At 41.4% G+C, this 62231-nt stretch overlaps 3 protein-coding genes across 3 annotated transcripts in view; all 3 read left to right on the forward strand.

The window, feature by feature from the left end:
- The window catches only part of FETUB (fetuin B), an 11657-nt gene extending 8952 nt beyond the window's left edge, over positions 1 to 2705 (forward strand). Inside the window, exons 6-7 of the mRNA XM_010976146.3 lie at positions 1348 to 1440; positions 2330 to 2705. Coding sequence (XP_010974448.1) covers positions 1348 to 1440; positions 2330 to 2677 — 441 coding nt within the window. The 3' untranslated portion in view covers positions 2678 to 2705. The remainder of the gene's footprint in view (positions 1 to 1347; positions 1441 to 2329) is intronic.
- Positions 2706 to 11345: 8640 nt separating this feature from the next.
- Positions 11346 to 21619, forward strand: HRG (histidine rich glycoprotein). The gene is made up of 7 exons (XM_010976145.3): positions 11346 to 11573; positions 13459 to 13575; positions 15062 to 15152; positions 16282 to 16448; positions 17416 to 17496; positions 19404 to 19502; positions 20770 to 21619. The coding sequence occupies exons 1-7, from the start codon at positions 11382 to 11384 to the stop codon at positions 21547 to 21549; spliced, it is 1527 nt and encodes a 508-aa protein (XP_010974447.1). The 5' UTR covers positions 11346 to 11381; the 3' UTR covers positions 21550 to 21619.
- Positions 21620 to 25779: 4160 nt separating this feature from the next.
- On the forward strand, positions 25780 to 46603 carry KNG1 (kininogen 1). Its single transcript, XM_010976143.3, has 11 exons — positions 25780 to 26244; positions 28517 to 28627; positions 30064 to 30148; positions 34653 to 34825; positions 35951 to 36058; positions 37438 to 37522; positions 38407 to 38579; positions 42567 to 42674; positions 42787 to 42873; positions 44291 to 44368; positions 46353 to 46603. The coding sequence occupies exons 1-11, from the start codon at positions 26050 to 26052 to the stop codon at positions 46431 to 46433; spliced, it is 1284 nt and encodes a 427-aa protein (XP_010974445.2). The 5' UTR covers positions 25780 to 26049; the 3' UTR covers positions 46434 to 46603.
- Positions 46604 to 62231: the final 15628 nt, after the last annotated feature.

The raw sequence follows: 62231 nt of genomic DNA on the forward strand, positions 1-62231 counted from the left end.
TAGGAGTACATTATTTAATTTCCACATATTTGTGAAAATTCCAATTTCCTTCTGTTATTCATTTCTAATTTCATCCCATTATGATTGGAGAATGTACTTTATGTGATCTCAATTCTTTTAAATTTATTGAAGCTTGTTTTATGGTTTAATATAAGGTATATCTTAGAGAATGTTCCATGTACACTTGAGAAGAACGTGTATTCTGCTGTTGTTAGGTAAAGCATTCCGTATTTTTCAGTTTTTTGAGGAACCTCCATGCTGCTTTCGTTGTAGCTGCACCAGTTTACATCTCTACCCATAGTGTGCCCCTCCTGCAATTTTTTATTTAATTCTGGCTCTTCCAAGTTCCAAGAAGAATGAGAGAGGATTAGAGAAAAGAGTTTAAAATCTTTACATAACTGGACCTGTAGTTGTGATTTTCTCTTGGTCTACACTGGCCCCCTATTTACACTTGAAGAAGTGCATACTCTATGACTCTAAAATTTCTCTTCTAGGAATTTATCCTAAGGAAATAACTAGAGATATATGAAAAGATATAGCTTCAGTGTTTAAACATAAATTACATTCAATCTAGTGTCTAATAAAAGAGAACTTGTTAAATAACACAGAGGGATATTGAGTTGCCATTATAAAGAAAATCATAGAAAACTATTCAATGTCATAAAAGGATTTTCACAATATATTGTTAAGTGATAAAGGAGAGTTATTAGAGATTATGTATAGTAGAATCATATTTTTCTGGAAGTAAAGTAGATATGTATAGGAAAAAAGATTAGAAGAAAAGAAATCAAATCATGTCAGGAAATCATTTCATGCAATTACAGGTCTTCTTATTTTCTTTTTGTTTATCTATATTGTAAACAACTATTTATTACATTTACAATAAGAAACACACTTATTTTATTTTCAAATAAATAAAAGTTGAAGGAACTGAGAGTGGTCTTGTCTGAGAAGCAAAAATTCAGGCAGAACATACGTAAAACACTGCTGGATGAGAGATGAAAACAAGTTTGCTAACTGACCCAAGGGTAGAAGTGTGACCAAGAGATAGACGCAGATTTCTTTGTCTGTTCTATAGACACAGATTTCTGCTCAATTCAAGGAATTTTCTAAAAGAGTGTGTTCCTCAAGAAATGCTGAATTTCTCTCATTGGAGGCAATTTAACCTAGTTTGGGTGATTATTTGATAGGGATGGTCTAAAGAATTGGCTCAGAGTCTATTACATGGCAGGAGCATAAGTGTGTTGATTGGCTGTGTGTGTGTGTAAGCAGAAGGTATGCTGATTTCCATTTATGATCACGGATAACCATAATACACATGTGACGTTGTATTTTCTTTTTCTTTAGCCTGTTGGTCTCTGCAAAGGTTCTCTGAATCGAAATGAAGACGACGACACAGAAAAGTTAGTCTGGGTGACTTGTGAATTCTTTAAATCACAGGTATTTTTCTATCTAATTGTTTGTCTTTCTGTGAGTAAGAGAGCAGATTATTTATATTTTAGTTGCCCCTACACTACCCTCTCCCTTTATTTTCCTAAAATCTGTGATCACTACTTTATTCAGGCTGTCCTAAGCCCACATCCACAGGGTAGCTGATTAAAGACCTGTCACCCTTTCTTTTAGTTACAACATAGTCCTACAGAGTAACTAAGGCTCCTGTTGCTCGAATGGGGCAGGCCTCTGAGACATTAAGTTCAGTGTCCCAAAGACCCTGACCCTGAATCATAAGTAGAAGTTGTTTCCATGGAAATATTGACTCCCTTTCCAGAAGTATTTATTGAGCGCTTCCTCTGAGGCAGCCTGGCATAGTTGAGAGGATGGTTGAGACAGGTCACCAGGGTTCCAGTCCCACCTGCCACCTACCAGCTGTGTGAACATGGGCAAGTTCTTACCTCTCTGAGTCTTGGTTGCCTCATCTATATGGCAACCAAGATCCTTCAGATCCCTGTGAGAAGCAGGTGAGAGGGCCTGGTTGAGGGTCATTGCCCAGGGCCTGGTGCAGAATAAACCATCACTAAAGGTGACTGCTGCTGCCACCACTGAGAGTGAGAGGACAGCCCACTAGGGGCTTCGAACAAGCCATCTGTCTTCTCTGGATCATTGTTCAGCTCTGAAATTTGTCAGGCTTGCAGTCAAGCTTCTAATGGTCTTGGTTCCCCCTGGCCTGTATCTGTTTTGCTTTTTCATCCTTTAATCAGAGGCCCATTCTCCTAGCTGGTCTCCCTTTGAAAATTCCAGCCGAAAGGCACAGAACAGCGTAACCTAGGGCCAAGCATGGCAGGAATTTTCCTGGAGGATATTCCTTCATTCAAAAGCATTCTTATTCCAGGTTCCCACCCCTGGAGGCCAAAACACTACTGCTAACCAGGGACCCACAAACCTCCCCAAAGAGGAAGAGCCCAGGCAGAAGGCCGTGTCAGAAGGAGCTATCCTGTGCCTCCCCTCCTTGGATGACGAAGACTCTGGACAGTCCCAGGGGAAGGGCCCTGTTGAGGCCTTCCCTGTGCAGCTGGATCTAACCACGAATCCCCAGGGAGAACCGCTAGATGTCTCCTTCCTCCTCCTGGAGCCTGTGGAGGAGGAGCTGGTTGTCCTGCCTTTCCCCTCAAAAGAACAACGCTCTGCTGAGTGCCCAGGACCAGCTCAAAATGCTAACCCTCTTATTCTCCCACCATGAGAACATGTAGAGGATTCCTGGGGACACAGTGCCCTGCGAGAGGGGAGAGGGGGTGGGGAGGGGGGGACAGAAAGAGTTCAAATGTAGAGAGGGCTAATAAAGTGTGTCTTTTTGACTCCTGCTGGTCTCATCATATTGCCTGGAAGTGGAAATTAGACTAAACTGTTCACTTGTACACTGGGCCGCCTCCCTGCTCACGCCATGGCTCATCAAAGCCTCATGCCATGGATAAATGTGTCTCCCACCTCTCTCTTTGTAATGACTTCTTACTTTTAGCTGAGTCTCTCTGATGACCTTACTTAAGAGTCGTCCTCTTTCTGATGTTGACCTGAAACAAATAGACTGAGGAGATTCTGCAGCCAAGATGGGTTTATTTAGGATCAGCAGAGAATTGTGATTTGGGGTCTGCAACTGTGGAGAGCCACATGCCAATTCCCAGACAGCAAGGGAAGGGGAACAATTTTATAGAGAGGAAAAGGAAGTTGGGAGAGGCATAGTAAACAAAGAATCCATGGCTTTTCATTGGCTGGGTCCCTACCAGGAAGGAAGAGAAGTCTTTCTTCTTCCTGTTGGGCTCTGCTGTTGTCACAGGTGAGAGCTCCCCCTTCTGGTCTCTCAACTCTATTTAGTTGAGGTTTTGGTTGATTAATTTTTACACTTTCCCCTTTTGATCAAGACCTTTCTCAGAAAGCATCTCTGAGTAAGAGTCAGATTTTCCAGTTTCAGTAGCTTTTTGTCCCTCATTATCAGGAAAGACCTTTCCTGGGTGTGGTGTCTTATGCTGGAAGGACAGTACACAGATTGGAAATCTATTAAGGTCACGTTTGAGTAACAAGACGGGGTAGGAGGGAGAATTATCTAGCCCTTTTTATCTAAAGTCCATATTTTATCAAGATCATAGACAATGGAGATCATCTAAAGTGTTATTTCATCATCAAAGATTTGGTGACAGACTTCCAACAGGACTGGCCTGGGTATCTTGGGAAAGCCATCTCATCAGATGTTGTCTGCTTCAGTTCCTGAAAATCTTTACTGTGTTCTGTGACTATCTCAAAGGGTAAGGGCTTATGAGTTCCAAAGGGGGTGGATCTGAGATTTAGAAGGACTAACAGCAGTGCTTTTGGCCAAGGTAATGGAGGGCCTCTACAGATTTTGCCAATTGAGCCTTAATGGTGTTATTAGTCAAACCAGAGGACCGAGGGTGGTAAGCACAATGCAAATGTTGTAATAGCAACCAAGCAGCACATATTTGTCAAAGCCCCTGGCAAGTAAAATGTGTTCCTCAATCACTATGGAATTTGAGAGGAGTTCTTCAGGTAGGGAGAACTTTTTCCAGAAGGGACTTTGCCATAGAAGAGGCAGTAGCCTGTCTGTAAGGGAAGGCTTCAGTTCAGTATGAAAACACATAGACCATGACCAGAATATATTTATATTCATTAGACTGAGGACATTGCATGAAATTCTTTTTCCAGGCCTTGAATGGTCCATTTGGCAGTTAAAAATGTCTGAGAGAAGTATGAACAGGCTTCTTTGGGTTTTACTTTGGAGAAGTGGGACCAGTGAGGTAGGCACTTTTTGTAGCCTTGTTATGTTTCCCCACCAATATTGACTCATGAATGTTACCATTTTGTCGGCAGACCAATGGTTTAATGTACGTGTGGTGGTGAGGAGTGGGAATTTTAGAATCTCCAGTAGGACTGGGTTGTTATTTGGTCCAAACTAGAGCTTTCTCTTTTTACCTAACCAACAACTGCTGAATTTCCAATCTTATTTTTCTTTTTCTGAGGCCAATTTTGGGACCTCTCTAGCCAGTTTTTCTAAATGATCATTAGGGAAGAATCCCTTTGAACTAGGACAGAGGTTTGGCTGCTGTTGATCCCTTTAAGGGCAGCACTCCTTGCAGAAATCTCAGCCAGGTGATTTCCCTTAGCCTCCAGAGAGTCAAGTTTAGAATGCCCCAGGATCTTAATAATAACTAAAGTGGCAAGTAAAAGAATTGCATTTAATAAATCCTAAACTTAGGGGCGATTTTTAATTTTATTTCCATGGATGTAAGGAAGCCACATTGTTCCTAAAATGTTCTAAAAGCAAGAGCTACTCTGAAAGCCTATTTACTATTAGTATAAATATTGGCAAATTTGTCCTTGGCTAAAGTATAAGCCTGTGTAAGGGTGCATAATTCAGCCTGTTGGGCCAAAGCAGCTGTAGGTAAAGATGCTGCTTCAACACCATCAAAAGGAGTCGTAATGGTATATCCAGCATGGTATTTCCCATCGCCACTTTAAATGAAAACCATCAGTGAACCATGAGAAGTCAGCATTACTCAGTGGAATTTCCTGCAGGTCATTTTGAGAAGCCAGGTGGTTCATCAGTGCTAAGCAGTCCTGAGAGACTTTGTCAGTGATGGAGGGAGAAGAGTAGCCAAATTAAGGCTATTACAGCGTAGAAGAGTTATGTGAGTAGCAGTTAACAAAAGGACTTTGTAGGAGGTGAGGTGGCTGGCTGAGAAATGTTGTGATGAGAATTCAGGAGGTTTCTACTGCATGAGGTACAAAAAATGGTTAAAGGGGATCCCACAATGATTTTCTCTGTGGTCTGAACCAAAGTCACAGTGGCTTTAATTGCTCTCAGGCAAGGGGGAATCCCTGTGTCACAGGGTCCAGTTGCTGACTGTGATACCCTATGGGCTGATTACGGTTCCTTTGTTTTTGGTGAAGACCCCAAGGCATTCCCTTCCTCTTCAATATACAAAAAGAGAAAAATGAAACTGATAATTGGGATGCCCAAAGGTAAATGAGTTAATCAAATTCTCCTTTAAAGACTTGAAGGCTATGTTCTCCAGTTCCTTCCATAAAATTGGATTGGGGTTGTTATTATTGAGTAAAACACCGAGGTTTGGCCATAAGAGAGAAATATGGAATCCAATTTCAGTAATAGCCAACTAACGTGAAAAAAAAACCTCACAGCTGGCCCTTAGTTTGGGGTTTGGGGGACCTTGGGACACCATGAAGTCTTATCTGGATCTAAGTGTAGCCCTTGTTCTGATACCAGATGACCTAAATGTCAAACCTGGTTTTGGACAAACTGCAATTTTTCTTTAGAGACCTGATGTCCCTTTAAGGCTAAAAGCTTTAGCAAGTGGATGCTGTCTTCCTGTGGGGAGGCTTGAGAAGGAGAGGAAAGAAGCAAATCATCCACATATTGCAGCAGAGCAGAACCTCTAGAGAATTTATATCATCCAGCTCAGTCTTCTGGATTTGCGAGGATTAAGAAGGACTCTCAATATAACCCTGAGGCATGACTGTACAGGTGAATTGTTTTTCTTCCCAAGTAAAGACAAAAAAGTATTGGCTAGCTTCATCGACTGGAATACTAAAGAATGCACTGCATAAATCGATTATAGTAAAAAATACTTCCAGTGGGAATGGCTGTTAGTAATGTATGAGGGGTATCCATGCTGTTTATTTGCTCAGAGGTCGTGGACAAATCTCCACCCTCGGACCTTAGGTTTTCTCACTGGTAAAATGGGAGCATTACAGGAACTAGTACAAGGGAACATGATGTTACGAGACTTGCAATCTTCTATTATGGGCTTTAGCCTTGAAGGGCTTCTTTACTATTATGGTATCAATTAATTTCGGGAGGAGATTTTAAGGGATCTATTTGAATCTTGATGGGAAGTACACCGTGAATTGTGTCATCATCAGTTACAGATTTTGCCCAAGGGAAGTGGTAGCTGGTTCATTAGGGACACATGATCAGTGTTTCCAGAATCTGCTCTAGAACTGTCAGAGATGGAACAAATCAAAGATGTCAAAGGATCATTTAATTCACCTGGTGGGTTACTTTGACAATGACTGTCAATTTTCTAGAATTAGTTCCCACTTTGGGGAGAAAGACATTCAGGCATGAGACTTCTCTAAGAAGTCTCAGCCTAATAACTAAATAAGGGCAGAGGAACTAAGGAGAAGAGTGTGGGGATCTCTCAAAAGGCCTAAACAAAATGGAATGAGCTCAGAGACAGGAACCCCCTGAGGTTGGTTGGAGAGTCCCCATTATTGAACAGTTTTAGTACTCCAAGCAGGGCCTGTTTATAGTATTGGGGGTTGAGCACAAAGAGTATGGCTCTAGTGTCACTTAGGACTAGAAAAGGTTCATCCCCAATCTGGAGAAATGTTTCTCCAGGGCAGTTAAGAGGGAGGATTGGAAGAGTCCCTGTAATTCCTCAGCGCTCCATCACTGAGAATTGGGAGGATGTTAGAAAGGCTGGTTAGAGGCTGAAGGCACCTAAAGCACTAAATTTGTAACAATCTCTTCTCCAGTGTCCTGGCTCTTTGCAATAATAGCACAATGTAGGCGGGTTTGAGGTTTGTTTAGAAGCTTATTTGCTGGAGTTGAAGATTAAGATTTGGCTGTCTTCCTTGGAGGTGGCTCATTTGGAGAACCAGAGAGCTGGTTTACCAGATTCACTAACTCTCAGCAGACACAGTTTTGCCTTCTATCCGGTCCTTTTTACTAGAAGGGGAAGGTCCTGGCTCAGCCCATTAATAAACAGAGAGTTAAAAGCTACCTGGGTGGAATCAACATCTGAAGGAAGACCAGAGTTTTCTTTAAAAACAATCTGAAGTCTACTGTAATAGTCGTGGACAGGTTCACCAAAGTTTTGTGTGCAAGCCTGAATTTTGTTCCAATCAGCAGGTTTTGGAAAAGCACCAGGAATTGCTTAATGAAACCACCTAGTGATTGCCTGATCAGATAGTAAATTAGCGGGCTGGTCTCCCGGCTGTAACTCTAGAGACATTTCAGGACTTTCCAATTAGCAGTTTTCATCTAATGCTGGGCCTAGCCCTTGCGGGCAATCGTATGAACTAGCTGATGTAAGTCTGAGAAAGCAGGTTGATAAGTTTGAATGACTATATTAAATTCCTCAGCAAATCTGAGAGGATCTTTGGTTACTTGGGTAAAGCCTTTGACTATGGCTCACAGATCAGCATTAGTCCAGGGAATATAAGAAATTAAGGGTTTAGCCTCTGAATCCTCAGAAGGCTTAATTTTAGAAAGACAGATTCTGTCAAGTTCAGAGGAAAAGGGAGTGGGGAGAGTTTCAGAGAACGGGGGAAGTTTGATGGGAGAATTGGTGGGAAGGGTTGGAGGGTACAGTGGAGGCACGTGCACTGTAGAAGGAAAGGAAGAAGGAGACAGAGGCAGAGGCTGAGATGACGAAGCCGAGGGAGAAGAGCCTCGGGCTTCAGGAGCCAGTTTATGTTTCTCTCATCATTTGTTTACCTCAGTTAATCTTAAAATCTAATTTTGCAGAGAGGCAATTTTAGACTCCTGATAACAGTTGGGAAGCCTCAAAATACCAATCGAAAAAAAACATTCCACTCAGTTCTGGAAATGTTTGAGCTATTGTAATCCAGTTCAGTTTTAAGGAAATTAAGTTTGTGAATTTCAAAAGTTCTGCACAATGGAAGGAAAGAAGTCTTTCTTTTCCTGTTTGGGTTCTAAATGTCACAGGTGAGAGCTCCCCCTTCTGGTCTCCCAACCCTATGTAACAGATTTCTGTTAATTTTTCACATTGGGCAAACACTGTGATTCTTTTGATCAAATAAGATGAAAATTGAAGGTTTGGGAGTCAGGAGAGTTTCACTCTCCCTTTATACCATAATTATTTCAACACCAAGTATTGGTCAGATACTGCCTATATAACCTTCAACTTGTAGGAGGAATTTTTTTTTCTTACCTGCCTGAATAGTCTCCAAGCCCCAGAACTTGATAAACTCGGTGATGGGGTAGGTGGAAGTGACATTTGCCTGTAGCCTGTGGTTAAACCTGGGGAGAACTAAATGTTGTTCCAAGTTTGGGAACTCTCTGACTCCTTTAAAAGTTTTTCTCAGAGCAGAAATTAAGGGCCCAGATAACACATATTCCCAATTTTTCACTTAAAAATTATATAAGATATATAATATGTATGTACATCACATATATACACACATGCATATGTATGTATATAGATACATACACAGACATACATATCTTTTGAAGTTTGACAGGTGTTGTGGGCTGTATTGTGTCCCCTCAATGTTCTCATACTCCTGATCCCTAGAACCTCAGAAGGTGACTGTATTGGAGACAGGGTCTTTTTTTTTTTAACTGATTTTTCTCTTCTTGGCAGTGGGGAGGAGGTAATTAGGTTTATTTATTAATTTTTTAGAGGAGGTACTGGGGATTGAACCCAGGACCTTGTGCATGCTAAGCACGCACTCTACCATTTGCGCTACACCCTCCCCACCTTGGGGTTACGGTCTATAAAGAGGTGATTAGGTTAAAATGCCTAAGTCAGTATGACACACATCCTTATAAGAAGAGAGAAGGATACAGGCTAGCACAGAGGGGAAATCATGTGGGGACACAGAGAGAAGATGGCCATGGACATGCCAAGGAGCAAGGCCTCAGAAAACACCAGTCCTCTGACACCTTGATCTCGGACTTTCAGTTTCTAGAGCTGTGAGGAAATTAACTTCTGTTGTTGAAGCCACCCGGTTCACTTTGTTTTGGAAGCCCCAGCAAACGCATACAGCAGGGAGCTTGCAGAGGTAACTGTTGTCTGCCCTCCTGGCAGCTGGTTCTCAGAAGAGGCACACAGGCCTTGGTATAACTTGTGTAAGAGCGGTAGACAATATTCACACTCTAGTACTCTCCTCTGCCCCCTGTAAGAAGGAAACATGATTAAGTAGGGGTGCCATATGGAGTCTTAGACCCTCTTTCAACCAGGATCTAGCAAGAAACACAGCGTAAAGGGAAGAGGATGCATGGCTTTCATGAATACCCCTCGGTCTCAGCCAGACAGTGTATAGAAGCTGATTCTCACCACTGGTGCCTTTCCCCATCCCCTCAGCATTCCATTCTCTTTCCCTCCAGTAGCATTTGGCTTACCCAGGGCACTCCATATGGGGGATAGCAATAATAGAAAGGCCCAATTAAGGAGGTCAACTCATTGAAACATAAAACACTTTGGTTCTGATTAACGGCTTACCCCTGCGCCCCCTGGGTTAAGGCCCCGTAGTAACATCTTGGCCAGATTCCATACTGTTCCTGGCATTCGAAATTACACTGAAGCCATCCTGTTTGGCTACTTAAAAGCTAGTGTTACTAATACTAAAAGTTCAATTTCAAATACAAGTCAAAATAGGTTTTTCCCACATTTGAACACTTGCTATACCAGCCTGTGACTAGGGGAAGTGAGGTCTGCTTTTCCTACAGCCCTCCCCACGGCTTCTTGCTCAAACTCTTCTCCTCCCTTCAGGTTCTATCTAGAGCCCCACTAATTCCCAGCCTTGGCTGCACGTTGGAAAAACTACCAATACCTGGGTCCACCCCCTGAGATCCTGATTTAATTGCTCTGGGGAGACCTGAACATAAAGATTTTGAAAAGCTCCTCAGATGATTCCAGTATGACTCCAAGGCTGAGAACTATTACCATAGACTTAAAAAAAAAAAATTTTTTTAATGGAGGTACTGGGAATCGAACCCAGAACCTCATGCATGCTAAGCCCAAGCTTTACTATTGAGCTATACCAAACCCCCGCCATACACTCATTGCAGAGAAGAAACTGGGGAGAAGGCAGATGCTGCTTAAATCCCTGGTAGTGAGGAGACAATTGGGCTGATTCCCACTGGTCCTTTCTGGTATCACTGGGCTTTGCTGGTATGAGGGGTCCTTGCAGCTGTATTGGTGTTTTAGGAGAGGAGGAGGTGGGGGATCAGCTTAACCCCAGCCCTGTCGCTCAGTGCTGAGCCCCTCCCCCAACCCCTTCTCTGGGATGGGCCTCAAACGACTTGACTCCTACCCTCACCACCGTCTTCCATGTGAAGTAATTCTCTTTCACATGCTTTAAGGGTCACAAAAAGCTGCAGTGACATAAGTGTGTCCTCAACTTCTTCTCAGGCACACTAATTATAATAATAAAACAGCATTATTTGTTTAGCACCTGAATCTGTGCGAAGATTTGTATTGGTTACTTTATATGTGTTTTCTTACTGAATGACCCCACAATCTTGCCAAGAGATATTAATCCCTGTTTTATAAATGAGGAAGCTAAGAATCAGAGAAGTTTTATAGCTTACTCAGCCTCACACAGTTAAGAGTAACAGACCCACGGTTGAAATTCAGATCTGACTTCAAAGCCACATTTATTGTCATCATTTTATTCCCCCTGAACTCAGTTCCTCTGACAGTGTTAACCATTTAACATGTTACCTCCCTTAAATAACGCAGCTACATTCTACCAAGGACTTTCAGTGCCACAGTCCAAAGAGCAGAATGATGGTGGAAATTTCTGGTTGGCAGATGAAGGAAAATTATTTCTAACTCCACCTCCCACACTAATGCAGGTAGTGCTTGTGGTCAAAAACACACTTTGGATCTGCTACCTACTAGAAACATCCAGATCGGTGCAGATCCCAGTTTTAGCCACTCCCCGGTGGCATGTCTCACCTTTCTGTTCCCAGGACCTAGTAATCATTCACAGCATGCTGACAGATGCTTTAACCAGGGGTCAAGGTGAACATCCCCGGTTATACAACAAAAATGTTGAAATACTTTGTTTAAACAATTGTGTGTGTGTGTGTGTTTTGGAAAATCTGTATAAACGTCTCTGCTGTGGTATCGCAGAGCAAGGGATGGTTTTCCCATTTTAACAACATGAAGTTACTCCCTGCAGCACTGCCTTTGGTCCTGCTGGTCACTCTGCGGTTTTCCTCCGCTGTGAGTCCCACAGACTGCAATGATGCTGAGCCTGTGGCTCGGAAGGCTCTAGACCTGATCAATAAAGGACGACGGGATGGTTACCTCTTCCAGTTGCTGCGGGTCGCTGATGCCCACTTGGACAAAGCGGTGAGGAATGGCCCCTGGCAGAGCTGAGTGGGAGGTGACGTACCAGGGGCAAATATGACTCTGGTCCCCGAGCCTGTCGCTTTGCACAGTGGACTGGCTTTGGTCAGGGCTGTCTGTTTCATTTCCGAGTTGCTCTAACTGTTCTTTTTCCCCTCAAACTAATGTTTGGCATTAGTATGTCCTTAACTCTGAACCAGCCTATAAGTACTTATAAGCACTTCTGTGGAGCCCAATCAAATGCTAAGCCCTTAAAAGAGAAAGATTAGAATAAACCATGGGCCTTGCTCTCAAGGAAATCCTAAGTGGCTCACATGCACACGTAGGTGAACTGTGTAAGACAGGATGTCTTCAAGTGACCGAGTGAGTGGTATAGATGCTGGAATGATCTGATGAAAGGAGATCTATTAAGATGGGATGGGAGAGGGCTTCAACTGGGTCCTGAGTAATGAGCAGGATCTGAATAGGACGATGGCCTTGGTAACGGCATCCCAGAAGAATTCCAGGCATACCGCCTCTGTGTGGGGAGGGAATCAGGAAGGAAGGTGTTAGGGACCAATTGAACAGAAGCAGGGGGTCTCCAGAAGTTCTCTGTGAGCTTGGGAGCAGCCATCATCTTGGAAGAGAGACTGTAGGCTTATCTTGAAGAGAGCAAGCCTGTTCTTTCCACTTAAATTATATGCTCATTTTGGAGTGGATTTGAGGGCTTGATGGATATTATGGAGGGAGGCCTCCCTCTCCATCACCTCAAAAAATAACCTACCCTTTGGTAGGACCACTGAAATCAGGGAGGCTAGACCATGGGGAACCAAAGAGGACAAGCAGAGACATTTATACTTTCTAAACTGTTAGAGAGAGAGGCATGAAAGGTTGCAGAGAACAAGAGTGCAGGAATTCAGGATTCAGCTAACAATTTAGTGACCATCAGTCCCATTCCAGGCTCTCTGTCACCAGATGAATTGGCATAGTGCTACCTCTGAGTGGGAATTTGGAGGGTGGGTGAGAGGGCTCACTGTGTGCCTAGGGAGATGGAGGCAGGTGGCAGGGACACAAACTAGGAGCTACTTCACGTGTTCAGGAACGAGGACATGAGGACCAGCCCCGGGCAATGGGAATTAGGGCAATGAGAGTGAAGAAAAGACGAGAGATGTTTCAAAGAAAGACCATTTAAGGTCTGGTGACCGGACAGTCTTTAAAGACTAAGCCAAAGCTAAAGACGAAGAAGAAGCAATAAATATAATGGTGTCATGGACCAGACAAGGGAAGTTGAGGGGGGGAGTTGGTTTGTAAGAGAAGAGGGTGAATTTAGCTTTGGGCAAGTTGAAATCAAGGCAAGAAATCCAAGTTCAGGAATAGAGCTGCATGAGAGGATACAACCACACACCCAGACTGGAGGCCATGACGTGGCTGCCATCACACATTCTAGGCTGGTACCTTCAACACCTCCGTCCAAACCAACACTGCTTTGTAGTGACGGCTTTTGGAAATTCATGGGCAAGGGGAGGGGATAGATCAAGTGGTAGAGCGCATGCTTATCATACATGAGGGCCTGGGTTCAATCCACAGTTCCTCCTCCAAAAATAACCCAATTACCTCCCCCCACAAAAATCAACAAAAAATAAAATAAATAAAATCAAGCCCCTTCTCTCAAAAAAAAAAAAAAAATTCAAGGGCAGAAGCAACATCGTGACCAGTTAAACAGAACATTTGGAAGTAACACTTTGAACTTTTTATTTACATAAACAGATCAAATGACACAAAGGTAGGACATATGCAATGACTTGCAGAGGAGCAGGAACTCCATTTAAGAAATAAAGAGATTGTTTTTATTGAAGAAGCTCTGAGCTCCCACGTGCCACTCACCCACTGTTTTCTTGGCGTTTCCCAGGAATCCATAGCGGTCTATTATTTAGTCTTGGACGTGAAAGAATCTGACTGCCCGGTCCTAAGCAGGAAACACTGGGATGACTGTGAGCTAGATTTTTCTAGACGTCCATCTGACATAGTAAGTAAACCAGGTACAGTTCTCTTCCTCTTAGCGTTCTTGACTTCTGTCTGTTCTGCTCGCCCAGGGCAGCCGCACACCGGGGCTACCAAGTAAAAGAGTAAGAGCAGCTTCTGCCCTTGACTCATGAAGACTCTGTTAACCTTCAGTAATATTTCTTGAGAGCCATCCCCGGGAACTCAGTTCAAGATAAGTCAGTGGGGTTTGTGGCCCTTGCGATAGCACGACCAGCTGTGAGACCGTGGACAAATCACCTAACGTCTAGGAACCTATGAACTTTTAACTGTGTCCTATGAATACTGGTCCCACTCACACAAATGACCAAAGGGCTTAGTTGCAGTCAGCACGAGGAATAGGGTCTTGTTCTGCACACTGCACGTGGGTACTCGGATCCCAGGCTCTCTGCCACAGGAGGAGGACACAAGATGAAACTGAGCACAGACATAAGGTTTCAGTTCCGGAAAATAAGACGTTTACATACACAGGAGTGTGAACATTTTTTTCCTCTTGAAAATGGGATATGGCCGTGATCTATTTAAACAGTTTCTCCAGGGTCCTCCTGAGGGTTTGGATGCTTATAGCATCCAGCTCGCGGAAACATACTAAGAAAATACAGGTTTCGACAGAGGATTTGGTGAGAGAAAGTACAAATAAATTTTAAATGGATAGTAGGAGTATGTTGCCTCATTTTTTTCTCACATCATGCAATTTAAATTTTAATATTAGCTCATAAAAACAGCTTTATAGATATAGTTCATACACCATTAAGTTCACCCTTGTAAAGTGTACAATTGAATGGTTTTTCGTATATTCACAGAGTTGTTTGACCGTCACTACTATGTAATCGCACTCCATTTTCACCATCCCAGAAAGAAACCCTCCCATGAGTATTCCTCTTCATTGACCTCTCCCTCCATCCTCTGCAACCAATAATCTGCTTTCTGCCTCCATGGATTTGCCTATTCTGGACATTCCATGTAACCGGAATCACACATGTGGCCTTTTGTGTCTGCCTTCTTTCATTTAGCGTAAGGTTTCCAAGGTTCATCTGTGTTGGAACAATTGTCAACTTCATTCCTTTTATGCCAGAATAATCTTCCATTTTATGGACATATCATATTGTGTTTATCCATTCTTTTGTTAATGGACATTTGTGTATTTTCCACTTTTTTGTTACTTGTGAATAATGCTACTATGAACATTGGTGGTATTAGCTTGTTTGTTTTGTTTTTTTTTAAACATTTCTTTAATTGAAGTATAGCGGAGTTATAATATTGTATTAGTTTCTGGTGTCCAGCATAGTGATTCAGTTATACATACATATATATATTTTTTGTGTGTTCTTTCTCATTACAAGTTACTTCAAGCCGTTGACTACAGTTCCCTGTGCTGTACAGCGGGACCTGTTGCTGCCTCACTGTTTTGTTCGCTCATATTCAGCCTGAGGAAAGCAGGATGCAGTAACCTACGCCCCTCTTTCTTACAGGTGATCGGACAGTGTAAGGTGATAGCTACAACATGTTTGGATGAATCTCAGGATCTCAGAGTGAATGACTTTAACTGCACCACAAGTTCTGGTATGGTCATCTGTTAAAACTCCAATTAATTCTAAATTAATATAAGACTCAGTCACACAGTGGTGTTCCTCATAGAAGACTGTGACGTGCAGATCAGGAATCTTCCTGCCCTTATGGACTCCGTTATTGCTTGCTCTCTTGAGGAGAGAAAGGAGAAGGATTTCCCCTGTTACTGGCATAGCTTCCTTTAAATAAATTCAATATATAAAAGTAGAAATTTGCAAGAGGCTCTGAGGCATCATGGTAGAGAAAGGAGGCGCTGGGGTCAGATACATGTGCATTTTAATCCCGACCTCATTACTTACGATGTGTGTGGTCTTGAGGGCACGTTACTTAACTTCGTCAAGCTTTCCTCCTTTGTGAAATGAAGATCATAATAGAATTATCCCTTCGGGTACTTCTCAGAATGAAATAAGGTCTATGTAATACACTTGGCAACACTTAGCTCTCAAGTATTGACTTCAGCATCTGAAAGTTGTACATATGGTATCTCATTTATTCTCACAAGACTATGAAGTAAAGATTATGATACTTTCTGTTTTAGTAAAATAACTGAGGCTCAAAGAGATTCAATGACCTGACCTCGGAAACACAGTCAAAGTGTGGCTGGACTATTCCATCAGTGTGGACTCTAAATTCCATGCCCTTTTAATTTATTTTTTCAAAAAGAATTATCACAGAATTCCTTTTACACTAGTAAGTCTTAACATGGTTCAATATACAAAAATTCAACAGCCGTGCAACTCCCTCAGGAGGTTGCCTTAAAGAAAAATTGAGCTGTGTCCCCTCTCTCTCTGGGCAAAACTTTATCTTCACGATGCCTCTCTCTGCTTGGCTTGAACAGGAAGAGTTCACTAAAATATTAACATTTTGAGTATTGGGGGGCATCACGATAGGGGTCACAAGAGACACTTGACCATCAGAAGGATCTGGGTTTAAGTTTAGTGCTGCTACTGATCGGCTGATTTGATCTTGGACAAGATACTTAACTTTTCTAACCCTCAATTTGTTCATCTGTAAAATGGAAGCTATTGTTATTCTCACAACCATGTTTATAAATATTAAGTCCCAGTGTCCGTATTGCTGCTTCCAACCCAGTAACTGCAAAGCTGCCAACTTCTTTCTCCAGTCTCCTCGGCACTGGCCAACACTAAAGACAGTCCAGTACTCTTTGATTTCTTTGAGGACACTGAGCTCTACAGAGAAGAAGCTGACAAAGCTCTGGAGAAGTACAAAAAGGAGAATAGTGACTTTGCCTCTTTCAGAGTGGACCAAGTGAAGAGAGTTTCAAGAGCGGTGAGTCCCCACTCAGGTTTAGCTAGAGTCTGAGGGCCCAGGCTCCAACCCAGCGGTGGAAACTCAGCAGCACCAACCCTCCCGCTGGCCTCACTCAGCAGCTGCCTTTTGAATAGAGACCCCTGTTGCAGCCTCCACTGACAGGACTGCCCTCAGTTTTTGGAGTTGTAGGGAGGTGTGAATATCTAACAGGGAAAAGGGAAAACCCAAATGAGAAAGAGGGCAAGACAGAAGTGCGTAATAGGGTGATGAGTCATTAAAATCATCTGGTCTGAACCTCCTTGTATTATGATGGAAAACCGAGGCTCAGAGCTCCTATCTCCCACAGCCAGCGGTGTGACTGGAGCTAGACAGTTCTGCTCCCAGTCTAGGGACCTGAGTGCTTCCCACCCAGAGTCATCTCAGAGCGCAGTTAGTTGATGTCTGTCATGCATTTTGAAAACACAAAGTTAAATAGAGCATGGTGCCTACATGCAATGGAATGAGTACAATGCAACTCTTAAAAACCATGTTTTGGAGGTATATGCACTGGAAAGAGCTTCAAGATAAGTTGCTAAAGGAAAAAGCAGGCTGTAGAACAATACTTAGACTATGAGCCCATTCATATTAAATAATTAGGTATATCTGTGTGTGGGCAACAAACAGGAAAACGCTGGAAGGAGAAACCCATCAAATGGGTGACTGGTACCTCTGAGAAGGAGGGGTTGGGGTGCAGGAAGGACGATTTTTTTCACACTGTGCTTGATTACATCTGTATTATTTTACCTTTTCAATGAAATAGTATTCACCTTACCTATCACTCTTGTGACAGATTTGTAAAAGGCAGAGGATATAAGAAAAATGGCTCATACTGGGGATTTTGAATTCTCATGGTGCTTTACAGTATATTGGACAGTAGGAATCTACTGCTTTTTTTTTTTTTAAACGTTTCACATTCCTGAAACGTCTTTGATCCAATTTGTTCCAGAGAGGAGAAGAGAGAACCAATTACTACGTGGACTTCTCAGTGAGGAACTGCTCCAGATACCACTTTCCAGGGTACTTTCATGTGAGTAGAATAAGCATACGTGAAATACTGGGGAACATTCAGAGACTACTTACTTCGTGCCAGGCACCCTTCTGAGTGCTTTACATATGTGCACGTATTAACTCCACCTTCACCCAATGAAATAGATAGTTTTATTCCTGATTTACAGATGGGGAAACTGAGGCACAGACAAGTGAATCATGAGAATATAATTTATATTATATATGACATATACCTAAACTTAATTTTTTTACCCATTAGGATTAAAGATGTAGCGAAAACTAATAACTAGCTTGTATTAAGTATGAACTGATACCTGGGGGTGGGTGCGGGTTTAGCTCAGTGGTAGAGTGTGTTCTTAACATACACAGGGTCCTGGGTTCAATCCCCAGTACTGCCATTTAAATAAATAACCTATTCCTCCTCCCCTGAAAAGAAACAATTAAATTAAAAACAAAAAAGAACTGACACCCAAGGGTGCTTTCACCACTTCACCTCATTTACTCCGGACAGTGACCCATCTGACAATTGAGGTGGTAACTGAGGCTCAGCAAAGTCAGGATCCTGCTTGATGTTCATAACCCAGCTGAGATTAGCATCCAGTCCTCTAGATGCTTGGTCCCGTGGGAGCATTCCCCTAATCACTTATACATTGAAACTCTGGTACCTGCAGGAGGGTCTTGACACTTGGCATTCAGAGTTTGCAAACCACATATATTATTGCCTCATTGGAGCCCTATGACAACCCCTCTGAGGAGAAGCTAGTGTCTGCCTCTGTTTCCCTGGGACAGAAGGGCCTAGAAATTTAAACACTTACCTAAAGGCACTTAGCTGGAAAGTATTAGGACACAGGATTTGAATGGTGGCTTCTGATTTCAAGTCCAGGATTTTTCTGATGTTTGGTAACACATTCTACAGGACTGAAAGAAAGGAGGCAGTCATCAGTACCTTTTCCGGCTGTTCGACTTTTCAGCCTGAAACAGTTCTATAGTCCTGCTGAGTAGCTACCAGAAAAGACACCTCCTCCCCAACTCCCATCCCCACAAGCCCCTTTCTTGGTGTGGGGAATGTGAACTCGTGCAGAAACATGGTGGATGTTGGAGATGAGGATCTCGAGCCTAAGTGTTCTCCAGCATCATCTCACTTAATTAAGCCTCTCGCAGCCTGTGAGTAGTTAGTATGATAAAACGAGTGTTTTACAAAAACTAAGTTTCAGAAATTTTATGTAACTCCCTTAAACTCACAACTAGTAAACAGTGAAGCCAGGATTAACATAGGTCTGTCCGATTCCAAAACTGTACTCAGAATCTCAGTGCTTAAAAGTCTCTTTTAAGAAAGAGTTCTCTTCTGGTCCTAATCTAACTTTGACAGCTGAGTGTAGGGGCCTCTGGGACATAGGCATGCCAGCCACTTGTAGCCTTGGAACTCAGGATAGGGTCAGCAGACCGTCACTTTGACAGGGTCTGTGCAATCCTACATTTATACTGGCTCCTTCCTTTCCAGCACTTTCCTCCAAGAAGCCAGATGAAGTTGTGCAAATACTTCTTCTACATCACTCTTCACTCTCTCTAGGCCCAGGCAACTCAGGTCTTCAAGTTGAAGGCTGGCCTGGAGGCAAGGCATCAATGACATGGTGCTCCTCCCACAGCCCCTGGGGAAGCCCAGCACTGGAGACCATTAGTGGAAGACCACAGCAACTGGGAATGAAACCCACTGGAACCTGCACTTTCCCCAAAGTGTTGACTAGGAAAGATGGTTAAATAGCTGATGGGGAGATTTGATAATATTACCCAGATTTTTCTAAAGCCTGTCTTCCTCTCCCAAATGTCTGGAAGTTCAAGACAAGAACTGGGCATCTTCATACCACCTGCACACACATGCTCAAATACACACACAGAGACACTAGCAGGTTTCTGTCTTCTTTGTAGGTCTTTGGATTCTGCAGAGCGTATTTATCCTATGATGCAGAAGCCTTTGACTTGGCACCCCAAAACATTGTCATAAACTGTGAAGTCTTCAACCCTAAGGTGGGTACCTAAGTAGCCTTTGTCATGAGCAATGCCAAATTAAGTGCTGTTTTCACACACATAGTATATTTGGTTCTTATGGCTCTTTGTGTGTAGTATGTATGGGTGTGTGTGTGAGAGAGAGAGATGAAGGATGATGGGGAGGAGAAATACAGAGAGAATAGGCCCCAGGGGAAAGTACAGGTGCTGGTATGACACAAAAAGAATGAAATTTTTTCTAAGAATTGGGGAGGGATAATATTTGCCAGAAAAGTAAAATCATAACCAATTCAAGCAGCCTTTGATGAACTTGAAAGTGGCCTTGGAGTCAGGACTCCAGGGCTGACTCTTAATAATTTCTGGCTTTTATTAATAGGCATAGAACCTAAGAAGAATGAATGAACTTAAAATTTACTATATAAAGGTATATGAAATAAGATTCAAAACAATATTTTACATAGGTCCCAGACAGCTTTATTCTAAACCAAGATATCCTTCACAGAGTTTTGTTTTTGTTTTGTTTTATTTTTTGGTTGAGGGGGTGGTACTTAGGTTTGTTTGTTTGTTTGTTTTTTAATTATTTATGTATTTAATGGAGGTGCTGGGGATTGAATCCAGGACCTCGTGCATGCTAGGCATCACTCTATCACTGAGCTATACCTCCCTCTCACAGTATTTTTGATATCAGCAAAAAGAACAAACAAACAAAAACTGACCATGATCCAAATGTCCATGTACCAAACCAAAAAAAAAAAAAGGAAGAGAACAGGTTTGAACATGGTTCCATAAATTTCTTTAAAATTAAAATCTAAACAAGAAGAAATAAGAAGAGGTGACATGCTTATCCTTTAGAAAGAGATCTTTCTACCATAAAGCCTCAACTCTCTTGAGAATATAAATTATAAAGCACTAGTTTCCCAAATGTTGGTCCACAGATGAGTACCATTCTATAGTATAATTTCACCAGTTTATGTTGAAATGAGAAGAAGAAGAAGAAGATGACATTTATTCCATCAAAAGGACCATCCTTGAATCTGAGATTACCTTTCTGACTCTTCGGTTACCAAGATATTATTCCTATTGTGAAATAATGATGGTGGTAGATGATAGTTTTGTTTGTATTTAAAATGCCAACTTGGCTAGATAAGAATTTGAGGAACCCTTTTTTGGTATCCTACTTTTAAAATTAATTGTAGAATTTAAAAGTGTGGGAGCCATTGGTCTAAATTAAACATCTAACTTCTTTTGTGTTACATGATGATATACACTTTATTGTGTCCTTCACCAGGAGCACCATTTGGGCCATCCCCTCCACTCTGGTGAGCATGAACATCCTCCTGCTGACAGGCCTCCATTTAAGCCTGGTGGACCTAGAGGTCACCGTCATCCCTGTAAGCCACATGAATTTGGATGCCCACCTCCTCTAGAAGGCAAAAGTCACTCAGGCAGACCACCATTTCCAGCAGGACCTCCTCCACCATTTCCAGCAGGACCTCCTCCACCATTTCCCCCTCCAGGGTTAAGATGCCGTCACCCTTACTTTGGCACCAATGGGGCCCATGGACCCCCTCATAATTATAGTTCAAGTGAGCATCATCCCTATGGACACCGTCCCCATGGACACCATCCCCATGGACACCACCCCCATGGACACCATCCCCATGGACACCGTCCCCATGGACACCATCCCCATGGACACCATCCCCATGGCCATGATTTCCATGACCATGGACCCTGTGACCCACCACCCCATAACCAAGGTCCCAAAGACCACCATCGTCGTGGCCCACCACCTAGGCACTCAGGAGAAAGAGGTCCAGGTAAAGGACATTTTCCCTTCCATTGGAGACAAATTGGATATGTTCACCGACTCCCTCCACTAAAGACAGGTGAAGTTCTTCCTCTTCCCGGAGCCAATTTTCCCAGCTTCTCATTGCCAAACCACAATAATCCCCTACAACCAGAGATTCAGCCCTTTCCTCAATCAGCCTCTGAATCATGTCCAGGGACATTCAACAATGAATTTCTACACATCTCAAAGTTTTTTGCATATACATCTCTAAAATAAAATCTGATGTCCTTGATTGGGGCAAAATGAATCATGTTCTGAATTAGAACCATAAATAAAATGTGACCAGTAATAAATGCAAAATTACAAGTGATTGTAAACTTACTTTCATACTAAGGATGGGGCAAAATGTGAGTGGGAGAGGAAACAGCATGAGAAGAGAGAGACAAACAGAAAGAAGAGGAAAGATCTCAGTGCTACAGATTAGAAGTTAATTCCATCACTGACTACCACACCACTTGAGCAAATCTCTGACCCTCAGAATTTCTTTCTTTCCTGGACTTACCTCCTTTAATTCTAGAATCTTTCCTCTACTAGTTCCTATGCTGCAGCGGGGCATGCCAAGGAGGGATGTATTCTCACTTAAAGGAGTATCCGATAAAAGTGACCCAAATTCTCTTCTACTTGTTTTTACTAGTCCTCTCAATTTCCTTTTGGAAAAACAAGTTCTCTATTCAGTTATGAAGGAAACAAAGCTCGTGCTGTAAATTGCAAAAAAGACTACAAGCAGGAATCGTGACCATAAATTCAGGTGCACAGAAAATATCACTTTATTTTAAGAATAAATTAATTTCTATTTCAGGTTGCCATCCTCACTGAGCTAACAGGGAGTGGTAGGAGTTCCTGCTACTCTGCTCACAAAGTGGTGCCACGGTGTTTGGGTGGTGGGCATGAGAAAGAGGTCTGATTCTTTATCACTGGTCCTCCAGGTCCCCCTGCTGAGAAATGTTCACATCCCTCTTTAGTTCTAGCTTATCTGCTACTTCTGTATCAAACTGGGGATATACGAAGTCTCTGTAAGACCACTAACAGAAATGACTGCCAAGAGATACCAAATGGCGTTCTCTCCCTGAGATCGTGCTGCCTTCCAGGCGACATCTCCAGAAAGCAGGGCAGAGGTGTTCTCTGCTTCAGAAGTCTTCTGTTCTTCTCATAGCTTCTCCCCAGGCTAGGGGCTCTGTCATCTCAGATAACTTCTCTTTATTCATTTTCACTGTCAAAGGAATCTTTTCTATACTGGAATCCTCCTTCTTTTCCCTTCTTCCCAAATCAGGGCTCAAGCATTTAGACACAGGCTAATAAGACTTTAGATTCTCTCTGCTTGACTTGGTGATGCAGTTTCAGGTGCATGGTGATGACAGAAGGTAGATTCTAAAGGGATGGGTGAGGTGTTGGGGGGAAAAGCTAAGGGTGAAGGAGACTTGGGTAAGTTCTTAGGCTGGGAAAATGGAGGGGCCTGCAAAGATGGAGAAGCTGGAGCTGGGAGAGTGAGGAGATGGCTGAAGGGGCATAGTCCAGGAGGAGGTGGAAGGGAATACAAGGCTGATCATGGTGATGTTGCAAGTGAGGAGTCAAAAACAGGGCTTGGAAGAAGGTGATCAATAGATACAAGCTTCAGTTTAAGATATGTGAGTACCAGGGTGCTTGTACAACATGGTGACTCTCGTTAACACTGCTCTGTGATATATAGGAAAGTTGTTAAGAGAATAGATTCTAAGAGTTCTCAGCACAAGCAGAATTTTTTTTTCCTTTCTTTTTATTGTATCTGTATGAGATGATGAATGTTAACTAAATATTGTGATAATTTCATGATATTTGTAAATCAAAGCATCATGCTGTATACCTTAAACTTATACAGTGATGTATGCCAGTTATTTCTCAATAAAACTAAAAAAGAAATTTAAAACACTGGAGTTGGCAGTGTATCCAGGCAATGTAATAAATAGAAAAGAATGTGACTTTGGAGGAGGCTGATCTGGGTTGTAATCCCAGTCCCACAATTTACTGATTACAAGATATTAAGAAAGTAATTAAACCTCTTTGGGCTTCATCTTTCTTCTCTAAAAAAAAGCAGTAGTGGTGGCAGAAGCTTTTGTGTAGTGTTTTATAATTTTTATAAAGCCTTTTCCCAAAGGTTGCTTGAGTTATTAAAAATATTACCCAGAAAATATAGAACTGAATGCTCTCAATTCATTTCAGTTAAAAGCAGTCATAATAGGCAAACACAGTTTCTGCAGGTGAATAACGGAGTAAGAAACAACTCCCGCTTTAGGGATGTTACATTGTGCTAGAGGTTTAGACCACACACCATTGATTGCTCCTTTTCTAGATTTTTTGGTTACATTATATAAAATGTATATGAATGTTTCTTTAATGTTTGTTATAATTAGTAAATTGTGGGACTGGGATTAGAACCCAGATCAGTGTCCTTCAAAGTCACATTCTTTCCCATCCTTTATACTCCTGTATACACTGCCAAGTCCTGTTGTAACCGAGCAGGACCCTTTGGGGCTTTCCCGGGACACACCACCCCAGACCCAATGTCCTCTGCCTACCTCTTCTTTGGTCTCCTAGATCTTCCCTGAGTTCCAAAGAGCAGAATCAAACAGTTATGGGCTAGGGATGTAAGGGAATGCAGAAACAAAGGAAAAGCAAGCCCAACATAGTCTTTTCCATGATTATTAGCTTAAACTAATGCCTCGATTTATGACCCCAAACTGTCCTGCAGCTTCCACCAGCTGGCCTTAAAACTGATGACACTGGGAGGGTCAGTTAGGAACTGAAGCTCCCGAACCATAATGAAAGCTCTAAGTAACTAATAAAATGCCTCAGCCATTGCTTTTGCCCCCTCCTAGAAAGAAGTTAAGGGATCCCAAAAGCATGATTTGCTAGTTTGCTTTGCAGAAACACATAGATGAGTCACCATAATCAAAGACACATCAAATCACAAGGTGTCTTGCAACTGAGGTCTTATCGGGAATTTGAAAATCACAAATATCTCCTCTTTACCTTTTTTGCCTTTAAAAGCCTTGTGCCCCAGCCAGCAAGCAAGATGGATTGAGACAAGTCTAGGTCTCCCATCTTCCAGGTTGGCTCCTCCTCAACCAATAAACCTTTCTTGGATCCAAACTCTGACATTTTGGTGGGGGGTGGGGGGGTTGCTCACAGTACATTGGGCACATGAACTTGGGTTTGACAACACAGTTTTTGAGTCTTCACTTAACAACACCACCATGATTAGCCTTGTATTCCTTTCCACCTCCTCCTGGACTGTGCACTCTCAGCTATCTCCTCACTCTCCCAGCTCCAGCTTCTCCATCTTTGCAGGCCCCTCCTTCTTCCCAGCCTATGAACTCACACGAGTTCCTTTTATGCTTAGCTTTTTTTCCTACCCCCACCCCCATACACACACACACTGGAATCTACCTTCTGCCATCACCATGCACCTGAAACAGCTTCAGTAAGTCAAGGATTCTTAGCCATCCCACTCTAAATGTAGATTTAATTTATAAGAACTAATTACCAGGCTTGTATATATATCACCTCATTCACTGCTCAAAAAATCCATTGAGATACTATGATTTTCTACATTTTACAGAGGAATATACTGAGGCTCAGAAAGGTTATATGACCCTGAATTGTTCAGAATCACAGAGCAGGTAAGTAGCAGAGCTAGATGGGAATCGAGCTTGGACTGACTGCCAAGTTCATGTTCCCGCCACTCTACTGCAAGGCCACCATTCAGCCCGCACTGATCCTGCTTTTCCAGGGGCTCTCACGGAGACTGAATTGCCAAGCTAAAGACCCTATCAACAGCAACAAAGTAGTCAAATATCTTTTGGGGGGGGAGGTAAGACTTGAGGAAAAACATCTACCAGGGGCTACTCTTACACCACCTCTCCCCAGATGGTCGATTCTTATCAAAAAGGTGGTTGAGGCTTGGTAATGAAAGACACCCATATCCACAAACCAGAAACAAGGACTGGGGGTGCAGGGCTTCACCCAGCCCATCTCATCTAATGCTTCTCCCCTTTCTCCTCCACCCTGGGGAGCATTTTCCTTTCTAGAACTAATGCAATTAAGTGGAGAGAGGCTGGCTTAGCCAAGACCAGAGAGGATGTCCATAATTTATTTTCAGCTGTACCACTATCCTGGTGTGGGACCCCCAGCACTCACTATGTCCCTGTGTGTGGCGACAATTATGCAATATGATGGCCGACAGCTTGCTTCTCTGCAGCTAGCTGTCCTGCAAAGAAATTTTATTGAAAGGTGTTTGCACACTGTACTCACTGTTGCATTGTTGTCACATGCAGTGACCTTCATAAATGGCTTTGGGAAAGTCACAAGGGAATAACAGAGGTGGTTGGTGTTTTTTTCTCCTCCTTAATTAGAGTCTGCTCTGATTTGCTAGATAAGGTTGTGCAATCACTGGGAAATGTGCTCTCTGCTCTCACATGCTCCCCAAATACAAACAAGCAGGTCAACAACCCGAGTGTTGTAACATTTCAGCCCAAAATCTGCTTAGATACCCCAGCAGGGCCATTTGTCCTTTTGGAATTGGGCAAATAGTTCAAGGCAGCAGCAATCAAAACGAGGGCTTCACAGAGCTGTGGCAGAGAGAGGAGAGCCAGGAGAAGGCAGAGGCTGAAGACAGTTAAAATCAGCATCTAAATTGGCTCCCAATTCTTGGTGAAACTCCCAGAGGGAGACTGTTAAATCATGAAATTAATCGCCATCCTTTTCCTTTGCTCCAGGCTGCTACCAAGTTTGACCCAGGAGCCCTTCTCAGAAGAAATTGACTGCAACGACCAGGATGTATTTAAGGCTGTGGACAGTGCTCTCAGGAAATACAACAGTGAAAACAAAAGTGGCAACCAGTTTGTATTGTATCGTGTAACTGAGGTCAGGAAGACGGTGAGTGAACTGTGATTAACTTTGAAGTCATTTGGGATTTGTGCTGTCACTCAGAGTCCAGGCCTCACACACACACACACACACACACACACACACACACACACACACACACACACACACACACACATACACACCAATCACCAAAGAACTGATAATCAAAGGGAAGCTTACATCTCTTAGAAAGGACCAGCACCCCTCTCTGGCCTTGCAGGTGGAGGCAGGGGTATAGCTAATCCTTGGGTCACCAAGATTGTCTTCCTGGGTGATCAGAGAAGCAGTGTCCTAGGGTGACATGAAACAAAGGTAGATGGAGTAGTCTGAAAAGGACTACACAGAGTAGGAGAATCCAGGGACTGAGGCTGCAGCAAGAGGATTTACTGGGTGACCGAATCTAGACTGAAATATGAAGACCCCCAGACCTCAGGTGGGGAGGGAGCGCCCAAGGGGACAGATCTAACAGATACTCTGATTTCACTTACATGTGGAATCTAAAAATTCAAACTCACAGACATGGAAAGTAGAATGGTAATTGCCAGAAACTGGGAGGCAGGGAAAATAGGGAGCTGCTGGTTAAAGTGTATAAACTGTCAGTTATGAGATGAATAGGTCCTGAAGCTGTAAACTACAGCGTAGTGATTTATAGTTAATAATACTGTATTGTATACTCAGAATTTGTTAAAAGACTAGATCTTAAGTATTCTCACCACAAAAATAAAGGTGGTGAGAATTAGCTTGTTTGTGTTAATTAGCTTATTTACGGTAATCATTACACAATGTATATGTGTGTCAATTCATCACTTTGTACACCTTAAATATATACAGTTTTCATTTGTCAATTATTCCTCAATTAAGCTACAGAAAAGGGAGGTAGGTCTAAGAGGACTCAGAAGTGAGATTAAGTTGGCTCTACTGCATAAGACGAAATAACTACCATGAAGTCCATATGGCTGAATGCATCAAGGTGACAGCCATTTCCACTTGGGATTTAGTATTTTTTATCACTGACTGATGCACTCAAGATGGAAACAAATCCTGATAGGGAGTGTGACTTCAAGAAATACAAGTCTTTCCATAGTTGTTTAAATGAATTTCATTGTAAAATTTTATGTTTCTGTGATAGTTAAGCAATTGTTTACTTAGGTGGAAAAAGATTCCAGCCATTTGACATTATGAGGAAAAAGGAAAAAGCCCAGGGGACATGTTGGTTTTTCCTTTTTTCTTCTGAAAGTAAAGTCCAGCCTTTCTGTTTCACAAGCTTGTGTGGTCGTGTGAGTCCTGGTGTTCTCAAGCAATGGCTTACTGGTGTTGTCCTTATTGGCTGACATCCACAGCAAATGGGGTTTTTTATTCTAATGTGTCCACAGAATCACTCCTTACCTTTCCTTTGCTGTGTGCTGTATGCCATGACCACTTAGGTTTTATTGAACTCTGAGACCTGGAAGGAATATTAGAGACTATCATGTGTGAACCATCACCTCCTAGACGCAAATCCTGTAGTGAGAACACAGCCCCTCCAGCCAGGAGGCCTGTGACCCAGGCTGACTCCGCCTCTACACGGTGGGGGCGCTGCCTGAGCCAGGCCTCACCGCCTGGGGCCCCCTTTCTCTCACCTACAAAGTGAGAAGCTGGACATCATCACTTCCCAGGTCCTTGGCTGCTCCGACATGCCAGGATGCTGCATCTGAAAGATTATCTAACTCAGCCCCTTTGCACCTTTAAAGTTTTACTTATTATTTCATGACACGCTAGAATAAATAACAAAACAAAGCAAATTAAAATACTAATATGACCCAAAATTAATCCCATCATCCAAAGATAACTATTACTTTTTTAATGAAAAAAGGTTTCTGGTTTATTTTCTAATTGAAAAAATAACATATGTTTGTTTTTAAAAAAGTAGACAATTCAGGAATGTTTGTTTAAAGTAGAAAGTGAAAGACAATTTTACTCCTACTGCTGAGAGACACACATTTTAACAACTTAGCTGCATAATTTTCCAGACTTTTAAAAATCGTGTGTTTACCTATAAATTGGTTTCTACAAAGATGGGCTAGTACTATGATACTACTTTGTAACTTAAAATATATATATACTTGTAAATAGTAAACTATGGACATTCTTCCAAGTAAATATTTATAGACTTTCAATATTTTTAATAAATGCTTTTGCCTTCATTGAATCAAATCAGGATCAAATATTTGTAACTGCCCCAGGTCCTACTCGAATAATTTGCTCTTGGGTCAGATGATCCCTTTTGGTTGCTGTTTTTCAGGATAATCCTGACACATTTTATTCCTTCAAGTACCAAATCAAGGAGGGCGACTGTCCTGTTCAAAGTGACAAAACGTGGCAGGAATGTGACTACAAAGACTCTGCACAAGCTGTGAGTGTGTGGGAGGTTCCCAGGCTTTGTCTTCTCCGCAGAGCATGCCAGGCTTTCCCGCCAGTGGTGGGGGTGACTGATACGTGGAGCTGTTTGTGAGGGACGCATGTGAACCCTCAACTTTGTGGAACAGTCAGACACCTGATGTCTGCATCCTCACACACACAGAAGGGGCATGGAGAGGCCAGCAGTTAAACATGGAGAAAGCCCTCCCATAAGAAAAGGACTCCAATGACCAACTGGGACATGTGGGCCAGACGCCAGAGAGACAATAGTTCGATACCTGGGCTGAGATCTGGGCTGAGCTGGTGAGGGAGAGTGTGGATGCTTCAACTGCGTGGGCCTGAGTGCCAACCCTGCTCTACCTCCAACTAGCTGACCACTCAGAACCTGTGTGCTCGCTCATAAAGAGAGAGAAAGTTGACTTCATCAGGTAGTTGGAGGAAGAAATGAGATCCGTTATGCAAAGGGCCTTGCTTTAATAACACTGGCTGTCCTAACCAAATGTCTAACCTGTGTGGCACAGCACAGCTGATTATTTGGACTTAATTAAGGGAGGCTGTGATGGTATCAGCCAGGAAGCAAGCCACCCTCTTCACAGTCCAGGGAGTCAGAACACTGGCACCTTGGATGCAGTTTTGTTACCAAAGGCAGATTTGTGTGCTGGATGCACCATGAGGCCAAACAAACTGAAACATGAGTTTGGGGCAGAGAAAAGTTTATCGCAGGACGGAGCAAGAAAAATGGGATGGCTCAAGCCCAAGAAAACCCCGAACTCCCTGAAGGGTTTCAACAAAACAATTTAAAGGCCAGGTGAGGGAGGCGGGTTGCAGGGTACTGATCCGCTCATGCACAGTTCTCTGGTTGATGCTGAGGGAATAGGGTGATCAACAATATCAGCCCCCAGGCGCCAGAAGCTCTGGAGGCCAAGTGCTCTGGATCATCAAGTAGTTAATTTCTTCCCTTTGGTGGCTTTTAGCATGTGAAAAACTCAGGAAATATACTTGAGATAAGATTACCTGGGTTCTTCAGAGAGGAGCTACAGCGGAGGATATGGGGGAGGGGTCTGACCCTGGAAGGCCCCACAAGTCCTGCTCTGGTCACAGTTTGAACATTGACGTCGAAAGGTAAATTAAGAGGAGAGTTTAACAGGCTGGTGTACATCCTGGAGAAAAATATCTCCAGGGCTCAAAACAAAGACTCATATTTTAAAACCTCACCATTTATCCTACCACTCCTCCAAAATCTCATGAATATCAGCGGTTTGTATAAAATTATGGTAGGCTGCAAAACATTCATTCTCACGTCTTGAAACTGTTAGAAAAAAAAAATCTTGACAAATTTTAAAGAAGCAAAGCCAGAGTTAGCAGTAGTACTGGGTGGATTTCGTCTGAAAAATTAAGATAAATAGTCCCTCTCTTTTTTTTCCTTCTTAGGCCACAGGAGAATGCACAGTGACAGTGGCAAAGAGAAAGAATATGAAGTTCTCCGTGGCTACCCAGACCTGCCAGATTACTCCAGGTAGCTGATGTGTCTGGTGGCACTGCTCTGGGTGGAAAATGACACTTTACTGTGTGTGGCGCCAAAGACGCCGCCCTCCGGGAGGGTAGCAGTTGTGATGCCATTTACAGCCTTGTGGGGGCGCTGGAGGGGTGGAACAGCAGAGTCCTGAGGCTGGGGCCAGGCTCATGTTAGTCATCGCTTTGGCGCTGTCCTGATTCTCTTCCTCAAGAGCAGCACTGTAATAGGTGTATGCAAAAGGCACAGAACTGGCTTCAATTTCAGGCACCACCCTAGTTGGGGGGAAAGCACAAACCTTGAGGTCAGATCTGGTCTGGAATCTTTCAAAGCTGTTCCCCTCCTTAACTTTCCTTTTTCCTTATCTGTAAAAGGAGATCACAGTAATTTCCATTTTGCAGGCTTTTTTGTAGAATGAACTAGATGATTCACCTGAAGATGTAAGCATAGTAGAGCATTAATGATAATCAGGATAAAAGTAATGATAGCTAACATTTCTTGAGCAGTTATTGCCAGCCAAAGTTCTAATCGCTTCACCTGTGTTAACTTTAATCCTCACAACAACCCTATGTGGCAAGTATTAATATCTCCAGTTCATTAAAAAAGAAAAAAGAAAAAAACAGGCAGAAAAAAAAATGGGCAGAAGACCTAAGCAGACATTTCTCCAATGAAGACATACAGATGGCCAATAGCCACATGAAAAGATGCTCAGTATCGCTAATTATCAGAGAAATATAAATTAAAACTACAATGAGATATCACCTCACACCAGTCAGAATGGCCATCATTAAAAAATCCACAAACAATTAATGCTAGAGAGGGTGTGGAGAAAAGGGGGCCCTCCTACACTATTGGTGGGAATGTAGTTTTGGTGCAGCCACTGTGGAAAACAGTATGAAGATTACTTTAAAAACTAAAAATAGACTTACCATATGATCCAGCAATCCCACTCCTGGGCATATATCTGGAGGGAACTCTAGTTCGAAAAGATATATGCACCCCAATGTTCTTAGCAGCACTATTTATAATAGCCAAGATATGAAAACAACCTAAATGTCCACCAACAGATAAGTAAAGAAAATGTGGTGTATATATATATATACAATAGAATACTGCTCAAACATAAAAATGAATGAAGTAATGCCATTTGCAGCAATGTAGATGGACCTAGAGATTATCGTACTAAGTGAAGTAAGCCAGACAGAGAAAGACAAATATCATATGATATCACTTATACACGGAATCTAAAAAATATGGCACAAGTGAGCTTATTTACAAAACAGAAAAGGACTCACAACATAGAAAACAAACCTGTGGTTTCTGGCAGGGAAAAGGGGGGAGGGATAAATTAGGAGTTTGGGCTTTGCAGATACTAAATACTATGTATAAAATAGATAAACAAGGTCCTACTGTATATTAACGGGAACTATATTCAATATCTTGTAGTAACCTATAATGAAAAAGAATATATATATATATATATGTGTGTGTGTGTGTGTGTGTGTGTGTGTGTGTGTGTGTGTGTGTGTGTATATAACTGAATCACTATGCTGTATGCCAGAAACTAATGCAACATTGTAAATCAACTATACTTCAATTAAAAAAGAAGTCCCCAGTTCACAGATGAGGAAACTGAGGCCCACAGCAGTTAAGTATCTTGCCTGTGACCCCATAGCTAGTAATTAGCAGAGTTGATAAAGTTGGCTCTCTACAAACAAAATTCCTTTGGAACTGAAGTATGGAGCAACTTATCAACAGATATAATCCCTATTAGCTCATTCACTCTTGTGGCAGGGGCACCAGGCACAGAAGAATGGGCACAGCTAGGTGATGTCAGTCACAAAGCCATCCTGGAGTTGGCCTTCTGCAGGATAGGGTTTTAGTGTGTGAGCTCCAGAACGGCATCTTTAGCCACACTATTGAACCTCCCCACAGCGTTAACTGTTCTATTCCAGCCTTAATCGTCTAGATGGAACCCACAAAAACTACATCCCTTAAGTTCCTGCTCTTGCAAGAAGTTGCATTCAAAGAAAAACAGTCCAAAACAGAAAAGAGATTACAAGTAATTAAAATCTTTTGGAGGGAGGCCAGGGAATAGGAGTAGCTTTTTATTATTCAGTTTAAGAACTCCATCTAGTAAGCAAATTTTAACATTATCCAGAGCACAGCACTTATGGACTATGAGAGAAAAGACTCTGTGCCATGACTTCAGAAATTACCACTGGATCCACAATCCCTTATCTGAATCCTTTCTGGCCAGATGTGTTTTGGAATTCAAAATATAAAATCTTTATTTTAATTTTAAAAACATCTTCCTAGACATGTTGAGGCAGGGTGGGAAGTCATTCTGTCACCCCTCACACAACTGAGTTTGCCTCTTTCCCTGCTCCTCTCACCCTCAAAAGGCTGCTGCATCTCTCCCCTTACTCCAGTGGGCGCTGCCCTTGAGGTCGGGCAACCCAGCCTTGGGTCTTTTCTCATCTCCCCTTTCACCTCCTGTGTTCATCTTTTTTTGTTGTTGTTGTTGTTCTTCCTCACCTTTCCTACGGGAGCCCCTCTAGTTCTTTAATTTTGCGCATTACCCCGATTCAACCTCAAAGCTACAAGGAAAGGAGAGGGGAAAGCTATGAATATCCACCAAGTAAATCTTTTCCTGACACACATACTTAGGGAGAGAAAGCCAAGAAGCCATTGCCAGGGGGGTTGTGTGGAACTGCTGACAGGAGGGCAGTCATGCAGAGCTCGACTGGCTTCCTGATCCTGTTGGGATCTTACATCCTGCGGTAGTGAGCGCCCCGGGGCCAAGGGGCTTAGGACTCCTTCAGTACTTCCCATTTTGCGCCACAGGTGTTGCAGGTCAGGGCTGCCTGTTATGAACATTACTTCACAATCTGATACAGACTCACTCTTTTAAAAATATATTTTACATTTTTTTAATTGAAGTATAGTCAGTTTACAATGTGTCAATTTCCAGCGTAGAGCATAATGTTTCAGTCATACATATACACACATATGTTCCTTTTCATTTTCTTTTTCACTATAGGTTACTACAAGATATTGAAGATAGTCCCCTGTGCTATGCAGTATAACCTTGTTGTATATCTGTTTTATACATAGTAGTATCGGCAAATTTCAAACTCCCAATTAATCCCTCCCCACTTCCTTTCCCCCATGGTAACCATAAGTTACCAAGGAAAGGAAAGGAAAGAAACAATCCCTTTTGAAATCACATCCAAAAAAATAAAATACTTAGGAATAAACCTGACCAAGGAGATGAAAGACTTCTGTGCTAAGAACTACAAAACACTGATTAAGGAAATAAAAGATGATTTAAAGAAATGGAAAGCTATCTCATGGTCTTGGATTAGAAGAATGAGTGTTAAAACGGCCATACTACCTAAAGCAATCTACAGATTTAATGCGATCCCTATCAAATTACCCAGGAAATTTTTCACAGAACTAGAACAAATAATCCTAAAATTTATGTGGAATCACAAAAGATCCAGAATTGCCGGAGCAATATATTGTTTTATTAAAACCCCTTCAGTGGCTTCCCATTCTTCATTCACTTCAGAGGGTCTAGGAATCCCCCAAATTAAGTGGAGAAAGTTGTGAGTACTGCACTTTCCTGGGGGGAGGGGGTGCCATAGCTTACATCAGAGTCTCCAGGGAGCCCATGACCTTGAAAGACGGTAATCCCTGCCTAGGCTTCCCAGCAGAAGACTCTCCTGTGACTGCTCAGACCTCAGATCACCCTTCCCTCCCCATGAAGCTCTGGTAAGATGTGTGTACACCATGTCCCACACCACTGTCCCTGACTCACCCTGCTTCCTCAGGAGCCATCCATCCTTCTTCTCAGGCTTCACACCTGGGATTGTGAGGCTGACCTTGACCATTCTTCACCCTTCCTAGCTCAGCCTCTTCTCCCCAGGAAAGTCTTCCTGGGGCTCACTCTGGGCTTCTGCCTTTCCAAGCTCTTGCCGAATTACATTGAAATGATCCATCATCAGATCTGTCTCTCCCACTCGACTTTGCTCGACTCCTTCACGGCGGTGGCCACGACTCAGGAATAAATGTATCCACTCAGCCTAGCTCAGCTCAAGGCATGCAAAATACATGTTTGCTGGACTGGAATTGATACCAAACATATTATACCCTGAGCCAGGCTTCAAGGAACTTTAATTAACACTGAAAAAGAAATAATATAACTGTAATATTTTAATTTTTTTGAGGATAAATTCATGTATCACTTCTGTCATGGAAGATGACTTTGAAATAAATTTAAAATAATTACGCACAATGGTACGTATGGAAGATGTCCCTAGGTGAATCATAGGTTTCTCCCTCCAACTCAGAAGCAGTCTTGTGTTCTTTTTCTGGTGCATACTAGGATTTACTGGAGAGTTTGGGTATCAGGGCCATGCAAATTATCTTACTTACTCAGGGCAATGTATCTGAATGCAAGTTTCGCTCATTAATGCTGTCCTTTTGCCTGCTCTTTGTCAAGCCGAGGGCCCTGTGGTGACCACCCAATATGACTGTCTTGGCTGCGAACACCCCATATCAACCACGAACCCTGAGTTGGAACCCATTCTGAAACACGCCATTCAACATTTTAACAACAATACTGATCATTCGTACCTCTTTGATCTTGGAGAAGTAAAAAGCGCCTTGAGACAGGTTTGTTCTTTAATTTTTCATTTCTCATTGTAATGTTAAAATTGGTTAGATGTTTTTGGTTTAGGGTTTCATTACCTAAAATAAACCATTGGCTGGAAAAAAACGTATGATTCCATGGCAAGTGAGAGGGAATTCTTCCATGTTCTCAAACGACTAGCTCTGGAGGCAGACTTTCTCTTTAGGCAAAGTGATTCGAATACTGTGATCTGTTAAGGTGGAAAGGGAGACTAACCAGACCCCCTCCTTTGAGATTTGTTTTTAGTGAACGAGTGGTCAGAATTCCATGTTCTTCCTAGAGATGGTGGAATGGAAAAGTTATTCTGGCCTTAGGGTTTTAAGAAGACTATCATCTCCTAGCTATCATGAGGCAAACATTGCCCCAAATATTAAATTGTACCTACAAAGGATGGCACGGCTTGCTAGGTATCCTCTAAATTATAGTTTCTGTATCATCAGAAGAAAAAGTAAATACTTATAAATCTGGTCTTCTTATTGCCTCAGTTCATGAAGCCTTTACCGACAGTTGACTGGACCCTTTGGATTTCAACATCTAATTATGAGTGGCCCCCTTAGGTCTGTTGCATTCCCTGCTTTTAACTGGACTTCCAACTTGCCTTCATGAAAGATTATGTTCTACTCAGTTCTGTCCATACCCAGCTATCAGGGTGGGACCCTCCCCAGATAAAGCAGGAGAAATCTTACTGCCTGGCAGTCTGGGAACCTAGTGGTAAAGGCCACTCTAGCTTCAAAGTTTTCTTTATCCACCTAGAAAAGCATTATTAATATTTCACAAAATTCAACAGATCATTTTTTTCCTGCTACCTGGCAGAGGAAATACTGCTAGGTCTTACTTAAGGAGATAGAGTAACTCTATCTTATAAATTGCTTTTTATTTTCAGATGTGTAGCAATGTGTGTGTGAATGTATGTTTGTGTATGTGCTGTGTTGAAGGGTGTGGGAGTCATAATGTGCTCAATACTTATTCAGTAATGACTTTTGCCTAGTAATAATCATAGTCCACATATCTGAGCACTTATGAAATGCCAGGCAGTATTCTAAGCTCCTCCTAACACTGTACATAATGTTTAAACTGCCCTTTTGGGATTCAATCCCAAATCGTTTCAGGTGGTGGCTGGATGGAACTATGAAATTACTTACTCAGTTGTGCAAACTAATTGTTCCAAGGAGAATTTTCTATTCTTAACTCCAGACTGCAAGTCCCTTTCCAATGCTGTAAGTAGGCAAAAATCTAATTATAAAGTTCTTAGCTTTTCATGCCCAGTATTCCCAAGTGTGGGAACTCTCAGCTGTGGTGGAAGACTCGGTCACTAAAATTGGGGATGACAGTCACCAGTTCATATTCACATTTACTTGGCCATCTGAAGTTCACATCACCGGTCAAGGTGCTTACCCACCTAGTGGGAGAATCAGCACATCTGGCAATAAGCATTTACAGATCTAACCAGGGACTAGGAATAGCCTGAGACAAAATGATGCCACAGTCAAGTTTGTCTTTTCATGTCTTCACATTTTCCTACCTCCTTTTCCTCCCTACGTGCTCAACATCCTTATGGGGTTCCCGAGCTCTTCCTGGGACTGTCCCTCACTTCCAACTTGTCTCTGCTGGTTTTCTCGCCTTCCCTTCCCTACCTTTAATAAACACATCTGGATTCTCTCTCTTACTTATATGAACCAAAATTACTTTAAAAGAGAGCGTCTCCGGGTGGCAGGAGTTAGCGCATGTTGAGATGGCTAAGGCATATTGATCCTCCCAGGCATACGTGTGTTTTAGCAGAAGGCTGTGCTTCAGCAAGAAGTGGCTGCCAGCCCTTTAATCTAGTCATTCTACTTCTTGAATTCTATTATATGGGAAGAAAATGAGAAATTCAGACACCAAGATGTTAATTTTGGCATTTTATTAATAGAAATTAATCCTTATCATGTTAGTCATGTCTTCTATGATCTTATTTATTTTTTTATCTATTTTGCCTGTTGTATAATAATTGTATACTAGACTTTCCCACCACAATTATTTATGTCCATTTCTATTCATATATTTTCTGCTTTATGCATTTTGATTCCATGCTTCTAGATAAAAATAAAATTATCTTTCTTCTACCTTTATGAGTTTTTTGTTACCTTGAATTTTACTTTGTCCAATATCAATAATATTCTAGCTCCATTTTTGTTCATATTTGTTTCATATAGCTTTGCTCATCCGTTATGTGTAATCTTTCTTTATCTTTTTTATTATACACTGTTATTCTTGAAGATGTAATACTTTGATTTTGTCCTTAACTTAATCTGAAAGTCTTTGCCTTGCTAAAAGAAAATGTTACCCATTCACTTATATGATTTTTATTTCTGCACTACATATTCTTGGCATCTCATTTCATGTCTGTGTGCTTGTGTGTGTGTATTTGTTGTTGTTGATGCTACTCCCTTGTTGTTTCTTATTCTCTCTTTTGCAGTTAGATTATGCATTGTATTGGTTTGTTCTATGAGATGATTTGCAGAGCCAACATCTTATTTTTAATTTTACTAGTCGTTTACTTTAAAGGTTCTTTAAAAATGTTCCTAATATATACTCTTATATGCTTTTTAAAAACCAGGATATTGGTGAATGTACAGATAAAGCACATGTGGATCCTCAGCTAAGAATTGCTTCCTTGTCACAGAAATGTAACCTTTATCCAGGTATGGGATAACTCACGTTAGTTCTCTGATAGTGCATGTGGGTCCCAGACAACTGGCTAGGTCTTTCCATAGAAACAGTGCTTTGGTTCTCATGATGTGCCATGAAGTCTATATGACCCCAGACCTTACGAAGAACACTGTCCCCCATCTCTGCCCCCCTGTGCTACAGCAGGTGCAGCTGAGACTGCTCTGCAAGTGCCCAGAACGGAATATGGTGAGAGAAGGGAGAATTTCTATTTTCTGGGCAAAGTTGGCCTTCAGTATGTCAGCTTGTATTCAAGGTGTGTCTGCATCAGGTATTATAAATTAGGGAAGCAGTATCTCATTTTTAACTACTGACAATAAAATCCTTTCAATTAAAGATTATTTTTCTTGCATGTTCTAATGGGGCAGGGGGTGGGGGAGGAATGCAAGCTTAAGGTCCAGTCAGTATTTGTTATACCAAGAGTTGGCTTTTCTCATACGTGGAATACTTGGAAGATAGTTGTCTACATTGCATGATATGAAGCATCACTGAAGCTGCCTGCTCAACAGAATCTCAGGATTTACTATTTCCCCACTAGAAAATCATTCCTTTATGTTAAGCATTGCTTTTTACAGTTTCCATCAAAAATATAAAAACTTAGGAAAAGTGTGGCTTATTGATTGAGGCACTAACACTTTCTAATTTAAAGTTTCCCTAGACACATTTTAGGGAAACTTCCAATCAGAGGAAAGTTTGGGGAGGAAAAGAGGAGAGACAGTAAAAGCCTGACAGACAACCTTCACCTGTTTACTGCTGGGTCTTGGGCTGCCACGTGGCCCTCTACAAATGGATGCTGGGAAAGGTACTAGGCTAGATGACTCCTTCAGTGCACAAGCTGATGTAAACCTGCCTCTTTCAGGGGAGGATTTTGTACAACCACCTGGCAAGATTTGCCCTGGCTGCCCCACAGTTATACCTGTCGACAGCCCAGAGCTGGAGGAGGCTCTGAATCATTCTATTGCAAAGCTTAATGCAGAGAATAATGGAAATTTCTATTTCAAGATTGACTTCGTGGAAAAAGCAACAGCACAGGTCTGTAAATCATACTACAAAAATAGTGATATTATAGTCTATGGCAAATTGCTTACTAGTTTGGCCACTGATCTTGGCTCTGAATTGGGAAACAGTGTACCTGGTAAACGGGATCTGGTAGATTTGAATTTCAAGTCCCAACATCAGTGCACTTCTGGTGTGTGATCTCAGACAAGTCTTTTAAAGCATTTTTTCCATTTTCTATCTGTAAAGGATTACAGGGAGGATCACATAAGACAATGTATGTCAATCACTTTTCAAACTCCAAAGTGCTATATAAATACGAGCAACTATTATCTAATTAATAAAATTCAGGGCTAGGAAAAGCAAGACTTATCCTCTGCCTTTCTAGACTCATCGCTCATTGTAGCGTCACTTAGTGTGTTGGTCTCAGCCACATCAGCCAGTTATCACCCAGACCCTCTTCACACACTCATCTTCATGTCATTTGTTCCCTGCCTGGGATGCCATTCCCTCCGACAAATGTACCCTCTGAGGGTTCGTCTCTCTTTCCATACCTGTCAACAGAGGATAAGGAGTATCTGGTCTGGAGGTCAGGAGACCCAGCTCTGCTACAGCCTCAGCCACTTGTATCCTGGGTGACCCTGGGCAGTCATTCAGATTCACTTAGCCTTTGTGGCCCCATCTGTAAAGCAAGTAGCTGGGTTAGAACAGCCCAAATCCCTTCCAACTCCAACCACATATGACAGACGTATTCATGGACACATTCTTATTACAGGACCTCAAAACCGGCTTCCCCAAATACAAGCTAATGAAAAGTAATCAAAAGAGAACCAAACTATTACAGCAAACCAACATGATCTTTGTAATCTATGAAAAAAATCTCATTTGAAAAAGTTCATAGTTTGGGCTCAGTAATTGAATTTCTAGAAATTAAAATAGAAGGAGTCTTTAAACAGAATTATATTCATTGCCGCTTTAACTATAGAAGCAAAAAAAAAAAAAATGATCAGCTGTCCAAATGATCAATAATATAAAAATGATCACATAATGTCTGACATATCCATACAATGGAATACTAAGGCAGCAATTTTAAAGTATCTTTGTAAGGAGTTCTTTTTAATTCTTTTGTTTTTGTTTTTTAATGGAGGCACTGGGGATTTGCATCAGTCTAAGACTTTTGATGCAAACTGACGAATCACCAAATTATTTGCAATTATTCCAATTTACATTCACACTGCCTAGGTATAAGACACTGGGTGATGGGCTTGGTCTGAACTATATTCCTACCAGCAGTGATATTTCCCACATCTGGCCAGCACGAGGGGCTATCACTGTTTTTCATCTTTGCCAATGTGCAAGGTTAAAAATCATGTTGCATTGTTTTTTTGATGCATGCATATCCTTAATTATTAATGAAAGTAAACTCTTTTTCAGGATTAATGACCATTTTAACTTCTCTGCAAGATCTGTTTATGTCCTTTGTCCTTTTATTTTTAGTGTCAGGCTTGATATGTGTAAGAATATTGACCCTACCTCATATTTTTCCCAGTTTGCATTCTTACTTTGGTTACTGTGGTTTTTGACAATCAGTTTTCCTTTTTTTCTAGTCAAATTTAGACATTTTCCCCTTCCTTTAGGTTTATTTCCTGTGCTTTTCACCTAAGAAAGATTATCATCCTGAAAGTCAATTAATATTATTTCTATCTTTCTGTTTTATTTCTTTAATTTAAATGTTTTAACACATTTTGAAATTGTATTGCTACATAGTCTTCTCCACTTTAAAAACAAAACTTGGGCAGGATGGATTTAAACAGGGAAGACTTCTGATGAGAATGACACGTGATAAGAATGGCAATAGGGGTGTGATTTTGAGGCCCCCAAACAGAAGATGGTATTAGGTCTGCTTTATTCCTCCCCTCTGGACCCCAAAGAGAATTGCGTCAACAGCTATGGTTTGCAATATATTGTCAGCTTTCTTAGGCAACATCACATTGATCAACAGGAACATCAAAAACAACTGAATTAAGGTATTCTCTGAAAGTAGCAAGAAAATTCATTATCACCAAAGTATAGACCCTAAAACCCTTTCAGAACCTTCTTGCCCAGCTTATACACATCTGGAGTTTAAAAAGTTTATTATCAAATTTATCTTAAAAATTTTATTGTGTTTACCCTGCAAAACAATGCCAGAGAAGGTAGAGGAGGAGTTTAGTTCTTCTTATGACTGTTTTCTCTCCCTCGTCCTCCTCCCACCACACTTTCTTCATGTTTAAAAAATAAATAAATTAAATATATATATATATATAAACATGAAAAAAGGGGGAGGGCATAGCTCAAGTGGTAGAGCACAGGCTTAGCATGCACAAAGTCCTGGGTTCAATTCCCAATATCTCCTCTAAAATAAATAAATAAACAAACAAATAAATAAATAAATAACCTAATTACCCCCAAAAAAAGTAAAATTAAAAAAAACAAAAAGAAAAAAATCATGAAGAGATAAGGAAGACTGTTGCAGTTTGCTTTTACAAAAATGGGATTATACTATCATCCTGGAACTTCATGTTTTCAATAATGGTCAACCCTCTAGGTCAACAGATATGTGTAATACATTCTTTTTGATAGCTACATAGTATTACACACACACACACACACACACACACACACACACACAGTGTTAGTCTGCTCTGGTGATCATAACGAAATATAGACTGGATGACTTAAACAACAGGAGTTTATTCTCACAGTTCTGCAGGCTGGGAAGTCCAAAAACCCTGGTGTTGCCCTGGTGAGGGCTCTCTTCTTGGCTTGCAGATGGCTGCCTTCTCACTGAGTCTTTACATTTCAGAGAAAGAGAGACCTCTAGTCTCTGTTTCTTTTCTTGTAAGTGTACTAATCCCATCAGGGGGCCCCATCCTCAAAACCTCATCTAAACCTAATTGCCTCTCAAAGGCCCCACCTCCTAGTACCAGCACCTTGGAGGTTAGGGCTTCAACATATGCATTTGGGGAGGATATATTCAGTTCATAACACACACACACACACACACTTAAATGCTAGAATGAAATACTAACTAACTTGGCCTGGAAATTGGGCCATATTTGTACATGTAATTTAAAAGCATTTTTATGAAGTATACTGTTCAAGTGTGTAAGAAATATGACTTTTAAAAAACTATGCTTGGGATTTTGTTGAAGTCAGTGTTTTTGAAAAAAACACAATGACTTACTTTTTAAGTAGATAAAGTGTGCCTCTTCTGGACAAAAAAAAAAAATTGGGGCACAAAATTTTAATGGAAGATAGCATTGCATGAAGATTAAAACTGTTGCTAGAAATTAAAATAGTTTCTTAATATAAAAAGCTAGCAGAAGCAAGCTAGGAAATCCAAATAATTTTCCTCATCACATAATTTGATCCACAATTTCTACAGTGGCACTAACTCAGTATTTCTCCGTTCAAGCTTTGGCAGGACAAAGTGTGTTTCAAGAAATTGTCTAGGGGGGTATAGTTCAGTGGTAGAGTGCGTGTTTAGCATGCACGAGGTCCTGGTTTCAATCCCCAGTACCTCCATTAAATAAATAAATAAGTAAATAAATAAATAAATAAACAAACCTAATTTCCTCTCCTGGTGCCCCCAAAAAACAAACAAGCAAAAGGTAAAATAAATTGTCTAAGTTTTTCTTCAAGCTCTTCGTAATTCTATTATGACTTGAGCCCTTGAGTTACTAGTGAATTTTGCAGCTGCTAAACAATAAAACTCAGAAAAAGATAAAAATGAAAATTATAGCATGCTTTTCTTTTCCCATTTAGAAAAGGAAATGAGACCAACCAATAGCCAAATATTTTAGACATGCATACAGACTGAAAGTTTTCTTGTCAAACATTTGTGCTTTTGGGGTATAACCCTCATTTGGTCAGCATATAATTAAAATTTCAATATTGTCCCCTAGAAGCCCTTAGGGTAAAATATATGATTTGTTATACAATTTTAAATAAGCTCTGACTTTGTGCTAATTAATTTTCCAGGTGGTGGCTGGAATGAAATATTCTATTGTGTTCAGAGCCAAAGAAACCACATGTTCCAAGGAAAGTAATGAAGAGTTGATCGAAAGTTGTGAGATCAATAAACATGGCGTGAGTAGTAATGCAACTGTAACTGCCTGGAAAGATATCTGATGTTTTGTACTTGTCTGTGGATCTCATGAATAACACAGTTCTCTCTTTTGGCTTCTGTTTTCATGGATAGCAAACTCTAAACTGTAAATCTGACGTTCTTGTGGTACCTTGGGAGAAAAAAATTTACCCTACTGTCAACTGTGAATCACTTGCAAAGGTATGATTCTAATTACCTTCTAATTGCTCATTCTAAAAAAGCCATATTTTGGGGTAGAAAAGGACCTATTACTTAAATGAGTTGGGGGACTGTCTTTTTAAAATAAGAAGGCTAACATTTCTGTGCTGATCTCTCTTTTTTACGGTAGAAAGGAGAGCAGAAATCCTCTTTATCACTTCTCGCACATTGTCAGTGTCCCATGAGTCAGTAGGCTCTCTCTTAGTGAAATGCAGTTCCTGCCAAAGAGTAACACTAGCTGTGCACCTCAACGTGTGCCCGAGGTGCTCTGCTTATATCCAAGGCGCCTGGGAGAAATGCAGGTCTCAGATCCCACTCCTTATCTCCTGATCAAAAGGTGCATTTTAACCCAATCCCCAGGGGATTCATACCTACATTCAAGTTTAAGAAGCATTAGTTTGCATTGTTTTTCCCTTTAATTCTTAAAAGAACTCTGGGAGGTAAATAATGCTTTTCCCATTGTCACGGTGGCGACACTAAAAATTACAAAGATGCTAAGGTCCCAGGGTGAATAATGACTGTATCAAGTGCTTCTGCCATCCCAGGCACTGTACTGAGGACTTCACATATATTCTCCTCCTGATAACTCTGAGGCGGGTGCTGTTATTCCCATTTAACAGATGAGGAAAGTGAAGCTAGTGGTGCTCAGATTCAGATCTAAGTCAAGTCAGAGCCCACTCTGTTCACCATGATGTTGATAACTAGTAGGGTCTGGCTTGTCTGACTTCAAACACCATGCTCTTTTCATCACCAAACACTGCCTCCAACCACCATGTTCCCGCAGGTAGTGAAAATGTATGCAGAAAATCATCCATAGATCCCTTTCTTTGATGCAGGTTGCCTCTGCTCCCTTTGTTCTGATTTAGGCTTTTGCCATGTGTAGGTATGTATATAGCCTAACACAAACATTATACAAAGGCTGTGTTTCAAGCTTGGGAACATATTCTAATGTGTCCTAGCTCAACAGAGTGATTGTGGATATATGTATGCTCCCTATATATTCTGTTCATAAAGCCAGTTAGTTTTTGGACAAAAGCAGTAATTGTGCTAATAGAAATAGTATCCATTAATAAATAATGTGCTATGGTTTTATGTAATCATAGGCTTAGAAGATACTCTAGAGGTTATGTAGTTCAACCATCCAATTTTTCCCAGATAAAGAAAAAATTCTCCAGTTTATCATATTATGAAGAACAATAATCAATATCCCCAAATTATAAAATCAATCAAAAGAGGAAAAATATTCATTCTCATCCTTTCTGAACTATTAATGTAGTATTTAAAATCTGGCAAAGACATGCCCCACTGTAAACTGAGATAGCATTGCCAGGTCCCCTTCCTTTCTTCATTGACAGTGTGACTTTCACAGTAATGTGTTCATCTAATATTTCCTGTTTAGACCTCAATGATGAAAAGGCCTCCAGGCTTTTCGCCTTTTCGATCAGTAGGAGTGAATAAAACCGAAGAAGGAAAAACTGTAAGTCCACCCCACACTTCCATGGCACCTGTACAAGATGAAGAGTGGGATTCAGGGAAAGAACAAAGACCCACTCATGGGCATGGCGGGGGCCATGAAAAGCGAATAAAACATGGCCTTGGCCATGGCCATAAACATGAGCATGACCAAGGCCCTGAGCACCTAAAGGGTCATGGCCTTGGCCATGGACACCAAAAGGGACATGGCCCAGCCCATGGACATCCAAAGGGACATGACCCAGCCCATGGACATCCAAAGGGACATGGCCCAGCCCATGGACATAAACACGGGCATGGTCATGGTCATGGAAAACATAAAAATAAAGGAAAGAACAATGGAAAACACAATGGTTGGAGACCAGAGCATTTGGCAAGTTTTTATGAAGATAGTGCTACCTCTTCTCCACAGACACAAGAGAAGACTGAAGGGCCACCCCTCCCTTCCTTAGCCCAGCCAGGTGCAGCCATCACCCTTCCTGACTTTCAGGACTCAGATCTCATTGCAGCTGTGATGCCTAATACACTACCGCCTCCCACAGCGACTGAGGATGATGATTGGATCCCTGAAATACAGATAGAGCCAAATGGCCTTTCATTTGGGCTCATTTCGGATTTTCCAGAAACAACCTCCCCCAAATGTCCTGGACGCCCCTGGAAACCAGTTAATGGAGTGAATCCCACTGTGGAGATGAAAGAATTTCATGATTTCAGTCTCTCTGATGCTGTTTATTAATTTACGCAGTCATGGGTATTTCTTTAACACTGCATCCTGCCCTTTTTGCATTGTCCAAATATCCTGATATAATGCAACAAAAACCATGAACGTTCAGGACAGCCTAGAGAGAAATGGTGAGACTCCCGATGGGGACACCATCAATCTCTAGGGACGACATAAAACTGTAGAATTCGAAATCCTTTCTGAGTCTTCCCCACAAGTTGTCTTAACTAGCACAGAAAACGGACAGACTAATGTGACCTACTGCACGGCCTACTGCAGTTTGCTTTTCTGATAATGAATGTGTACCTTAAAATGTACGTCATCCATTTTCATAGAAAGATTCTTGACATTCTGAATAAAGTGCGGCATCTGGTCCTGGAACACATGTGAAAATAAAGGAAGTCAAGAGAATGAATGCTGAACTTCTTAATGGGGGAAAAATAATAATTAAAACCTCCAGAGGTCACAGAGAGACAACAAATGAGAAAGACAGATTAGCCGAAAGGAGGGCAGGGGAAGAACATTCATTGGCTTTCTGTTTCCAAAATGGGCTAATTATGGCAAACAGTTACTCCCACTTGACAAAATTATTCTGATAGTTCCCTTTCTGGGTGAGAGGGTTTCTCAAAAGTCAGTAATTTCTGTTTACTCATTAACTACACTTTGCAGCAGGGCTTTCAAATAGGAGCTTTCTGTTTATTTGTTGCCAAGGCTCCACTGAGTAATCCTTAGTTTTTAGCAGCTCTGAGTTTAATGATAAGGATGGAGAGCAGAGGAAGTAATAGAAAGGCAGGTGGGCTGAAGGGAATCTTTTTTTGTAATTGATAAGGAAATATCATGAGATGTGATGCAAATTTTGCTCAGAAATTTTAAAAAATTCCTCTCTGGCCTCACTTTTTAATCACATTATTATTGGTTTTGTTTTTTGCTACAACATTGAAGAATACTGACTTTTGCAAAAGATCATCTTTCATTGCCTTCCAATGTGAGGGGAGCATCTACTGTATAACCCTTGCTGCGCTTTTGCCTGGGGAACAAGACAGGGCTTTAGACAGTGACACACACCTGTGGATGCATGTGTCACTGCTGCTTCAATTTATTGGATGCATTTGAGCCTCTGAGTTTTTCTTTCTTTTCAAATATTATCTGTACTTTCAAATAAAGAACCAGTGATGTCAGGAAGAAGTCTCATCTTGTCAACTGGTTGCTTCACTCTCCTCTGTTTGAGTGAGAACATCCGATTAACGGAGTTTTACTATACTTACAGAGGCACCTCAGGTCCTGCGAGTACAAGGGCCAACCATGGGAGGCAGGGGCAGAGCCAGCACCTGAGAGTGAGGTCAATTGACCAGGGGCAGAATCTCCACGCCTGGCACAATAGCCCCAGGAAGCTCTGTCAGCAGCCCCGCGTGGAAGGACAAGAAGATGGGAGAGAGGTTAAATAGAGAAGAACGCCATTTCATCACTCTGTTGCTGGGTGAAATAAAGTTCCGTCTTGATGTTCTCCCTCCTGGTTTACTCACAGTGGTCTCTTTTGAGTCACACTCAACCTGCAGCAAAATCCATCTGATCAGAGAGCCAGTGCTCAGGCTCTGAGGCTCCTGCCAGCCGAGGCAGTGTCCCTTACGTGGGGCTTCCGTACCACAGAGACCTCATCGCGGATGCTCAATCGAGGGTTAGTGGGTCATGTTTCTACCACCAATCTCTCTTTCTCCCTTCCCTCCTTTCTCCTTCTCCTGATCCCCAGCACAAAGCTGAGATTAATTTGTCTCGTTTTATTATCATTTTTTATCCATTGATCCAGACAATTACTGAAAAAGAAAAAAAAATCTTTTGTTAATATGTCTACCAACTTCTCATTAGCAGAAAATACCTAGTCTTAAAAAATTTTAAAGAAAATTTAAAATTATCTTTCTGATCCAGGTAAAGGAGCAAATAGAAAACCAGTAGAAGGGAAAAAAAGAGATTTAGATTGTTTTCTGTCATAAAACACAGGTATTAAATGCTCCTTTTGGTGTGTAAGTTCATTCTCACAACTACTCTGAGGCCCCCGTGGTCACCTTTCTTTTACAACGAGGAAACTGGCTCACAGAGCCCAACCCAGGGTCACAAACTTAATATGTGACCAAGCTGGCATTCACATTCAGACCTTTTGAACTCTGTTACCCCGTGTTATCACAAGTCTTTATCATCAGTGTTGTCATACACACACACACACAAAACACGTCAAGATGATTTCTGATTCTGGGATGATTATTATCTCTATCCAAAACCCTTATGAAATAGTTCACTGTGGCTGGGGCTGTTCTGAACACTGCTCAGGATAAACTATAATGAAGTCAAGTGGCATGCACTGACTGTTTACCATAGTCAGTCCTGAGAAAAAGAGGAATTTTATTTTAATTCTTTTTAATACTGAGTTTTTATTTAAAACATCCCACTCCGTTGCACTGTTTAAATTGAAGAGAAACTCAATGAAGAGAAATCTGCAGTCATTTTAAAGAATTACAAAGATACCATCAATAAGCTGACAGAAATTGATGTAAGCATCCTTTTTTGTCAGCCTTAGTTTCAATGCCAGCTGGCTGATCACATTTTGGGCCCAGGTGCTCAGAGCACACGTGTGGTGACCAGGTGCTTTGACTCATCTCTAGTCCACTCATGGTCACGTATTCAGCCTATGGGAACCTCAAGGCAAATGAGGGGAAATCAATTTTAAGAGATATAAATGCTTTCCCTCGAACAGCTTACAATCACATTGGGAAGCCAAGACTAAAGCATTTGAAACCAACATTTGATCCAAGCCATGATCATATGTGGAGCAGTGAACCTGACTAACGTAACAGGAAGATGTTGAAGAGGCAGAAGGACCAACCTGGAAAGATAAAATAAAGCCTAAGTGGGAGTTTTTATTTAATTTAATTTAATTTAATTTTATTTTATTTTATTTTATTTTACTGAAGCATAGTCAATTTACAATATGTTAATTTCTGATGTATAGCACAGTGATTCAGTTTTTATATATATATGTGTGTGTGTGTACATATATATATTCCATGTCATATTCTTTTTTCATTATAGGCTATTACAAGGTATTGAACATAGTTCCCTGTGCTCTACAGTAGGACCTTGTTGTTTATCCCAAGTGGGAGTTTTGATCAAAGTGGGCAGTAGTAGAGCACCTTTTACATTTCTTGAGCTAAAATGTGCTAAAAGAGTTATAGACCTATTATTCTGAAGATCCTGGAGCACTGATCAGAGTGACATGAGACGACTGAAGGCTGTGTGCCAGGTGTCTCCAGACCATCCATATTTTAACAGAAGAATGAGCTCTCAGAGCTGGTATAGAAAATCTACAGTTCTCACTTTACTCAACACCTGGAGGTATCTCCACCCCAGACCTTTGTCAGATATATTTTATCATGAGTCTCCTGTGACCCAGCCTCTACCTTTCACTCTCCTGAGATATCTGCACCCTCCTCCCACTCCCGAACCAAAGGCACACCCACGTTCATGACCTTGGCTCTGGAACCACACAGCCTCATCCATCTGTGCTTCTCTTCAGTGCAGGAATTTCCTCTTGTCCAACCTAACCCACTTCCCTCACCTTGTCTAGGCCTAGCACCTCAAGCAGGATGACCTAATTGGCTTTATACCCCATCTTCCACTTCCTGCTTCTAAGCCTGGTTCTGAAAAACAATACTTCTTGGTTTCATCCAGTCTGTCCTGTACTCAAGCTCCACCCTCTCTGCCGGTGCTCTGTGCTCTACCTCGGGCAAGGGGTCAGGCCGCTCCATGGCTCCTATCAGAAGACTTGAGAGGATCCAGTGGATATGATAACAATCTAGCCTTCCACAAGTCCCCGTGTCTCCCTCTACAATGTGAGATGATCAGAAAGCAAAATACTATTTCAACACCTTGCAAAAATGCTTTTGTTGAATTATTTACCATCAGTCTTTATTGTACAAGAATCTCCAGTCTTCTGTGAAGCTTGCATTGGAGGTAATGCTCAGCATTCTCACATGATAGGGAGTAGAGCGAAGTCATTAAGAATCAGGGTTCTGCCAGAAAGAGAAAGAAAAATGCCATATGATACCACTTATATGTGAAATCTCAAAAAAAAAAAAAAAAAGACAAATGAACTTATTTACAGAACAGAAACAGACTCACAGACATAGAAAACAAACTTATGGTTACCAAGAGAGGAAGTGGGTAGGAAGGGATAAACTGGAAGTTCCAGATTTGCAGATACTAATACATATAAAATAGATAAACAAGTTCACACTGTATAGCACAGGGAACTATATTCAACACCTTGTAGTAACTTACGGTGAAAAAGAATATGAAAACGAATATATGTAAGTTCATGTATGACAGAAGCATTATACTGTACATAAGAAAATGATACAACATTGCAAACTGACTATACTTCAATAAAAAAATATATACAAAAATAAATAAAATAAAATAAAATTTTAAGCAGGAAAAAAAAAAAAGGAATCAGGGTTCTGCATTTAGACAGCCTGAGTCCAAAAGCTGGCAATTTATCTAACTTCTCAAGACCCCAATGTCCTTATCCAAGATACTAGGTTAGTGATATACTCACATCAGAGGTGTGTTGTGAGACTTCAGAATGTTAAGTCCTTTAATTAGCATGATGCTTGGCACACGGCAAGCACCCAGTAAAGAGTAGCTATTCTTGCATTACTAAGGGATACGCAATATATTACTTTTAGAGTTTAACTCTGTGGGGGGAAAATGTTTTGTCAGACAATGGAATGTGTTTAACACAGCATATATTCCTTTTTGCCTTTGCAGCCATACTCAGAACTCAAATGTTCTCATCAGCTCATGTCAAGTGACCGGTAATAGCTACTCCCTCATTTCTGATTCCACAGTTTCACAAGCTTGGCTGCGCAGTGGAATCACCTAGGGAGCTCTAGGCCATATGAATCCAAATCTCTGGAAACAGTCCTCAGTGTAACTATTTTTCAGAAGTTCTCCATTGATTCTAATACATCCTAGGGTGAGAACAACTGATTTAGGCCCTCTCTGTTCTCTTTTTACTCTTTATCTGGTTTCACATGGTTCTATTTTATTAACTCTTCCAAATATTTTTGAAAATAGGAGAGTTATGAAACTCACAAGGGATAGGTGAATAAATGGATGGATGGGTGGATGGACACGCGGATGACTGTAAGTATTACATTCATTAGGATTGTTGCAGTAAGAGTGGAGAGTGCAAGATGTGTATGAATGGAATTTCAAAGACGTGGGAACAAATTACTTATTGAGTATGAAGAATGAAAAACAGGAATAAATCAAAGATGACAAAAAGTTTTCCAGTCTAGGGACCTAAGGGAATGGTGATGCCATTAACACAAACAAGGAAATGGGGAGCTGGTATGTGCTTTCTAGTAACTCACTTAAAAAAACTGACCTCAAATATACATAATTTAAATTATCTCAGTAACTGAATATGCATATGAAATCAATACACAGATGGAGTATAAACACTACTCCATCCCACCTCAAATCAGTTTATTTATCCTGGTATCTGTGGCACTGGCCACGCAAACAGGGGAGTATCATTAGATACTCATGGACTAAGCTGGTGGGAAACCTGTGGAAATCAGCAGTTACAGGATGCCTTATGTCAAAAAGAACATAAAGGAAATAAATTATCCTCTGAAAGTAACCTTAACTTCTGTTTCTACTACTGAATGAGAAACCTGAATCCAGCAACAGTCCTTTGTTATAACAGCTCCCCTAACTTTCTTACGGAGGTGCTGGGGGTAGAAGCCAGGACCTCGTGCATGCTAAGCATGTGCTCTACCATGGAGTTTTTAACTCTCCCCTAATCCTGTCTTTAATCTTTCCTATATAGCATTTGGAGATGCTACCCTATTGAGCATCTGGAAATATCACTATTCTATCGTGCCTGTTAAAAATGGGTGGAACAGTAGCTCCTGGAAAGAATATAAATACTAATTTATAGGTAAGTAATATTTACCAGCTGGGTGATTTAGTACTGTGTCAGCTTGGCCAAACAGGACTTATGTTTCCAAGAAGTGCCTTTGCTGTATGGCTCTAGGCTAGAGTTGTTCAGAGGAGAAACTCATATATGATAGAGAAGATGGAAGGAAGTGGAACCACTGCTCTTGGAATTCATGGGATAGATGCAGTGGGCTGCGATGCGGAGGTGCTGAGCGCCCTGCCTGGCCTCATCCTCCCCTGCTTTTTTTTTTTTTTTTTTCATCTTTTAGTGCACTTTAATCAAAATTCCATGATCAGAAGAGTTCTTGTAGCATACAATGGGCATGTCAACTTGGTCCTACAAATGGTTTCCACAGTTTTGTACTTCAAACATGTATGAAAAATAAAATGTATAATGTTTAGCTTTATAAATTTCCCCCACTTAATCACTTTATCTTTAAAAATAAATTACTACCTCTGTTCAGTAAATTAAGCAGCCTGGAATCACTAAGCAGATATCAGCCAAATGACATCCATTTCCTGAAGAAGTTCTGGGGGAAATACTTGAGACAAAGGCTTACAGGAATGATGATCCCCCATTCTCTATGTGACTCCCACCCCATCCCTGGCCACGTGGACCTACAGCCACACTAGGCCAACCAGGGCAACAGCCTTCCCCAATTTCTCCACTAACCCCTTCGCTGTCCCTCTGGCAGCTGGAGGTGCTTGTCCCGATTTCCCTAAAAGCTCCAGCTTTCCAAAGCCACAGTGTCTGAGGAAGGCTGATTTGTCACTTTTCTCTGATCCTCCAACTCCTTTTCCCTGGATCTTCCTTCCCAAGCTCCTGCCACAAGAGTGTAAAGTCCAATGTCTCAGAGAAACCCCTTGTACCGTAATCCTGAGTGGTTCTGCATCCCTAATCAAACCTTGACTGACACACCAGGCTTTGCCCCCCATCCTTCTTCATGAGGGGGACACATTCCACTGCTTCTGAATGCAGAGCCAGGCCCAGCAATGCAACTGCCTTTGAGCATCTCCTAAGCAAATGAGTAAAATCCATTCCTGCCCTAAGGGGATCAGTTTAATGGGGGACACAGACATAGAAAAATATCTATAAATCAGCATAAAGATGACAATAGCAGGTAGAGGTGTCTTTAAGGGGCGGTGAGGGCAGGAAGGAAGCGTCGAGCCTGAGAGGCTGTAAGCAGGCTGAGAGGACGGGCACCTGTCTCATACAGCATCTGTTCCCAGGGCCCGGCTGAGGCACAGTGCCTTAAAGAAAATTCGTGCTCAGTCGACATTTCTTGAATTGAACTGAACTGCTTTTGCGTACAGCACAGCATTAAGCCCTGAGAATATGGCATTGAACAAGACAAACAGTTGTCCCCTTTACTTGGCTTAGAATCTAGTGCAGCAATTCACAGGCTTCCGCATGCATCAGAACCTCCTGGAAGGCCTGTTGAAGCCAGACTCCTGGGGCCCATTTCCAGAGCTTCTCATCCAGTAAGCCTGTGGCGGGGCCCTGGAGCTTGAGTTTCTAGCAGGTTCCCAGGAGATGCTGGTACAGCTGGTCCAGGTACCATATTTTCAGAGCTACTAGTTTCAGTTTCCAACCTGGCAGGCTATACATTAGAATCACTTGGGCAACTTTTAAAATATATATATATACCTTGTTAGGAGAATCACCCCAGACCTATTAAACCATGTTCTAAAAGCTCTGCAGGTGGTGTTAATATGCAGGTCAGGGCTGAAACCACTGATGTTGCGAACAGCAGCAGTTACCACTTTTTGCTTTCCGTCTGCCGGACCCCACCTGAAAAGCCCATACATCTGCGAACCCCATTTGACAGGGAAGAAAATTGAGGCTCCTAGAGGTGAGATAAGCTTGCTAAGATCACACAGCAGGTGTTAGGGGGAGAGGAAAGATTGAATCCAGGTCTTTCCGACCACACAGTCCACACTCAGAAGCACCAAAGACTGTACCACATGGGCCTCACAGAAACTGGGCACCTCATTTGAATATTGACTGATGAGTAGAAACTCTCCAGGCAGACAAAGAGGGGGAGCATTTTGGGCAAGAGTACTGAGGCCCATATTTCCGGAGATGCTGAAGAAGAGGCTGAAGTTCGAATTATTCCGGGAAGGATCTCTGAGAGGGGTAGGAGGGCAGGACAAGCGGACAGGTGTGGCCTACCCTCCTCCAAGAGTCTAAAATTCTATAATGAGGCAACATAGAACCGATGGTTCAAGAGGAGAAGGAGAAAGTTACAGGCACTGACGTCTGCTGAGAGTCGCCCTGAAAAGGTAACAAGCGGGTGACTCTCTCCTGCATTTTGTCTCTGTTTTGAACATCTGCTACCACTCAGTTCCGAAATCTTATCCACCCCAAAGTGACGTTATGTTAGTTTTATATGCTAGATAAATGTTAATAAATAAAAGCCAGAACATGACAGGAAAATGTAGGACTGAGGCTATTCACATTTAAATACTCATTTTAATGTTGAAAGTCACTATTAATTTTTCTCTAAGGTTCCCAGCATGTCTTCTTGCTTTTTGTATACTCTTTCATAGTACATACTTTAATGTTTAGTGTGGAAAATTTAGAAACTACAGAATAAGGTAAAGCAGAGAATACAAACTACTGTAATCTCACGAGCCAAAGGAAACTACTGTTGAAATTTTGGTTATGACTTTCCAGAAATGTTCTCTCCAATTATCTGTAGGTATGTGTATTCCAGAAAGGAAATCATGATGTGACTATAACATATATATCTCCCTCTTTTAAAGTTTTTAAATTTGTTTTGGGGGAGGTAATTAGGTTTATTTATTTACTTAATTATTTTAATGGAAGTACTGGGGATTAAACCCAGGACCTTGCGCATGCTAAGCATTTACTCTACCACTGACCTATACCCTCCCACTATAATCTTATTTTTTTTCAATCAACATATTTCATGATCATTTTTTATGCCCATAGATTTGATTTTCATAAATTCATCCAAAATTGTAATAACTATATGAATAGCTTTTAATACTGATACATTGTTGAAAAACTATAGAGGTAAAGACATTCAGGAAGTATGGTATTGGTTGTTGCTGTTACTGGACTGCCTGTGGCTAATATCACAAATGTGGATCCAGAGAATGGGTGGAGACCCATCTGCTAGGAGCTGACTCACGATAGTCCTTCCTTTCTTAATCAGTGTTTCTACATGTGAGAGCTGAGTCAGCTTCAATCTCACTCAGGTGAGTGAGGATTCTTTGTGAGAGTCCAGCCCCAGTAGGAAGCAAGTTTTCCCTCACTGCCAGTAAAATGAGACAAGGCATGAAAGACCATAAGTGGCCATCACCTTTCCCCAGGGTATCTTTCGTCTTCTATGGGGAAATGCTGCCCTCCAGAGGATAAACACAGAAGTGAAGGTCTTTTTAGGAAACTCAACGCCACTGGGAGAAAGCACTTTTCTCTTCTTAAAAAGAATACATTTCCATCCTTTCTTTTCCTTGTTCCTACGGGGCTGCTATATTATTTCAGTTTGCCTAAGAGTTGATTGATTCCTTTGGTTATCTGGCTGTGATTATTTTTCCTGTGTGAAAGTCCATTTGTACCCAGGAGGATGTAGGACCCCCAAAAGGGACCCTCTGGCCTTAATGAAGCCTTTGGCAGTAAAAGTTTTCTGTTCTATAAGACCAGCGTAATTATGCCACAAAAGACAGAGGACAAGAGCCTTCCTTGGTAGAAGCCTTTGAATTATACAGGACGACTCACCCATGGAGGAAATTAGAAAATAAAGTCCAGTAAAATATCTCAAATTTAGTGGAGCTCCTATAATTGGTTACAAAAGACTACTAAGATGTTATGAGTCTAGGGGAAAGGAAAGGATTGTAAAGGTTTTCAAAAAGAAGTGAGGCATTAAGCTTGAGGGAGAGTTCTCCCACTATGAGTAAAGGTAAATGCTGGCTGTCACTCTGTGTGCCCAGCAGTGCAGCGACACTCTGGGGCTTAGAGAAAGGCATCAAGCAAGTAAATGTTAGTCTTCAGAAAATTGAAACTTAAAGGGTTTTTTTTCCCTGGGACAAGGTGACTTCCAAGTGGAAAAGCTTAAGTATAGATGAGAGTTAACTCTCTGACCAAAATAAAATTTAAAACATGTAAATTATGAAATAAAGATAACTAAATTAATACAAATTGAAAATAGTATATCTATTACTTTCCAATATAAACATTCTCAAAAAACGTTTTTAGAGGAGAAAAAGAAAAATTTAACTTTCATCGAGTGACCTGTTGTCCCTCTTATTTATAACGTGAAAAACAGAGGTAGGCAAATTGACAAGCCAACAATGAGTAGTTATAAAAAGGGAAAGAAAAGATAGACAAATGCAGGAGACCCATTTCATTCATGAAATGATTAATTATAAAGACACAACTTCCAACTGAAAAGACTTTTAAAACTCCTTTTAACCAAGACTTATAGAGTTTTCATGTTAGTTTTAAAATACATGAATTAAAAAAGTAAAATATAAGCCAAGTTTATGTGATACTACTCAGATATTTTAATAAATTTTTTTATATATTCTAGCTGTGAAAGATAGCTATGTATCTTCTCCTGGTTTTGCCATGTAGGAAATAAAAATACAAACATAGCATTTTATTTCATGTGAGAAATTCAGCATTTTACAAAATGCTAAATTAAAGTTCTAAAATTTTAAATAATTGCCTTATAAATTATTATTGCTTAAACTATATAAACAGAAAATATGGGCAAACAACTGGATTGAGTTTTTATTTGAATGACTGTCATCATTAGAAACTGGTCTTGAAAACTTCAGACAATATTACAATTTATGGGAACCTGTAGAGTTCTCCACTACCCTTTGTATACATTTATAGGATCTCTCTGATAAAAGTTTTAAAATAGTATTATATTGAACTTTAATGCCAACTTAATATATTTTTCTAAAATCTTAAATTGTCTTTAGAAACTTGAACATGACATATGACAGAAATGGATGACAGAAAGAGAATTGGCCAAGAAAAATGGAAGTGCAGCAAAGCAAGGAAAAGTGATATTGCTAGCAGTGGAACTGGATGTGGTTAGAAGATACCCCCAACCTGGGAATGTTGACACCACTGCCATTCTTGAGACTCTAGGCACCAGAGGAATTTTGTGAAGGTGAACTTACCGCCGTAAGTGAGGAAAGTGATCGTGACACAAAGGATAGGGAAGAACATGGTGGGCACAGTGGAAGTGATCCCTGCAAACACCTACACATTAAAGCGCTCCTCAGAGATATTTCGTGATCTTGAGATCACAGAGGATAAAATCTTGTAAGCAAAAACAAGTTGTCAGATTGTACTCCCCTGAGACCAGGGACATAAATAAATGGATAGGTAGACTTTCAGGGAATTAGGGGCTGGAAATACATTGCTGGAAATACGTTAGTAAGTTGGAAATACATTAGTTCAGAGATTGTTGTTGTTTCTTGTGTAAGTTACCTTTGTGGATGGAAAATCAGATAACAATCAAGCTGAGGAGGAAAAGAGAACTTTATTCAAACAAAACCAAGGAAACAGATTCTCAGAAGTTCTGAGAACCATTCCACTGGTCAGGAGTTAGAGATGCAGTTTGATACATTCTTGAGACAAAGACTACATGCATTATATTGACAGGTTAGCCTTGTGCATCTAGTTCATCGGAGATGTTTTGATCACTTACGCATGTCCGGAGCCAGCCTTTGGTCAAAGTGATCCCCTGTATGGGATGAAAAATAAATCTTAATCTGAAAATGACAATGCTGGTGTCTGAAGAAAGGGACCATTTTTCTCAAAGCTGATTATACCCTCCTGCTTTGAGGTGGTCTGGTTCACATATAATGCACACGCACGTGGATCATTGGGAACAGCCCATCACAAAGCGGGGCATGTCATTTTTTTCTTTCTGTCTTAGTCTGATTGTCTTGCCATAGAAAAATGGATGATTATTCCTCATCACCTTTATCATCTAAAGTTCAGTTTCTTGCTTGTTGTCATTCTTAGTTATAAATACTTGTGAACTTTCTTTATTAAGCTAGAAAAGGATTTTTGGTTCTTCTCCCACATTTATGGTGGTTAAAAAGGAGAGGGAGGAGAAAGAGGAGAGGACAAGGGAGGAGGGAGGGGGGAGACTAGAGAGGAGGATGTGCTCTGGTCACCCACCCACTCATCCCTCTTCCAGATTGTTCTTTTCTAGTGCCTTGTCTTTTTCTTCGGGATTCAGTTATTCAATGTCTGAGTCATTTTAGATGCTCTATTTCATGTTCTCTTTCAGCTAGTCTTTCTGTTATCTGAAGTTCATGGCCACTTGAGTCCTACTGCTTGTTGTCAGTGCTGACTTTCAACACAGTGAGTTGTTTCCATGTATGTTTCGATTACGATCAAAGCATGATCTGTAGCAGGGTTTGCTTTTTCCTGAGAGAAATCATTGTGCCTGGGTGAAGAAGAGTCCTGGCAGATCCATCCTCTGTTGACTTTCACCAAGAGTCTTGGGATCTCACTGAACTTGGACACATTTTTTTGGTATGTTCTTGGCTTGGAGTTTAGAGGAATTCATTGGTAAAATAAATTCAAACTCCAAACCTCTGTGAGGAGCTAGAGTCTAAGAGGTTAACAACGGGGGAAACTGGGTGAAGGGTACACAGAGGAACTCTGGGTACTACCTTGCAACTTTTCTGCAAACCTAAAGTTATTCCACATTAAAAAGTTGATGTTTTAAAAAGGAAGCCCCTAAATTAAACCCTTAGGTAGCCGTAGAGTCAGCCTACATGCTTTCTGGTCCTATATTCACTTCTTCATTTTGTATATCTGCAATATCCCTTTTGCCTTGCAAGTTCGTCTATGAATTTAAAAATAAACTTTATTGTAATGCATCTAGCAGATCTGGACTTTATTACACGTGGATTTTCAGACATATCAGTCCTCTACACGTGGCACTTAATTCCCCATTTTTTCTTTAATCCACACAAATCAAATCAGCTTTTATCCCCACCAGTGAAACTGGTCCAGTCAACCTTACCAACAAACATTCATCCTGCAAACCTGGTGGTCAATTCTTAGTAGTCAGATATCCAGTCTCTCATTAGCATTTGAACAGTTGAGCACACCTTCTTCGAAACTCTTTATTCTCTTGGTTTGTCACACTCTCCTCTTTTTTCTCCTAATTCAATGGCCTCTCCTCAGACTTCTTGATAGACTCTTTCTCCTTTGATGAACTTTAAATGTTGAGTACCTCTGGACTCAGTCTGCCACCCAGTCTCTTATAATTCTGCACTTACTCCGTGGGTGATACTATCCAGTCCAGTGATTTTAAATGTCATTCATGTGCCAGTGACTCCTAAATTAAGATCTTATGACCTGATTTCTTCTTGTATGCTTACCCACATGCCTTGGGTCCCCAGACTCATATATATAACTGCCTATTCAGTACCCCTGCTTGATGTCAAACTTAATATGGCCCTAACAGAACCCTCAATTTGGTGCCAACAGTAACAGAATAGGTTGTCCAGCATGTGTCCATGGTAGGTCTTGGCCAGGCCTGGTGACATAGCAGCAAATAGAAGAGGACAGTAAGCCGCGATGGTGCAGCCAAACCCTCTTCATAGAGTAGCAGGTAGACCTTTGAGTGTGAGCATGGCCCTTCCCCAGGTAAAACGAGATGGTAAAACCACAGTTTTCTACATTTACCACCAAATTTCAAGCATACCTTCATGAAGGCCTTCATTCTAGAGCCTGACCTGCTATTTTATGATCTTTGGAGAGTAAACTTCTAGACGAGCCAGAGTAAAGGAGAGAAAGTGGCCTAACTACATGGAATTGGGGAGGAACTCCTGAAGTTTGCTTTTCCTTTTCTCTTTTTTTCTGATTTAATTGCATATTTATCCTCATTACACTGGGTTGGGAAAGGAAAGAGTCGTAAGTGTCCAGAACTGTACTAACCCATTGTCTTTCAGATAGAATTGGGATCCAGGTTCTAATTTCCTTTCAGTTCAGGATCTGAATCAGAGTCAGAGGATGTTGCCTGCAGCTGGAGGCTGGGGTTGCTAGGAAAAAGGTAGGAAACAGGAATGTGCTTGACCTTGGAGGATTCATGTTCCAGGGCTCACATCCAGGTACCTGAGATTCCTCCATATAGATTATGTGTCGGGGGAGCACAGCAGCTCCCCAAAAGGAGTATGATTGGCACAGCCTTGTGGCTGGTACTCAGGAGGTGGGGGGTTGGTCACCTGTGTACGGGGAAGACCGGCAAAGACGTTGTCCCACCATCTGTGTCCAGGATCCTGTGGAAGGGCCTCTCCATAAGGACAGGGCCAGGGCTCGCTCCTGGATCTGGGGTGGTCCTCATGAATAGTAGTGTGTGAATCCTGCACATTTATGAGCATCTGGAGATACTGTTGCCACTCTTCTTTATGTCCCTGTGCAATTACTTTTGGCTACACGTGACTCTTCTCACCACTTTACATGCAAGGAGTCCCCATTCTTGTAGGAAACTCTGGATCTCCTGGTCACTCTAAGGTTTACTTAACTGGCCTGTTGGCTTTTCTGATCCGTGTGTTTATTTTCCCTCCTTTCCTTCCTGGGGGGATTGCTAGTAATTTCAGCCTGAAGTGTCTCTTTCTCAATTTTTATTCCTGAGTTTTCTCTGTAGCCACAGGGTTCTAACCAAGGCCGGCAAAGAGCTAGTGTTTCGGTCTTCTGAGCATGAGCCACGGCCTATACTTCTTGCTTGGTCGTGCAATAAACCTTTCTCTGCTCCAAACTTCAACGTTTCAGTTTGTCTGGCCTCACTGTGTGTCAGGCACCTGACCCTGGGTTTGGGAACACTGGCACTAACTCTGCCTGCTGGAACTCAGCAGGGTCTGGAGGGGCCCAAGCACAGAGATGTGTTTGCTCCTCTGCTCTGGCAGCTGCTAACTGCTTTTTCAACAGATTTCCAAACAGTGTTCACGTTTTGCTTTAGGCTCACATCCCCACGTCCCAAGGAACATGGTGCTCCCTATTCCTGAGTCTTCTGGTTGTTCTACGCTGTAAGTGAGTTTGCTTATCAGCCTTCCTAACTCTGAGTTTTGGACTCGGCTTTCTCCCATCTGTGAATTTTCTCATCATTTTCCCATTTGCTTTCCAATTTAAGAAGCTTTGTGGGCTGTTGTCTCTTTTCCAATTTTTTTGAGTGTTTAAGTCTTCTCAGCAAGACTTTTTACTATTATTTTAGTGAGCTTTCAAAAGAGGATGGAGGTTAAATATCAATCTTCTAACTTTAACCAAAAATCAGGACTTTAATATAGAAGAACAAAGGTTCCCATTTGAAAGAGGTGGGCAGGGCAGAGCAAAGGTGGGACCACTGATGCCCTTAGGAGCCTGTGAAATCCACCCAGATCCCCAAACTATGCAGAGTTGCCTGGGAAGCTTTGAAACCTCAATTCACACTAGTTAGCCTAAGGGACTCCCCGGGGGAATTCCTATCTCAGTTCTCTCAAGGAATGCATTCAAATGCAAGCCTTCTGAAATAAATCATGTAATCTCTGTGCAATCCAATCCTTCCACAGTTTTTCTTATCTCCAGGAACCAAGGTGGCTGCAAAGAAGAAAGGCAACCCACATTGGAAAATAGGTGCCCCAGAGGAAAATGTAGTTCTTGTGCCTCCGTCTGTACTCTGTTGAGAGTCTATCCCTTCAGTGATTCCACAAGTATGTCTATCTTATAAGATAGCCTTTGAGCTGATTAATCTAAATTCACATAGAAATGCACTCCCTGGGTGGGGGGAGGGTATAGCTCAAGTGGTAGAGCACACTTAGCATGCACGAGGTCCTGGGTTCAATCCCCAGTACCTCCATTAAAAATAAATAAATAAATAAACCTAATTACCGCCCCCCACCCCCAAAATAAAAGAAATGCACTCCCTGACTCTGCTTTTTATCCTCAGAACCTCCTTTAGTTCACTAAATAAATATTCCTTTCATTGTCTACTGCAGTGAGTCTAACAGATTCAGCAGCTATTCCTAAATTAGAGAGAGCAGGAAAAACGGGAAGCTTCCCACTGAAGGTCACAAGGATCCTCTGCCTTTCCTCTCTTTGGTACATCGGGGAGTTCAGTCCCGAACATCTCCTTGCCTTCTGGAGAGAGCTTACCGACCGAGTTTACCACAGCATCATCTCGTCCAGGAACCAGGTTCTGATGCGTGTTTTGTTCAAAAAAAAAAAAAAAACCAAAACAGTTATACAGTCAGCAAAAAAGACAGCTAGACACATGGTCTCAGGTTTCTTCACTGACTAACAGTGGAGATGTCAGGTTATAGAGAAAGATAGGTCATTTTAAATCAAGGCTGTTAAGGTTCAACTGTAATTTAAGTGAACAAATTCCATTTTCTACTGCAAATTTATTCTGTAGGTTAAAGAAATGCTGCAAAGTTATATTTGCTTTGCAGTAGAAGGGAGTTTAAATATGAATGATCAGCTCAGGAAAACAGGGAAGTGGCAGTGGCCATCTCAGGAAAAAAATGTGTCGTTTCTTATTGAATATCACTAGAGACAGAGCCTCATAAATTACAATTAAATAAGACGTTTCCTCCACTGGCCTGGTCTGCTTATTCCCGTCATCACCAGATTGTACACATTCTTGATCCTTGACTTCTTAACTTACTGCGGAAGATAACAATCAGCCTAATACTCTGAAAATTTCAGGTACTTGACATAATAGATTTCTTGCCTCTCCGAAGCTTATTAAATGGCATTATAGCCTATGTAATTTATTTTATTTCGATCAAGTGTAAGTATAAAATTTTAAAGTTACTTTTCAAAAGGATTTTAAAGGGCAATAAAAATAAAAGCCTCTGGTAAGCAAAGGGGCAATGTGCCTTGACCGTCTTCTCGCTTCAGAGAAGGCCCCCCCAAACAGACAGTCTCAGGGAGCACCAGCTGGTCATGTACCGCCTCAGCCTTTGGATGGGAGTCAGGAAGATGGCAGAGAGTCTTTTGTTGTTGTTGACATCCTATTAATATAATTAAATTTTTTTTTCATCAGAAGCAACTGATGATTAATATTTATCCAGCTGGTCAGAATTTAGCTGGCCTGTCACTCAGAATTCAGAGCTGGAAACCAAGATCTAATTTGCCTCTGTCATGGTCTGGCTAATACGACAG

Source organism: Camelus dromedarius, chromosome 2, assembly GCF_036321535.1.
Source record: "Camelus dromedarius isolate mCamDro1 chromosome 2, mCamDro1.pat, whole genome shotgun sequence".
NCBI classification, from domain to species: domain Eukaryota; kingdom Metazoa; phylum Chordata; class Mammalia; order Artiodactyla; family Camelidae; genus Camelus; species Camelus dromedarius.

Coding starts and splice junctions, on each gene's coding strand:
- KNG1 (XM_010976143.3), top strand. CDS start 26,050: ATGAAATTAATCGCCATCCTTTTCCTTTGCTCCAGGCTGCTACCAAGT. Junction 36,059..37,437: donor GCAAGTCCCTTTCCAATGCT/GTAAGTAGGCAA, acceptor TTTAAAAACCAG/GATATTGGTGAATGTACAGA. Junction 37,523..38,406: donor GAAATGTAACCTTTATCCAG/GTATGGGATAAC, acceptor TGCCTCTTTCAG/GGGAGGATTTTGTACAACCA.
- HRG (XM_010976145.3), top strand. CDS start 11,382: ATGAAGTTACTCCCTGCAGCACTGCCTTTGGTCCTGCTGGTCACTCTG. Junction 13,576..15,061: donor CTAGACGTCCATCTGACATA/GTAAGTAAACCA, acceptor TCTTTCTTACAG/GTGATCGGACAGTGTAAGGT. Junction 19,503..20,769: donor GTGAAGTCTTCAACCCTAAG/GTGGGTACCTAA, acceptor GTCCTTCACCAG/GAGCACCATTTGGGCCATCC.